Genomic DNA, 72,089 nt, shown 5'->3' with positions numbered 1-72,089 from the left:
TGAAGAAAATTGTTGATGCCCGTGACCCAACAGAGCTGGGGATGAGGTGTTTGTGGAGTGGGAGGGGCTCAGGGCTGGGGCAAAGGGTTGGGGGTGAGGGCTGTGGGGTGGGGGCCAGGAATGATGGGTTCAGGCTGTGGGAGGGGTCTCTGGGCTGGGACAGGGGGTTGAGGTACAGAGGGGGTCAGGGCTCTGGGCTGGGGGTGCAGGCTATGGGGTGGGGCTGGGAATGACAGGTTTGGGGTGCAGGAGGGGGCTCTGGGATTGAGGGGGCTCAGGGTTGGGGTGGAGGATTGGGGCATGGGGTTGGGATATGATCTTAGAATCATAGAATCATAGAATATAAGGGTTGGAAGGGACCCCAGAAGGTCATCTAGTCCAACCCCCTACTCGAAGCAGGACCAATTCCCAGTTAAATCATCCCAGCCAGGGCTTTGTCAAGCCTGACCTTAAAAACCTCTAAGGAAGGAGATTCTACCACCTCCCTAGGTAACGCATTCCAGTGTTTCACCACCCTCTTAGTGAAAAAGTTTTTCCTAATATCCAATCTAAACCTCCCCCATTGCAGCTTGAGACCATTACTCCTCGTTCTGTCATCTGATACCATTGAGAACAGTCTAGAGCCATCCTCTTTGGAACCCCCTTTCAGGTAGTTGAAAGCAGCTATCAAATCCCCCCTCATTCTTCTCTTCTGCAGGCTAAACAATCCCAGCTCCCTCAGCCTCTCCTCATAAGTCATGTGTTCCAGACCCCTAATCATTTTTGTTGCCCTTCGCTGGACTCTCTCCAATTTATCCACATCCTTCTTGTAGTGTGGGGCCCAAAACTGGACACAGTACTCCAGATGAGGCCTCACCAATGTCGAATAGAGGGGAACGATCACGTCCCTCCATCTGCTCGCTATGCCCCTACTTATACATCCCAAAATGCCATTGGCCTTCTTGGCAACAAGGGCACACTGCTGACTCATATCCAGCTTCTCGTCCACTGTCACCCCTAGGTCCTTTTCCGCAGAACTGCTGCCTAGCCATTCGGTCCCTAGTCTGTAGCTGTGCATTGGGTTCTTCCATCCTAAGTGCAGGACCCTGCACTTATCCTTATTGAACCTCATCAGATTTCTTTTGGCCCAATCCTCCAATTTGTCTAGGTCCTTCTGTATCCTATCCCTCCCCTCCAGCGTATCTACCACTCCTCCCAGTTTAGTATCATCTGCAAATTTGCTGAGAGTGCAATCCACACCATCCTCCAGATCATTTATGAAGATATTGAACAAAACCGGCCCCAGGACCGACCCTTGGGGCACTCCACTTGATACCGGCTGCCAACTAGACATGGAGCCATTGATAACTACCCGTTGAGCCCGACAATCTAGCCAGCTTTCTACCCACCTTGTAGTGCATTCATCCAGCCCATACTTCCTTAACTTGCTGACAAGAATACTGTGGGAGACAGTGTCAAAAGCTTTGCTAAAGTCAAGAAACAATACATCCACTGCTTTCCCTTCATCCACAGAACCAGTAATCTCATCATAGAAGGCGATTAGATTAGTCAGGCATGACCTTCCCTTGGTGAATCCATGCTGGCTGTTCCTGATCACTTTCCTCTCATGCAAGTGCTTCAGGATTGATTCTTTGAGGACCTGCTCCATGATTTTTCCAGGGACTGAAGTGAGGCTGACTGGCCTGTAGTTCCCAGGATCCTCCTTCTTCCCTTTTTTAAAGATTGGCACTACATTAGCCTTTTTCCAGTCATCCGGGACTTCCCCGGTTCGCCACGAGCTTTCAAAGATAATGGCCAATGGCTCTGCAATCACAGCCGCCAGTTCCTTCAGCACTCTCGGATGCAACTCGTCCGGCCCCATGGACTTGTGCACGTCCAGCTTTTCTAAATAGTCCCTAACCACCTCTATCTCCACAGAGGGCTGTCCATCTCTTCCCCATTTTGTGATGCCCAGCGTAGCAGTCTGGGAGCTAACCTTGTTAGTGAAAACAGAGGCAAAAAAAGCATTGAGTACATTAGCTTTTTCCACATCCTCTGTCACTAGTTTGCCTCCCTCATTCAGTAAGGGGCCCACACATTCCTTGGCTTTCTTACCTCAGGCTTATCTTGGCTTATCTTACCTCAGGCAGCTCCCAATCAGTGGTGAAGCAGGGGTGCAGAGGCAGGCTTCCTGCCTGTCCTGGCACTGTGGAGCATGCTGCACCCCAGAAGCAGCCAGCAGCAGGTCCAGCTCCTAGGTGGAGGTGCACAAGCGGCTCCGTGCAGCTCTCACCAGCAAGCACCACCCCCAGCTCCCATTGGCCATTTACCGACCAATGGGAGTGTGGACCGAGTGCTCGTGGCGGGGCAGCGTGCAGAGCCCCATGGCCCCCCCGCCTAGGAGCCAGAGCTGCTGCTGGCCACTTCTGGGGCACAGTGTGGTGTCCGAACAGGTAGGGACTAGCCTGCCTTAGCCAGGCAGCACCACCGACAGGACTTTTAATGGCCCCAGTGGTGGTACTGACCAGTGCCTTACATTCCGCGACAGTTTGAAAACTGTGCCCCACAGTTTGAAAACCACTGATCTAGTCTGACAGCCTGTATATCACAGGCCATCAATACTTCCCAGCACCTGCACTCTAAACACCCCAACCAACACTGAGGGAGGAGAAAGAGAGACAGAAGTTGCCTAATACTCTGAGCAACTTTAAAGCAAACAAGCCCTTATGGAATTAAGGAATGTGTACGATAGACAGGATCTGGGGTTTGATTTGATGTTGTTATGATGAGTCTGTTTATTTGAAGCAATGACTGGGCTCTGCACTTTACTAAGGCCAGCAAGGAAAGTGCAGCTGCATTTTGTCCCTGTCTACTGGGATATAAAATAATTCAAGCATTGGAGGTCCCTTCCATGCCTCACTCCACACTTGCACTGCTTCATATGCACATAGCATCCTGTGCATCATACAGTCTTCAGCTCCTCTTGTTGCCCCTCATTGCAGGAGGTTGTCTCTTCGCTATTAACAGAAGAGCTCATTAAAAAAGATCATGGGGCTCATCAAGCTTTCTGCACAGCACCTTAGGGATGTTGTATGTGCAATAAATTGTTTCATTTCTTAGTGATGTTTCATCCATACCTTAATTTACAGAAAACAGTGCGAGAAACTGGTTTTGCATATGTTCACCTTTGCCTTCACCAATCCTGTAGTACAAAGAAATGCTTCAATTTACACTGTTCAGCTGGTCACTAAAATTATTATATCATATGCAGTCATAATTAATTCCAGTATGCTTGTTCCTAAGGAAGACATCCGACCGTTTTCATGGCATACACCGGCTATTTTTGTGAAAATATGTCAATTCTGCCAAGAAAATGTAACTATTACCACAGAAAGTAAAGTCAATTGAAAGGAGAATAAACTATGACAGGCAATATATAAATGGAAATTAGAAGGGTTAAGAGGAGATATGAAGAGCAAATAGCCAAAGATACAGAAACAACAAAACAATAATTCCTTAAGTACATAAGAAGGAAGCCTTCAAGAGAATCAATGGACCTGTGGGCTCATGGCGTGGAAGGGGGCAATTAAGGAGAATAAGGACATTGCAAAGGAGCTAAACGAGATCTTTTGCATCAGTCTCCTGCACAGAGGATGTTGAGGAGATAGTTAACTTCAACCTAAAGATGAGGGACTGTCAGAGACTAAAGTGTCAAAGAAGAAGTGCTGGAAAAAAATGAAAAAGCAACATGTCACCCAGACTGGATGATATAACCATTCAAGAATTTTGAAGGAATGGAACGCTTTGGGTTTGGTGAAGCAACGTTGAGGCTGATGCGTGTGGCCACTCCCCTTCATTTTACATAGCTGTGCAAGATGGTTAAGCAGCCCTGCACCTAAAACAAAGGCATATATGAGTAGGCCCAGGAATCTGAACCATGTGAGCACATTGTTTTGGGTAAAGGTGCATATGTGCAAAAAAGAGCCACAGGAGACAGCTCTGTGTGTGTGCAAAAAAGAGAAGCAGGAGAAGCACAGACACAGAGATACACAGCTTGGACACACATGGTTTGTAACCCTGGGTGAAGCCTCATGAGAGGGTTTTTGGGTCTGGTGCTTGCCCCACTAGCCCATAAGAGTTCGTCCCAGTGAACAATACATGTTAAAAAATAGAGTACAAATATTTGTTACACAAAAATAATTCTCATTAAAAATAGTAACCTTGTGCACTGTACATTTCTGGTTGTATTGCTATAAGTATAAAGTAGCTCTTGTTGTTTGGTTCCTCCTGTGTTTGGAGAAACAAGGCTTTGTACATTCCTTGTAAATAAACAGATTGTAACAAAGAAAATACCTGACTGTATCATCAATCTCCCCTCATAACTGAAACAGCCCACAATACACTGAATTTGGCTAACTGATGAGGTTAAAGGGGATAACAGTAAGAATGAAGAAAAGAAGTACTTGTGGCACCTTAGAGACTAACCAATTTATTTGAACATAAGCTTTCGTGAGCTACAGCTCGCTTCATCGGATGCATGCAGTGGAAAATACAGTAGGGAGATTTATATACAAGGGGAACATGAAACAATGGGTGTTACCATACACACTGTAACGAGAGTGATCAGGTAAGGTGAGCTATTACCAGCAGGAGAGCGGGGAGGGGGGGCGGGAAACCTATTTCCCCATGTTTATTTCTCCCCCTACTGTTCCTCACATGTTCTTGTCAATTGCTGGAAATGGCCCACCTTGATTATCACTACAAGAGGTCCCTCCCCGCCCCCCACTCTCCTGCTAGTAATAGCTCACCTTACCTGATCACTCTTGTTACAGTGTGTATGGTAACACCCATTGTTTCATGTTCTCTGTGTATATAAATCTCCCCACTGTATTTTCCACTGCATGCATCTGATGAAGTGAGCTGTAGCTCACGAAAGCTTATGCTCAAATAAATTTGTTAGTCTCTAAGGTGCCACAAGTCCTCCTTTTCTTTTTGAGAATACAGACTAACATGGCTGCTACTCTGAAATCTGTCAGTAAGAATGAAGTGATTGAGCCACCACCTCATTAAAATCCTGTTTATAATGGAGAGGGAACAAATATTGAACCTATCTTTTAAACAGGCAGGAGTGGCAATTTTGGGAAACGCAGACCAGTAAGCCTAACGTCAGTGTCAGTTAAACTGGCTGAAATAATAGAAAAACAAAACCCCGACAGGAATATGATATGACAAGGACAAACACCTTTCTGTAAAGGAAAACTATTCCTGTCTAATCTTCCAGAATTCATTGAGCATGTCAGCAAAATAATAGTAAAAGAGAACTAGCTGAGATAATTTATCTGGATTTTCAAAACACCTTTCACAACGTTCCTCACAAGAGGCTAATAAGAACACTAAGTAACTATGGAGTGTGGTATAAAATATTGTCTTGGATTAAAAACCGGCTAAGAGACAGAAAGCAAAAACTAGGAATCAGTGGCCAACTTTCATCACAGCAAAGTGTTACCATGAGGTGTCTGAAGGGTCTGTATGTGGACTAGTGTTTAATATATGAATTGATATGCAAAAGGGAGTGGACAGCATGGTATCAAAAATGGTGGGTGACACAAAAGATTTTAAACTAGTCAAGTTGAGACAAGACTGTGAAGCACTTCAGAGAGACCTAATAAAGCCAGGTGAATGACTCAGATTAAATTAAATGTTGACTAATGCAAGGTAATGCACATTGGAAGGAATAATTTGAATTGCTTGCACATTACAGGGGTCTAAATTAACTGTAGCTACTCATGAAAAGTCCTAGATATTGTGGACAGCTCAATTAAAACTTCTGCTTAATGTAAAGTGGTGAGCAAAAAGCAAACAAAATGATGAACTATATAAAGAAGAAAGAGAAAATAATATACAAATCAACAAAACACCCTCGAATTCAGCTCTGGTCGCCCTATCTCAAAAAAAAAAAAAGATACAGCAGAATTAGAAGTGGATCAGAGATGAACAATTAAAATGATCTGAAGCATCCATCTAGTATAGTAATTCCTATGTTGTTATATTCTATTGCCTGACCTACTTTATCCAGGAAGGTGGGCCATGTGCATTCAGTCCTCATCCTCAACTTGTTCGGGATCATCAGAGTCATGTGCACTAATAGTTTGAGCCTCTCTTAAAACCTCACATAGTAATTATTGATTGATAAGTGATCCTGATAGGGATTCCATGTCCTATTTGGGCATCAGCTGTAGAGGGTTAGCTTTTCCACCAACCTCTCTAATTTTTCACCTCCATTTGCAACTCATTCTTCCTGGGAGCCATTATATAATGGAGAAATACTTGTCTACTGTGAGTTTCCTTGTCATTCACTACAGCAGCTCTCTCTGCAATAGTGGCGGTGAACTTTCCTCACCCACGTGCTCCATCATGCTTTCTGGTGGTCTAATGTATTTGTGTAAGTGGGGAAACCCCATGTCTGTTCCCCCACCCCTCACCTTTTTGGCCATTGCAGAAGGATGGGTACTTCTGGCCACATGGGGCATTAGAAACCAACCCTTCTATAACAAACAGGGTTTCTCATCATGACCCTGGTTTCTCATGGGGTTGGTACACTATCCCATACTTACAGAAGTGGTTCAGCAGCTCCTACTGATTTTCAAGTCTCTCCCACCCCAGAGATCTTCCTCAGAAAGGGAGCTCCTCTTAGTAGGTGCAGGGACAAATTCAGACCTCTGATGAGTGGTCGAGTCAGGGTAGAGTCACCTAGGAATTCTCTCCCCTGCAACCTACTAGTATTCATATAGGGGATAGATCCAGCTCTTCTACTCTCTGCAGCAAAGCCTTGATGACAGAGATGAGAACTTTCTGAAGTGTTTGAGAAACAGCTACTGCCCCGAGTTTCTTGCCCACAGTAGTTATAATCATAGAATCATAGAACTGGAAGGGACCGCGGGAGGTCATCTAGTCCAGCCGCCTGCACTCGTGGCAGGACTATGTATTATCTAGACCATCCCTGACAGGTGTTTGTCCAACCGGCTCTTAAAAATCCCCAATGATGGAGATTCCACAACCTCCCTAGGCAATTTATTCCATTGCTTAACCACTCTGACAGTTAGGAAGTTTTTCCTAATGTCCAATCTAAACTGCCCTTGCTGCAGTTTAAACCCATTGCTTCTTGTCCTATCCTCAGAGGTTAAGAAGAACAATTTTTCTCCCTCCTACTTGTAACAACCTTTTATGTACTTGAAAACTGTTATCATGTCCCCTCTCGGTCTTCTCTTCTCCAGACTAAACAAACCCAGTTTTTTTCAATCTTCCCTCATAAGTCATGTTTTCTAGACCTTTAATCATTTTTGTTGCTCTTCTCTGGATTTTCTCCAATTTGGTCACATCTTTCCTGAAATGGGGTGACCAGAACTAGACACAAGACTCCAGTTGAGGCCTAATCAGCGCAGAGTAGAGGGGAAGAATTACTTCTTGTGTCTTGCTTACAATACTCCTGCTAATACATCCCAGAATGATCCTGCCTTTTTTGCAACAGCGTTACACTGTTGGCTCATATTTAGCTTGTGATCCACTATGACCCCCAGATCCCTTTCCGCAGTACTCCTTCCTCAGCAGTCATTTCCCATTTTGTATGTGTGCAAATGATTGTTCCTTCCTAAGTGTAGTACTTTGCATTTGTCCTTATAGAATTTCATCCTATTTACTTCAGACCATTTCTCCAGTTTGTCCAGATCATTTGGAATTTTAATCCTATCCGCCAAAGCACTTGCAACCCCTCCGAGCTTGGTATCATCCGCAAACTTTATAAGTGTACTCTCTATGCCATTATCTAAATCATTGATGATGATATTGAATAGAATCGGACCCAAAACTGATCCCTGCGGGACCCCACTCGTTATGCCCTTCCAGCATGACTGTGAACCACTGATAACTACTCTCTGGGAACGATTTTCCAACCAGTTATGCACCCACCTTATAGTAAGGTCCATCTCAGTTGTATTTCCCTAGTTTGTTTATGAGAAGGTCATGTGAGACAGTATCAGAAGCCTTAATAAAGTCAAGATATATCACATCTACCGCTTCCCTCCATCCACAAGGCTTGTTACTCTGTCAAAGAACGCTATCAGGTTGGTTTGACATGATTTGTTCTTGACAAATCCATGCTGACTGTTATTTATCACCTTATCATCTTCTAGGTGTTTGCAAATTGATTGCTTAATTATTTGCTCCATTATCTTTCTGGGTACAGAAGTTAAGCTGACTGGTCTGTAATTCCCCAGGTTGTCCTTATTTCCCTTTTTATGGATGGGCACTATATTTGCCCTTTTCCAGTCTTCTGGAATGTCTCCCATCTTCCATGACTTTTCAAAGATTCATAGATTCATAGATATTTAGGCCAGAAGGGACCATTATGATCATCTAGTCTGACCTCCTGCACAATGCAGGCCACAGAATTTCACCCACCACTCCTAAAAAAGACCTCACACCTATATCTGTGCTATTGAAGTCCTCAAATTGTAGTTTGAAGACCTCAAGGAGCAGAGAATCCTCCAGCAAGTGACCCGTGCCCCATGCTACAGAGGAAGGCGAAAAACCTCCAGGGCCTTCCAATCTGCCCTGGAGGAAAATTCCTTCCCGACCCCAAATATGGCGATCAGCTAAACCCTGAGCATATGGGCAAGATTCATCAGCCAGATACTACAGAAAATTCTTTCCCGGGTAACTTGGATCTTACCCCATCTAAAAACCCATCACAGGCCATTGGGCCTATTTACCATGAATATTTAATTACCAAAACCATGTTATCCCATCATACCATCTCCTCCATAAACTTATCGAGTTTAATCTTAAAGCAAGATAGATCTTTTGCCCCCACTACTTCCCTCGGAAGGCTATTCCAAAACTTCACTCCTCTGATGGTTAGAAACCTTCGTCTAATTTCTAATCTAAATTTCCTAGTGGCCAGTTTATATCCATTTGTTCTTGTGTCCACATTGGTACTGAGTTTAAATAATTCCTCTCCCTCTCTGGTATTTATCCCTCTGATATATTTATAGAGAGCAATCATATCTCCCCTCAACCTTCTTTTAGTTAGGCTAAACAAGCCAAGCTCCCTGAGTCTCCTTTCATAAGACAAGTTTTCCATTCCTCGGATCATCCCAGTAGCCCTTCTCTGTACCTGTTCCAGTTTGAATTCATCCTTCTTAAACATGGGAGACCAGAACTGCACACAGTATTCCAGGTGAGGTCTCACCAGTGCCTTATATAATGGTACTAAAACCTCCTTATCCCTACTGGAAATACCTCTCCTGATGCATCCCAAGATGACATTAGCTTTTTTCACAGCTATATCACATTGGCAGCTCATAGTCATCCTATGATCAACCAATACTCCAAGGTCCTTTTCCTCCTCCGTTACTTCTAGTTGATGCGTCCCTAGCTTATAACTAAAATTCTTGTTATTAATCCCTAAATGCATGACCTTACACTTCTCACTATTAAATTTCATCCTATTCCTATTACTCCAGTTTACAAGGTCATCCAGATCCTCCTGTAGGGTATCCCTGTCCTTCTCTAAATTAGCAATACCTCCCAGCTTTGTATCATCTGCAAACTTTATTAGCACACTCCCACTTTTTGTGCCCAGGTCAGTAATAAAAAGATTAAATAAGATTGGTCCCAAAACTGATCCTTGAGGAACTCCACTGGTAACCTCCCTCCAACTTGACAGTTCACCTTTCAGTAGGACCCGTTGTAGTCTCCCCTTTAACCAATTCCCTATCCACCTTTCAATTTTCCTATTGATGCCCATCTTATCCAATTTAACTAATAATTCCCCATGTGGCACAGTATCAAACGCCTTACTAAAATCTAAGTAAATTAGATCCACTGCGTTTCCTTTATCTAAAAAATCTGTTACTCTCTCAAAGAAGGAGATCAGGTTGGTTTGGCACGATCTACCTTTTGTAAAACCATGTTGTATTTTGTCCCATTTACCATTGACTTCAATGTCCTTAACTACCTTCTCCTTCAAAATTTTTTCCAAGACCTTGCATACTACAGATGTCAAACTAACAGGCTAATAACAAGATAATTGCTAATGGCTCAGATAATCCGGCATGCTATGGCCTAGAACTGCTTTGCATTATGGTGGGTTCATGCTCCATCACCTCTGGAGTTGGAGCCTGCACAGTAGCATTTTTCAGCTGAGGAGGAGGAAGAAAATCTAGCTCTTGCATTTCCAGGGAGTGTAATATAGCCAGACCTGTGGGATTCATGGAGAGACATGGTGGTGGTTGTGCACACCGGTGTTAAAGGGCCACTTGCAATGTTACTGCTGTGCTTTTGGGGACAAAGATGAGTTTACAATAAGGAGCCCCTGTGTCGTGTCATAAAATTACATCAAATTTTTCAGTTGTCTGATGTTTCTTCCTTCACCCAGCTGGCTAATCTGTGGTAGTAAAACTGACCATCCTGAAACAGGATAGAATTTACACCAGGCTTAAAATGTTTACTTGCTACATATCTACTCGCCCATTTTCTTGCATGATGTTTTTAAATTCTATCAGAGCATTGTTAAAATATCTTGCCTCAGCCATGTAACTATTTCAGAAATTCAGATGTGCTGCGTTTTTGTAACTTTTGCAATGGGCACAAGCCTAATGTGTGTATTCCTACTAAAACAGAGGGGCTGCTCAGCTGAATAAGGGTTTTCAGGATCAGTTCTATTCACTAATGTTATGGGTCATTTACAGGGTTGCACAGTGTCTAATATAATACATCTGATAGTCATCTTTTATGTATTTTTAATGCATCTACCACCATCGTATTGAAGTATTGTAGTATCCAGGTTTCATTTGCATGCAACATTGTGTTGAAGTTAAATTAGTCTGTTTATAAATAAAATAATTATGCTTCTGTATGTCCCTCAAATCACTGTCTACTGATTCTTGTTTTCGACATCCATCCTGTGAAAATGGGACACTACTGCCAGTGTTTTTCACATTGAAATTGTCAGATTGCTTGGAGATAGGTGCAAGGATCACAGCTTTACCAGAAGGTGCATAAACACTACTCGGATCTAAGAGCCCTATTCCCCTCCCCCTCCCCAGGATACAAAGTAATTTCACTGCAGTGATTAGGAGTTACTTGTATCCTGCAGGGGAAGGGGAATGTTGGGGGTGGGGGAGAATCTAATCTAGATTTTGGGTTGCTGCTATAGTTGTGTGTGCTCCTCTTTAGAATGGTAATATGCATCTCTGTTTAATTTCACATGGAAGGAATTTAGTTTATTACAAATCCAAACTATAGCCAAGAGAGGGAAAGAATCTCATTTTCTTCCTGCATGGTCAGTGAACAAGTACCAATAAAACCAGAGTGCATTCTGCCCCTTGTGTAAATTATGCACAGAAACTCAAACTGTTTATAAAGAAGTTTCAAAGGCAGTTTAAAAAAATAAACAATGAAGGGTGACTAGATGAGAGGAAAATCCTTGACCTTTGTCACCTTTTAAATTAGTTTCTAATCTCCTAACAAGAGGTAATTAAGTTCACATTAGTTCAAATTGTTATTGGGGCATTCTAACCTTTATTTGTAATGATACCCAGATTTACAAAACATCCCATTCAGTGACACACACTTGCATTACCAATGTATAGGACTTTTAAAAAAAATTGGGTAGTTGGCAGGGTGGGTTGTATGTTTCTGTTATCAGAAGTAGAGAGGCCGTGATTCTGCTTTCATTGAAGTCAATGGCAAAACTCCCATTGGTGGTTGCTGCAGGGTCATGCCCTAAATAAATTATATAGGTAGGTAGATAAATAAATATAGCAAAAAAAAATCCCTCCACCACTGCGCCAAATGAAAGTCAGGTTTCACAGCCCTGTTGTCATAACATGCCTATAAATCATGTGTGATGCTGTGAGTGTGAAATAACATTCTTGTAAACTGTGGAGAAAATGAACAATTTTGATGGCCTTTTAAATAACACAATTGCCACCTGAAAACAAATTAACGGTCAACTGTGCATTGATCTGTTCAGTAAATAGCAATAATGCTTAGTACTCATACAGCAGTTTTTATCTTCAAAACACTAATGAATCCTCACACAAAACCCATGGGAAATGTTTAGGAGCAAATCCTCTTCCGTATGTCAAGCCAAGTACATGAGGTTGGTGCAGGTTGCTGTGTGGTGATAGTGGGCGGTGGGGAGGATTAAGGGAACCCTATAGTAGCCCCCATATGTACTCCCCTCCTGGTCAGGAACGGGTGTTGGAGCCATGAAGTTAGCCTGGGGCAGGACCTGTGGCTCCTTAACTCCATCACCTCTTATATAGAAATGCAGAAGGAGCCCTCTTTGGAGCAGAGTTCCTCAGCGCAAGAGGGCTGAAAGGACAAGGGTTATCCATTGCTGTGGATGTATTTATAGAATAGCTAAAGGAAACCTTTCATTTCCCCAATAATAATAATAATAATAATAAAAATATTCACTCCTAATAATTCCCACATTAGCTTGAGCTAAGGAACAAGTGCCCAGCTTAATTTAAGTGTTTTGGTATTTTATTTGCTTGTGTCACCAAATTTTTTTTTAAAAGTCCCAATGCTTGTTCTAACTAAACCCAAAGTTCTCATTAACCTCCCATCAAAGTCACTGACAAAACTCTGAGGGAGCTCTTTGCTCCCTTCAGCAATAAAAGGAGAGATTTTATTCTTTATGGCAGACTAACAATCGTTCAAATTTTTGCCAAATATTTTTATATTTAAGACTGAGATTGTGTGCTTGAATATGCACCTGCGTTGTAAATGAGATGTGAGTTTTAAGGCCAATATAAACCTGCAAAACATGTTTGGGATTCCTAACACCTCACCTCCTGCCGTACAATGCTACTCTGATTATCTGTTACAGCCCATTATTAAAGAATGGTAAAACTGGAATCCACAACATGGATGTTTGATGACATTGCAGCACCCAGAAGAATGCATTTCTCCACTGGTGTGAGCTGTACTAGACCCCGAGATGGGTTTGTAGCTGTGTTCCGTTTTGCTGAGTTATTTTGCATACAGTATTGATCGCACACAATTTAACAGGGAAAACACGGGATGAGAATAAAGTACTGTTACTACAGTAACCCTGCACAGATGTGCAGCACATCTGAGATTCACTAATCCCAAAGGTCTGGGCCCTACCAATGAAAATCTGGAAAGGAGTGCAAGCTACCTACGTATGAGAGTGAATCTGTGCAAAGAAGTAATGCACTAGGCACAGAGAAGTTACATTTATAGAACTAGAGGATTATATAACCTTTGTTTTGAAAGCATTACTCCTGGCTGTTGGCTGTGTTGCCACACTAAGTCCTTGTGCACTCTCATGCTCTCTCTCACGAGCACATACACGGCAAGAAATGGCTGTAATGCTTTTCCTCTTTGCATTCCCAAGCTTCTCACCCCCACAGTATCCTTAACTCATGACGGTTAGAGGAGAGCTGGTTTTCATGCTCCTGATTCTCTGCCCAGTTATCCTTGTGTATCATCACTGAAGTCAATGGAATTATGTGATTTACACCAGTGTGCGAGGTGAGTCAGGCCACGTATCTCCATTTCCTGTGCCCTTTTGTACCATCAGTCAGTTCATTCAGAAAATAAAGCTGTGTTTGGGAGGTTACCCTGACTTCCTATTCCCGGCAATGTTTATAAAGAGGGAAGGGGCAGAGTAACACCCACTAAAACCTTAGGAATTAGATCACAATCTAAATGCACGATAGCCTGCACAGGTGAGTAATGTCTAATATACAAACATGGAGAGGATGCTGGATAGGGGCTAGAACCGGGAAAACATATGAAGCAAAGCATGAGGGCGCTGCACAACGCAGCATAACGGAGACCGAGTGTATACGGAGCACGCGGCATTTCAGCGTGTGCTCGCCCGAGCAGTAATTCCTTTTGTTCTTACGTTTGCCTTTTTGCTAGCTCCCATTTTTGGTTTGTGGCTGGCCTTTACTTTCTATTTTCTGTTTTCATGCATATACGCTACGCTCTTGGTATGATCGAGTACAGTGGTTCTCAACCTGTTTTTCCTTTGTGGACCCCTAAAAATTTTCAAATGGAGGAGCAGACTCCTTTGGAAACCTCAGACAGTCTGCAGACCCCCAGGGGCCCATGGATCACAGGTTGGAAAGCACTGATCTATGGTAACTACAACCTTTCATGGACCCCTTAGACATAGTCTCCGGACCCCAGGAGTCCACAGACCACAGGCTGAGAACCACTGATCTATCACACAGCTTAGAGTATGCTCATGGTGGAACTGTTTGCTCCTGATTACTGAATAAAAAGTTTTTTGGGGAAATGAACAATCCCTCTTGAGATACAACAATATCAAATTGTCCCCACTAAGAACTCGATGATGCAAGATGCCAGGCATCTTTAATTCCCATTGAAGGCAGTGCGAGCTGAGGGCCCTCCGCACTTCACTGAGCCAGTCAGCTATTCCCAGGAGCAGGCCTTTGGTGTCAGAGAACAGTAATTGACTAATACATTTAACTCATGGGAAAGGAGATGCTTGTGATATGCAGCACAATATAATGGTAGTTTTCTTGCTGTAAGCATATAAGGCAATAATTTTAGCCACCCAAACATGCTTTGCTAATGCACTGTTCCTAATTTGATTTTTTCTGCAGCACATATAACTACAGTACAGTGGTGATAGTATAATTAGTATTCACACTAACTCAAATTATAGAGTTGATTGCAGAATGTGGTTTCTTCTAGTAACACCAAGAGTAACACTTCAGTATTATAAGAAAAGATGACACGGACATTTAATACAAGTGAGAAAGGGACTGTTGTCACTGGAATTAGTTCTGGATATTTTTCTCTTTCTTTTAAGAAAATTCCTTCAAATTGTCTAAGAAAGAATTGAGAAAAATGCACAGAATCCATAAGTATTTAGTGCAACTAAAATTCTAAAAGAATAATCTTCCTTTCCTAATCAGAATTTTAGTTATATTAGTCAGAATTTCAATCCATAATTCTTTACAGACATCCATGAATTAGGACTCCTGCAATGGAGTGAAGTATTATAACCCACATTTTTACAGATGAGGCATAGAGTAACGGACTTACCAAGGTCACAGCTGAAATCTATGGCAGAGCAAGGAACAGAACCTAGAGTTCCTGATTTACAGTCTGGTGCTTTAACCAGGCCATCCTCTCCTCCTCCCACTCTGCCCCTCCCAATGATCAGGTCCATTGGTTTAACAAAACAGGACATTGGCTTCCAAGCAGCCACAGAAGACAATATATGGTCAGACATACTTTCAGATAGATATGCAACCACCTCATCTTCGCTTTGGACAGCGATTCAGTGGCTCATAGTCAACAGCTTCTATGTGCTACAATCCTATTTACTATTTCATGGTGCTCAGAGCTCCAATTGGCCAATTTGATCCACAAATCTAGTAAACCAATTACATATCGATGCTGAGGATTTAAACCCGTTTTTTTCTGTCACTACTGTAACACAACGTCTTACTCCAGATAAAAAGATAGAGAAATGGTCCTTGAATCTCCCAGTGGCCTGTTAGATTCAGGGCTCTGCTGCTAAACACCTGAAAAAATAGACCTTAACATCTCCCAGACCAGAAGATAGTATCATAGAACCATAGGGTTAGAAGGGACTGCAAGGGTCAACTGGTATAACCCCCCTGCCAAGATGCAGGATTTGTTGAGTCTAAACCATACAAGACAGGTGGCTATCCAGCCTCTTTTTGAAAACCTCCAGTGAAGGAGTTTCCACAACCTCCCCAGGAAGTTTGTTCCACTGTCCTACTATTCTTACAGTTAGGAAGCTTTCCTGCGATTAATCTAAATCTGCTATGCCATAGAATCAGAGTTGGAAGGGACCACAAAGGTCCTCTAGTCTAACCCCCTGCCAAGATGGATGGTTTAGACACAACAAATCCTACAAGACAGATGGCTATCCAGACTCCTTCTGAAAACCTCCAGTGAAGAAGTGTTCACAACCTCCCAAGGCAGTCTGTTCCATTGTCCTACTGTTCTTACAGGTAAGAACTTTTTTCTAAGATTTAATCTAAATCTGCTATGGTGTAGTTTGAACCCATTGCCTCTTGTCCTGTCCTCTGTGGCAAAAGAGAACAACCTTTCTCCATCTTTTTTATGGCAGCCTGTGATAGGGCAGCTGCCCCTCACTGGCAGAAAAGGAGTTAAAAGCAGCCCTAGGGAGGCTGTGCCAGAGGCAGCAAATTACAAAGGAGCTGAGAGTAGCAGCTAATCATGGCCCGGCAGGCTCATCTAAGAAGGGCTGCAGGGCAGAGCAGAGTTCAGTAGCTGACTGGAGCTTGAGGGGAGAAGACCAGACTCCTAGTACGAGGAAGGAGCCCCAGCACCTGGAATAATTCAGTGCTGCAAGCAGGGATCAGGGGAGCTAGACAGAGCTCCTGGCGGGCTGCTAGGGCCTGCTGGCTGAGGCCCTGAGGTAAGGTCAGAAAAGGTGCTGGAGCCACATGGGAAGCGGCCCCAGGACAAAGGACTATAATTGCCACTGAGGGAGTGGTTGGATGGAGATTGCAGGTCCCCCATAAGGGGAGAACATAGAGCCCAGCACAGCCAGAGCGCAGTATCACGGAAGAAAACGCTGCAGTCCTGGGAGTGATGCAGGTCCTGGAACGAAAGTGACGTTGGCGAGGCACCACCAATGGAAGGTACTCTAGCAAACAGAGTTAATTCCCATGACAGCCAGCAGGAGGTGTCGGAGTGGTGAGTCCCACCCCATCACACAACTTTTCAAGTATTTGAAGACCACTGTCAGGTCCCCCCCTCACACTTTGCTCTTTTCCAAACGAAACATATCCAGTTCCCTCAGCTCATATGGCTTGTATTCCATCCCTTTGATCATCTTTGTCACTTGCCTCTGGATCCTTTCCAGTTTCTCTGCATCCTTTCTATATTTGCTGACCAAAATTGGACACAGTACTCCAGCTGAGGCCTAACCAGTGCCGAGCAGAGCGGTACTATCACCTCCCATGATTTGCGTGCTGTGCCTTTGTTAATGCAACCTAAAATTGCATTTGCTTTTTTAGCAACAGCATTGCATTGCTGACTCATGTTGAAGTTGTGATCCACCACCACTTCCAGATCATTCTCAGCAGTGCTACTGCGAAGCCAGTTTTCCCCCATTCTGTATTTGTGCATTTGGTTTTCTTCCCTAAGTGTAGCACCTTATAATTGTCTTTGTTGATTTTTGTTTTGTTGTCTATAACCCAGTTCTCCAATTTATCAAGATCCCTCTGAATTTTAGCTCTCTCCTCCAAAGTGTTGGCAAATCTCCCCTAGCTTTGTGTCAACCGCAAACTTGATCAGTATGCTCTCTATTCCTACATCTAGGTCATTAATAAAGATATGAAACAACACCGGATCCAGAACAGATCCCTGTGGAAGTTTGAGTCCTCTCTCCAATCCAACATCATTCCATTAATAGTTACTCTTTCCTTGTGGTTGTTTAATCAATTATGCATCCACTTAATGGTAGTTCCGCGGAGCCCACATTTCTCCAGCTTATCAGAATGCGACTGTGTCACAAATCTTGCTGAAGTGCAGGTATATTATGTCCACCGCGTTCCCCCTACCCACCAAATCAGTTATCCAGTCAAAGAAGGAAATCAAGCAGGTTTGTCATGATTTGTTCTTGGTAAATCCATGCTGGCTGCTAGTGATCACCCCTTTATCCTCCAGATATTCACAAACTGAATGTTTTGTACATTGCTCTAGTACCTTCCCAGGCATCAAAGTCAGGCTGGCTAGTCTATAGTTCCCAGGCTCCTCCTTTATCCTCTTTTTAAAGATGGGCACTATGTTAGCCCTTCTTCAGTCTTCCAGGATCTCTCCTATCATCCATGAGTTTGTAAATATTATTGCCAGTGGCTCCGACATTTATTCAGCTAATTCCTTCAGTATCCGTTAATAACATTAGGCCCCGGTGATTTGAATTTATTCAAATTGGTCAGATCTCTTTACTTATCCCGATCTGCATCCCTTCCTCTTTGCCCTGATATTCTGTGATTGCCTATGGTAACTTCACTAGTCCTCTGGTCACATTTTTTCTGAGAAGACTGAAGCAAAGTAGGCATTGAGCAGCTCTGCCTTCCTATCGTCTTCTGTTACCAGCTCACCTTCTCTTTTGAGCAGTGTACCCATAGCGTCCTGATCTTCTTTGTCTGACATATTTGAAGAACCCCTTCCTGTTGTCTCTAACATTTCTTGACAATTGTAACTCATTCATTGCCTTGGTTTTCCTGATTTTGTCCCTAAACGCTCATGATATTCCTATGTATATTTCTTTGGTGACATGCCCCTCCTTCCAGTTCCTGTATGTATCCCTTTTGGGTTTTAGATAGTTAAAAAGTGGAGTGTGCAGCCACATTGGCCTCCTATGGCTCTTCTTATCTTTCCTCTGTGTCAGAATAGCTTCATTTTGACCCTCTATTATTACATCTTTTAAGAACTACCAGCTCCCTTCAACTCCTGTCCTTCCTAATTGGTCTTTCCATGAGACCTTGTCTACTATTTCTCTGAGTTGGTTGAAACCTGCCTTGAATCATATGTGTGAGAGTAGAGTTTATCTGTGTAAGCTCCCCTTTGCAGATCCTATTGATCCCTGAGTAGCTAGATGAAAAAGATAGTTTTTGTGGACCAGCCAATACTGCTGCTAAAAGGATTACAATTCTGAACATCCCTGCACTGTTTCCAGGCCCTAGCCTCTGCTGAGTCACATAACAACTCCAGAAGTGGTGCTTTCAGTAAACAGAATCCTGCTCAAATGGAAAGGTGAGCGCCAGCCTGGGTTCTTTGTACCAGATCGTCCTGCAAGGCTCTCCTGTGGTAAAGCCAGGATTGTGGGAGCCTGGGGGAAGCCTGCCAGGATTCAAATGCAGCCCCTAGGAGGAGAGCTGTGAAGAACCTTCAACTAAGAGCCACAAGGACTTGAACTGAGAAGCCCTGATAGTAGGGCAAAGAATTACCTGAGCCCAAAGAAGGGCTAAAGAAGCTGTGAGTTTAAAGGAACATAACTACTTGTGCCTGGAAGGGTAAAAGGGACAGTTTATATTTATTTTGTGTTATGGGTTAATAAACCAGTCCTCACAAGTGGGAATTATATTTGAAATACGTGGGTGCATGAGATTTCAGAGGGAGATATAGAAGCACTGCTCCAGAGGTAAACTGAGGCAGCAGCTGACCCTTGCACAATCGGCCTTTTCATCAAGCCAACTTCCATGAGTTTGTGTGAATCATAGAATCATAGAATCATAGAATATAAGGGTTGGAAGGGACCCCAGAAGGTCATCTAGTCCAACCCCCTGCTCAAAGCAGGACCAATTCCCAGTTAAATCATCATGTGGGACATGATGCCATTAAACCAGTACAAAACCAGAATTTCTACAGTTAATTCAAATGCAAATGTCTATATTTTATTACATGGAATTGAGACAAAAGATACACACTTGACAGTTGCCACAGTAATGGTGTAAACATTAACATAGATATAGATATTATTTAAACCAAGAGAGAGAAGTCTGAAGTGCTGTAAAACATAGCTATTGAAGCACTGCAAAAAACAGTCGTCATTGAGCTAGTGATCTTAAATTTGAAAATGCAAATAAGTGATAGTGCTGTTTAAGACCTAAATCCTGCCCTGTGCAGCATCAGTGTCCCTGGGGAGTCCTCCAGCCACAGGAGGAGGGAGTGCAATCCAGTGAAGGAGCCTGTTCAACTGCAGGCAACCAGCACAAGATTCTCTAGCATCTCCATTCCCCTGACTGCAGCAGCATGGCAGGATCTAGCAGGATCCTTGGATTATTACTACAGCAGTTAGAGGCCAAATGATTTTATTGGCCTAGGATAAAATGTATAATTGTCTTAAATAATAATTCCCCAGTATTGGGCCAGCTTCTGCCAGGCACCAAGCACCCTCCTTTCACACTGTGTTGTCCTCACAGTTGGAGTGCATCCCCTTGGATGATCTGGTCTACTGTGAGAAATTAGAAAAAGATTTAGAGGTCGGTGGTTAGTTTAGGCCCTGAAATTTACCCGTGCAGAATCCCTGGGATGTACACAGTGTATCATTCATGGGGTATGATATGGTGTTTACTTTCCTTTAGATATTTTGGTTGCTAAGGAAGGAACCCACCTGGTATGGTCTATGAATAACTCCATATCAGAATTCATGAAGCCTCTCAGCTTCCACTTCAATTAGGGCTAGATACTGCAAGGTGCTGTGCACTCTACTCCCTCTGAAAAGCGTGGAAGCTGATAGTACTCACACCTCACAGCAGGGACTCAGCCCTTTGTAGAATTAGTCCTTTAGTCAAGATAGCCCATCAATATTTTTGTAAACTGCTGAAAATGATGCTGACAAGAATAAAAGAAAATAGAAATTTAGAATTTGGCCAAGGAAACCCACTCTAAATTATTTCCAACTACACTGAAGCATTGCTCCTGTTATATATAGTTAATTCCTGTTTTATAAACTTACTCAGTTAATACATTTTTTCAGAAAGTAGAAAAATTAATTTGACACATTTTATTGTATGTCAAAAGTGTTCTCTTTAATGCAGGGTTTTCAAACGTCTCTCCCCACATTGAGTAGTTCAACACTCCACTGTAGAAACAAAATTCTTATTATTCTTTCAAAGAAAATGTTACATACTAGAGGGAGAAAAATGGTCAGTAGTTCAAAGGGAATGACAAATGACTATGCCAGGTAAGCTAGTGAATACTCAGGGCTACATCCTATCCTGTGCTGCACTGGTACCCAAGAGGGATAAGAGGAATTTAAGAGTCTTATTACAACATGTAAGAGGGAAAAATCTCTCCATAGTGCTCCAGCAAGCACTAAAAAGCCAACAGCTAATATCTGCAACATACCTGTGTGGGCATGACCTATGGATGAGGGACTCTCTTTAGGCTCTGGTCCTGTTTGGACCCAATTCTGCAGTGTGCCAATTGTCTCCTGACAAATGCTGAGCAACCTCAAGTCCTGTTCAAATCACTGGGAGTAAAGTGCCCTCAATTCACTGAAGATGCTCAGTATTTTGCAGGCATTATTCTGAGGGCCCATTCTGTGAGCTGTTGAGTACTTCCTGCCAGATGCTGCGTACTTTCAATCAGAGTTGAAAGTGCTCTGAATCTGACACGACCTTACAGGATCTGGCCCCTATGTACATACAGAAAGTTCCGTTTGGGTGCTCACACTGTTCCTGATCAGAGGGGAAGAGAAGTGTGCTGCCCCTTCCCATCATGAGAAATCTTGCCTTGAGCAGCAGGACTCCTGCAGAGGATGCACTGGCCAGGATTCCTGGTCTACCATACTGCACCAGCCAAGGTAGGATTTGATCCTCATATCGCTGTCAGACCCTGACGCTTGTCTATTTTACACCTACTTCGGCCCCTAGAGACCAAAATCGTACCTCATAAGTCAGTCTCTTGCTTTCCATCAGGGAGGGGTTGGAAATGTTTCAGAGGAAAACAGATTGCATAATAAAAAAGGGTTAGGATTCTCTCAGACCTGGGCAGCTCTAACGTATATATAAAGGTACAAACAGGGAAATGGTTATGATACTGGGAAAGCCAAAGCCTGGGCCCAGGTCAGATAACCACTAACTTTCCTTGAGGAAATAAAGAATAAGGACTGATTCTACAAAGAGTTTTTCCATCACAAATCCTTGCCCTCACATGGAGTTCTAGTGAAACATGGGGTAATAACTACTTGTAGGATCAGGCAGAAAAATCAGAATAGGAGGAGCAAAACTTGAGAAACTAATTATATACAGAACAAAATTGCTGGAGACGCTGAGCTCCCTCAACTTCCATTGAGGACAGTGGGAATTGAAGAGGGCTCCCGAGTACATCCAGGCAGTGCTCAGCTGCCTGCAGCATGAGTGACTCTTGAGAAACATGAACTCCTGACATTTGAGAAGCCCTGTTCTCAATGTAAGCTTACACAAACACTACAGCACAAGAAAGGGTCAAGGTTATTTCTTCAAACTGACAAAGGATTAACAATGGTGATTAATAGTTCAGAGAATAGGAGAAAGATAAATATTTCAGAATTCAGCAAGACTTTCTGGCTATACTGTACTGTATTTTCATGCCCATCATAAAAGCACATATGAGAAAGAGTATTTTAACAGAAAAACTGAAGCATTTATAAAACTGGTTGATAATTTTCCACCCTTTCCAGAAGTGCATCAGAATATCCAGGAGAATAATACCTGAAAAAGAAACATTTTGTCTGTGTATTAGACAAGAGAATATATATTATGCTAAATATTTAAATTATACTAATATCTAGTGTATTTATTACAAAAACTGCTAGACTCAAACTTGGGTTCTAGCTCAAGAAGATCTGTCATTATCCACCTGTAATCCTGTAAGAGACTGTTTCTGTACAACCTTGCATCTTGTGTCGTCATTTACCCTTGAGCAAAATGACTGTAAAATGCCAGTATTCAGACTTATAGGACCAGATTTTCAGAATTGCTCAGTATTCAATTGGAGTCAGATTTTCAAAAAGAGCTCAGCTCCCATTTCGGCACTTAAATGAAGTGGCCAGTTTTCAAGAGGGCTCAGCACCCAACAGAACTCTTCTCAATGGGAGCTGCTGGGTGTTGAGATCTTGAGAAACACTGGCCCTTAATGCAAAGCAGGAGTTTCCACAGAATCGCTGTCACAGCATAATGGTTTACGGCTGCCAGAGAAATGCAAGTGCATGTGTCGAGAACTAATGCAAAGGCAAAAAGCTGATTAATGTACAATGTTAGTAACAGTGATCTTGTAACAATGTTTTATGGCAGTGATCTTATGTCTGTAATACCAAATGACTGATGGAGATTATATTATTCAAGAGATTTTTATTAGAGTAGAAATTCACTGTGACTTTACTGACCTACTGCATTCTGACTAGCTTTGAGAACAGACCAGTGTGCCTCAAGTAATCAGAGGCCAGCATTTTATTTTATTTTATTTTATTTTGTTTTTTAAGCAGGCTGCCCTTTTCTGAATAAGCTTGCTGCTGACCAGTTGAAGGCTTTTTGTTTTTGCTTTTTTAACAGAACTGTACCATTTACCTAAAGGTTCATTGGTGAAAATTTATAAAATCCTTCCAACCCTGCAGGCCTCAAGCATATTACACTATAGTTCATGGTTTGACATAGATGCTAGAATTTTGTCTGCACTGAGATTTCTAATAAATACGCTTAGTTTAGACTTCATAGAAGCCAAATTTTAAAATTTGTGCACATTTTTATGTACACCCGGATCTGATGTAAATCCATACATGCCCCAGTGTGTGTGTAAGTCAGTGTTTATGCCCATACCCAGCTATGTATGCAAAATCTCACCTATGTGCATCAGATATTTGCATGTCTAAGTCAGATGTGCACTTTTATGCTCACTTCTTTGTAAATTAAGCCCTATTTTTATTACCTAGAAAAACTGCAAACTACAAAGGATCATTGATTTGGTAAATCATTCATGGATTTTTTAAAAACCTATATCCGTGGGGTGAAATATTCTAAAGACATCTAAAGGAATTATTAATTCTATTAACCTATAGGGTCCAGGGGAGAATTTTATCCTTTATTTACCCACAAATAAAGTCCTAACAAAGGCTTTTGAAAGTCCATTGCATACTGATTTCTTTATGCTGGACTAGTTTGTTTCTATTCCAACTTGGCAAGATAAGACCAAGAAAAACTACGTTAAATTTTTCCAATGCTTTGCTTAGAAACAACCATGGTCAAAGTCTCTCTCCCTTGAGAAACTTCTGGAGAATTTCCTTTGTCGGTGGGATTCATTGAAGACTTTGCATTGAGGAATTTACAACAGTCAAGTTGCTCCCTTTTTTACAAGCCACCAAAGCTTACAAAAACCACGTCCTGCATTCTTGATGTTACACGAATATCAGACTTAAGAGAGCTGGATGAAGTTTCAAAATCAACACACAGACCAGGAAAGGAATAGCTGTATATACCTCAATATTTCCAAATCATATTATGGTCATCTTATTCGAGAACAACAAATAAGGTTTTGAATACAGACATTATCAATTTATGCCCAAAAAGGAAGCTATATTTATTCTTAATTCTAAAAGTTATTAAGAGTGGAGGCATGCACCCTAGTTGTATAAGCAAAAATCTCTTCAGTGCTATACCAGAAAGAGCCTTCAATCTACATAGTACAGAAGTCTTGCACTGCTAGCTGTCTGTCTAGGTTCTTATACCATACCCATCAGCATAATATCTGAGACTTGTATTACTGTGTATGTTCCTAAGAAAACACAGTAATACTGTATGTCTAAAGATCCATACAGAGCCATTGTGGCACATGTATGCTGCACATCTAAGAACAGTGAAAGCCTTGACTACAAGGAGATAGAAGTAAGGTTTGTTATAACTGAAATGTGTTCAATCAGAAATCCCAAATGCTAGTGCGGGGGTGGGGAGTGTTAATAATGCATGGAATTTCTGTTTGCTCCATTCTCCTCACTGATTTTCTACAGAATTTAAAACTTTATATAGTTGTTTTGTAAATCCATTATTAGCTTTTGTGAAAATAACTTTCCAAATGCAAACTAATGTAGCTGTCTTCCTGAATCTGCAGACAGACAGCCTGAAAAAGCAGCTTTACAGGACAAATCCAGCCCTGACCTCTGGAGCACCATAAGGGCCCAAAGAGGTGGCGGGGGTGGAGGGGAGGAAGCTTAAAGGGCACATTTTCTTCATTACACCAATGGCATGTTTCTTTGCTTCCCCTAACAAAAAAAGTAGTTTGTAGCTAAAGGAAACATGAAGTATAGCCAAAAAATGTAAACAAATGTATTTTTTTATTCTGTATTGTTACTCTTCATAGCTTGAAAATGTCTTCATGATTCTTTACCCCTTTGGCAGTCACTGAGTTTTCCCTTACAGAAGTAAACAGGACTCCATTTCTGTACAACTTCTAATTTGCAGCAGCTATTAGCCAGTGTTTAACTTGTGCCAGAGCTTTCCAGGGCTGAGCCCTGGCACCTCAAGGCTTGGCAGTTCATGGCCCCAGCACCTTTCATTACAAATTAAGCACTGCTATTAGCTAACAAATGCTGTTTACGATAGTTAAAATTGATGACGCTGATGCAAAGAACCAGTACAGGGAGTGCAACAGTACAACATCCCCATAAGTATGTTGCTGAAGTGAAGAACTGGTAAATGGATATCTAGAATTCAGGAGGAGATTTCCCTCCTTGTTATAAGTTAAGGTTGGCGACATTTTGAGTGCCAGCTATTTAACAGTATTTCTGTATTCATTAAGAGCAAAACTCACCTTGGTGCAGACAGCTGGTGCATGGTCCTTTATACAGAACTTAAGCCTCATGAGGAGGTTCAGGGAAGGAGCAGCTGTGGTTGCAGCAACAGAGCAGGAGGCTCTCTGCACCCTGGTGCACTGAAGGAAGTTTCAGTGAAGCCTCGGAACAGGCTTAAAGTTAGCTCAAAGAACAGTGTTTGGGAAGTCAGAGGAGACACCAAAAGATACATTAGCTGGATTCCATGGCCTGAATACTCCATGTATGGGGCAGAGACTGCTACTGCAGCTTACCGATTAGCATGGCATCCAGAAGGGTGGTGTTGCAGCCCCAGAGCCTGACTGGTAGATGTGGGAGTTAATTCTATTCCCCAACTCCCACTTAGTTCCCTGCAAAAAGTCAATCTTGGGTTTATTTAGGAAGAGGTAAATTTGAACCTGAGAGGCAATTTAAAAAAGATAATAATAAAGCATTCACAACGACAGGAAAGTATCTGTCTAATTTTTTGTTCATCCAACAACTCTTTGGGGCTGATAACCAAAGATGATCATTAATTTTAAAAGGGCATTCACACAGACCTTAAATTATATTTTAAATCTCTCGTTTTGTGTCATTGCTTTGAAGACAATCTAACAATGTAACAACTATGAATTGCTACGACTTCAGTTTCCTCACCTTACTATTTCCTCTGGGTAACAGTTGTTAATAGTGTTGATGTACTCTTGAAGAAGTGACCCTGGCTCTGCTTTTATCTCTTGAACTTTTTTAAGTCCACCACTTGTTACAAAGAGACGTCGTGCTTTGCTATCATGCGGCAGCACCTACAAAAAATGAAGTACATAATGAGTGTTAAACTTTCCTTTAAAAGAGCCTTCTACATTGCTAAGCTTTAATATTAAAAAAAAAAAATCAGAGAACATACACAGAGAATGAGATAAAACAGAATTGCAACCAATATTCAAAGATGTAGCACCTCCTGTAATAAAGGTTTTATTTTAACTTGTTGGTTAACTAGGAACAATTAAATCTTGAGCCACCTCCACAGAGCTGCAACATAATTTGACTTGTTCATTTAATATACACCACTGTAAATCATAAAAAAATGCTTATGACAGCTTTATGCAATTAATATTTTAATTGTTTCTACAAAACAACATGCCTGTGAAGATGAAACAAACAGAAAACTAACATGGAATGATAATTGCACCTGTCCCATTACCACTGAGTTTTTTAAATCTTTTATATTGATTCACTCAGTTTATTTGTACAGCAGATTTTCATATCATTCTTATGATCTAATATGGAATGTTACTATCAACTCAAATTCCTGGATATTAAAAATCATGGATCAAATCCCGCAATCCGTCTGTGTAGCCATGGATGGCCCCTACAGATAGCAAAAATGCAATGTTTCTTCTGCAAAAAAGGGATGAAAAGCAGAAGTGGTAAGTAAAGGGATTTTGCAGCCCCCTGAATGATGCTGATATGCAGCTCTCTCCAGAGGAGGAGGAGGGTTGTGGGCAGGCAGGTTGTGGGCAGGTAGTAGTTGGCCAGTGGGTCTACTAGGCCAGAATGGTATGTGGAGTGAAACAATGAGCTGTTACAACTACATCTACATCACAAAAATAGCCATGATTGATTAAACATGGTTGTACCCAACCCTGTAGATTAAACCCTACATGGGCAAAAGCACTTTATAACTTGATCTGGCCCCATTTAATCTGGCTGGGCAAACCAAGTTTTAAATTTGGTTGTGTTTCAGTTGTTGTTAACTAGCATGTTGGAAAAAAAGAGCAACTATGCTAAAAGAGTGGGGAAAAGGAATGAGACACGTTCCCCATCATGTAGATGAGCTAACAGTTTGATCAGACAAACTTCATTTCTCTAGTTCCTTTTGTACCATATAAAACACCCCCAGAAGGATTAAACAACAGACTGTCCTGGCCCTCAGGTAGAGAGGGCAAAGGGAGAAAGCAAGGAGCTTGTCCCCATTACCACTTCATGCAAGGGCCAGGAACAATTACAATCCCTTCACTGTGGAATTGCTGCATCCAAGGGCACAAATTACCTAAAAGGGGATAGCAAGGGGGTAAGCCACACCCCTTCCTCCCTCCATACTGGCTCCCAAAGCTGGCTGGGGGGAGCAGGATGCACCCTCCCCTTAAGCAAGAGAGATCTTAGGGAGGGACTGTGTTTCTCAGAGAGGCACAGTCCTTCCCTCAACCCACACTGAGACAGTGTGGTGATGCACAGACCTGTACTCAGGGCATTGTTCAAATGGCCATAGCCTCCCCACAGTGAAGTACACTTTAGACAATAAGGCTTTTACTTGGCTATAAGTTAGCTGATGGAAGCAATCTCCGTAATGTCCAAGGACAGAGAATTTCCGAGTTATGGTGCAAAAGAAATACTTTTACTGCAAAGAACTTCATATAAATGTATACATTACACATAAACCACCCAAGCATAGTTGGGTGAGGAGAAGCATAAAGAACCAACATGTCATCCAATATAAACTGTGTCCAAGCCATTTACAGCATTAGAAACAGCAAGAATCCATACAATGGGCAGCTAGCTATTAAGAACTCCCTTCATGACTTGCTGTGGTCAGCAGAGGTGGTTGGGAATTTTCAGAAAATGCTGATTTGTTGAAACCATTCATGCGGAAGAGTCAGTTTCAACCATTATTTTCAAAATGGAAAAAACATTTTGTTTTAACATTTTTTTAAATGAAAAAATCCATTTTTCCAGGTTGAAACTGCTTTTCCTTTTGAAATGTAAGTTAGTTATAGTAAGAAAGAAAAAAAAAGAGAGAGAGGGTTACTCACTTTGTGCAGTAACTGAAGTTTTTTGAGATGTGTCCCCCTTTGGGTGCTCCACTTCAGGTGCTGGTATGTCCCAGTGCCGTTGATTGGAGATTTTTGGTAGCAGTGTTCGGTCAGGACATGCGTGCACAGTAGCTGTCTCACTGCACTGTTGGAGTCTCATCTAGCGTGCACGCAGCCCGACCTCTTCAGTTCCTTCTCTACCGTAGAGTCCTTGTATCAACCTCCAAAGTAGAGGGGAGGAGAGTGGGTAGTGAAGCACCCACAGGGACTCACATGTTGAAGAACCTCAGTTACTGCACCAGGTGAGTAACTCTCTCTTCTTTGAGTGCAGTCCCTGTGGATGCTCCACTTCAGATGATTGTAGAACAGTGTCCACTATGGCTGGGGGGACTTTGGAGTTACATGCATAGTGGAGGAGAGGACTGGTAGACCCAGCATGGCATCAGCTTGTGAATCTTGTGTAATTGCTCACTAGTTAATGAACACATGTTCTGAGGCCCATGTAGCTGCTTTGCAGATCTCTGAGATATGTGATGGATTGGACCTCCTTTTTGGGGTGCCACCGGATGTGCGGAGGTCCCACTGAGCCCGCCTGTCCCACCAGCCTGGGCTGCCCCTACTCTGTGCTGCTGTGACAGATTCTCAAGCCCCTTTCCAGCGCACACACACAAATAGGGACACACCCAACTCAGAATGACACCCAGAGACTGCGATCAGCTGTGTGGGAGGACTCAGCTAGGGGTTTGCCCAGCACTCTGGTGTGCAAACCCAAAATTAGATTGTCTTGCGCTATATAGAGATCTATATAGCATAAGCTCATGAAAATTGCCCCCTCCCTGAACTGGAGGAAGATAGACACAGCTCTTTGCCCCCCCAGTTATGAATTGCACAAACTGGGTTTCAGAAAACAAAACAAGTTTATTAACTATAAAGGATTAGAATTTTAAGTGATTCTAATGGATAGCAAACAGAACAAAGCAGATCACTGAGCAAAATAAACAAATACACATCCTAAGCTTAATTCACTAAAGAAACTGGTTACAAATAGCAATTTCTCACCCTAACTTATCTAAGGTATCTACCTAATATTTTTCTTTTTTCTCTTTCTACAGGGGAAGACGCTGACGCACTGCCCCAAGTTCCATCTTCAGCCAAGGATGGTTGAGAAGGAACTGAAGGGGTTGGGTCGTGCGCACACTAGCTGAGACTCCAACAGTGCAGTGAGACAGCTACTGCACATGCGCATCCCATCCAAACACTGCAACAGAAGATCTCTGATCAACAGCACCAGGATGCACCAACACCTGAAGTGGTGCACCCATAGGGACAGCACTCAAAGAAGAATATAAAAATTTCAAATGGTCAAAATCAAAATGTAATGTTTCAAATAAGCTGAACCAAGAATTTTTTCAGATTTTCAGTTCACAAACATTTTTGAGATTGACTTTTCATCCTGATGTTGAACTTTTCAATACCTCAAAATTTTTTGCAGGATAGGAAAATGGTTTCCTGGCCAGCTCCAGTGGTCAACACACATAAGCAACGTGGCACTGGTATTTTGAACAAATGTGCAATCCTTATTGGTTTAGACAGATGTATAAACAAGCCTGTGAAATGTAGTACTAGATAATATCAGAACATTTTATTTGGGCATTTCCAGCAAAGAACACCACAGCAGGACAATCTGGCACTCTCTACTAAAGGTTTATGCAATATTGTATTTGAAAGAAGAAAGGCCTATAGTGGAGTGGGACTCCCTAACAGCTGGTCACCATAGCAGAAACAACTAAAATCCCTAAAATACCTAAAATCCATGACAATTATTCAGAGTTTAAATAAAATATTTTAATTACATTAATTTTTACCTTTCTTTATATTTTGCTCAAATCTGTTACTGAAATAACCGACACAATTGCACATTTTAAAGAGTTTGGAAGAAGATTTAGGATTTTTCCACCTAGTCCAGGACTGGAGTCAAAAGATAAAACACAGAACTGGAGAAGCTTTTACTTTTAAAACAATTTTTCAAATAATTGATTCAATTCACCCGTGCAGAGAGCTTGCACTAGACCTAAAACATGGCTTCAGTGGAACTTAAGCAATGCACTGACCTAGTGGGGTTCTCTGCATAAGGGATAATTTTCTACTTTGGCAGAGGAGGAAGACAGTGTCTTGCTTATGAGTAAGGCTAAGATTTTTTGACGGTTATTTTTTATAAAGTCACAGACAGGTCACCAGCAGCAAACAAAAATTCACGAGCCCGTGACTTTTACTAAAAATAACCATACAAGCCACAGCAGAGGTGCACAGCCCCAGCTGCAGCCCTCACTACGGGGCAGAGGCGCACAGCCCCGGCAGTGGCCACCGGTGGAAGCCATGGGGCTATGTGGGGAGCATAGCCCTGGCTCCAGCCACAGCCTCAGCTGAAGAAGTCACAGACGTCCGGTAAAATCACAGAATCCGTAACTGCCGTGACCTCCGTGACTAAATCGTAGCCTTACTTATGGTGACTGCTTTCTTCCCCATCCAGGATTATCACTGACAGTTCCAGAGACAGCAGTATCTACCCCTCTTCAGCTAGAACAGGTCAGTCCCAGGTAGGATCTTAGGTTAATAAAAGGAAAATGGATATATTTGAGGCCCCTACCACCCACCTCCTGAAAGAACAGCTCAGACTGATTTTAGGAATACTTCAGGAATACTGGATGACATGCTGTCTAAGCTGGAGACATAGGGTGGTCAAGATAATAGCTTTTATTGGACTAGTTTCTGTTGGTGAAAGAGACAGAGCTCTGTGTAGCTCAAAAGCTTGTCTCTTTCTCCAATATAAGGTGGTCCAGTAAAAGATATTACCTCACCCACCCCCCTTGTCTCTCTAATATCCTGGGACCAACAAAGCTACAACAACACTGCAAACATGCTGTCTCGGTAACAGATGGCTAATCTATCATTCACCAAGCAAAGCCTTTTCTTACCTTACTGAACTGCCCAACTACGTGTTTCAGAATATTGGGAGGCGCATCATGCAGCAAGGGTTCAAGTGCTGGCAGATATGTGCATTTCTGCAAGATGTTCTTTAGGGCCTTTTTAGTCTATTGAAATGCAAAACAAAATGTCTATAGTAAGACACCAATGAAACAACAATGTGAATTTATGTTCCACCCTCCTGGGGTTTGAAGTCTGATCAATTTGCTTTTTTGGTCAGAATTATTTCAAAAGGGCATTTTTCTGAATCAAAACTATACAATCCATCAATTAATTTAATGAAGAACCAATTGTCGGCTCATCTTATCAAACCGCAAAACAAACCGTCAGTGCATCATATTCCTATTAAGTTATCTACTCAAAGTAATGGCAATTGTCCTCTGAAGGGAAAAGGGAGTAGGCCCCCTAAACAAATATAAATGAAAGTACTGTAATATGACAAAAAAGTTAAATTAAAAGCATGTTTTTAAAAGATTGTATTTGAGTAGTAGTTTATTAGGAGACCTGCCAGTCTGGAGCCACACCTTGCGCTACCACCTCTGCAGAGGGAAGTGAGTGTACATCAGTGCTTGGGTCTTAAACCAGAGAAAGTACAGAAAGTAATGACCTAACTGAGTAGGACTGCAGGTTCAGAGAATGTTGGCCTTTTTTTTAATTTTTATTTTGTGACCATTGGCCTTAAAACTCTGAAAATGGCTATATGAAGGTGGGGTCTTCTTACTCAACAGATTTGGGGCTGATCATTCTCTAGTTGCCTTCACAATGGCATGACATGATATGATATGATATAATATATATACATATATATATATATATATATATATATATATTATACCATTACATCATTTCCTGTAATGTCACACAAAAATCTATTTCAACAAAGGGTAATATGCAGACAGTAACTGGCCCCCTTGTAAATGTGTAATGATGGCCCTAAATATGGACTATACTTTACCCAAGAGTGGTTTTTCTAAGCCAGCAAAAACACATTTCATGCTGACAGCACTTATAAAGTTGTAAAAAAGGCTTATGTGTACAAAAAGTAAAAATACACCATTAGACATCACTCACTGACTGGTAGCATGATAATATTGAATAACAATTAACACTCTGTAATTTTGAAGGACTTAAATCTGATGATTAACAATGCATAATATTTCAGACACTGCACCTACTTTTACTTGAAGATCTTCTGAGCTTTCTGTTTCCATATACAGGGAAAGCAGCACTGGTAACACATTCGTTACAGCAACAGCACGTGCATGCTCTGGAGTGTGTCTTCCAATCTGTCCCAAGGCCCAAGCAGCCGCTGCCTTCATATGATCTTCTCGTTCCTCTGACAAGCAGATAGACAGCTGTGGCACCCCCTGTAGTATTCATTAAAAACACAAAACATTATGAATCTAGGGCAGGACTAGACACTGAAACAGATTATTAGAAAAAGCTTGTTTTTTCTATTTCTATTTTTCTGGCTTGAATAAATTGTAGATGAACATGGGATAGAGCTATCATTTTTCAAGTGAACTATGTGGCCAGAAAGAATTTTTTAAAAAATCTATACAAGTCTAACCGGAGAGAGAATATTAAATCTGCCAGTTTCTCTAAGTTTGAGGGCAGTTTGAGTGAACATGTCAGCTACTCCAAAGGATTCAAAGAGCTGATGCCACAATTCAGGCTGCAGCTGAAAGCAAAGCTGCCATTTTTGTCAGACACTGATGTTCCAAGGTCTTTAGTACTTTTTTATTTACTTTATACTTTTTTTATGAACAGGAGTCTTTCATAATGTCATTTTTTCCTTTTTCATTGGACACAATTGATCTAAGAACGACCAATACCTTATTACTTAGGGAGATGTTGACCCATAATCACATGAGCTGGGACCTTCGTCAGTTAGATTGCTCCCTTAGTCATGCCCAGTTTATAATTAGAATTATGTATTTTGATAATGCATAACACCTATTCAACTATCCACTGGCCTTAACACACATCAAAACATTATGTTAGATACAATTATATTTAAGAAATATTAAACCCTCTTCTCAACTATTCCACATATGGTAATTCACCTACCCTCCAACATTATTATCAAACACATTCATTTAAAACTGAAAAATCTACAAACATCAAACTTATTAAATCCAAAGTATCATATGCACAGCTGAATCAAGCTATATAATGCATTTCAGGGACCAAGATTGTGTGTAAGCATGATGATTTTTGTTGTAAATTTATTATACTAGTAGCAGTGCAGTCATAGTGGTTTAGTAAATGATATGCCATTATAAATTTTTGTTTCAAAAAGGATTATTATGTGGGCACAAATATTCATTTTAACAGGAAACATGCTATATAAAGTCACACCTTTTCTTTTCTTTGCGTGTGCAAATGCAACTCAGCATAATTTTACATTTCAACAGATACTTTTTCTGGTAAACCAATCCGTACCAACATTACACAAAAGCAGCAACTCATTAAGGACCTTACTTTTCCAGACTGTCCGATCATTTTGAACACTTTGAGTAATATTACAGAAGATGCACTCATATCACTGGGTATGTAATCTTGTATCAAAACTATACATGTTTTAAAAAATTGTAATATGGTTAAGTTGTTTATTTAATAAAGGCACACAAATTATAATTCTTATACTGAATAATTTAACCTAAAAATTACATACAACTGCCTAGTCTCATTATTGAAAAGAATGGATATGTTTTATCAGCAGTTTATGTGCACTGTTACTGCCAAGTGTGAAATTTAATACTGATGTAGTTTTACTCTTTCCTTAATAGTTACCTGTAAGTACATAACTGAAAACCAGGGCCCTGATCTTAAAGTTAACATGTACTTAACTTTAAGTGCTTGAGTAACTTCACCGATTTCAGTGAAGCTACTCAAGTGCTGAAAGTTAAGCATGTGATTAAGTGTTTGCAGGATCAAAATCTAAGGGACATACAAAACAGAAAAATATGCTGGTACTTTTTCTATGATGTGCATTACTAAACAAATCAATAAACCACTCCACCCAATCATTTGTGGGACTATATTCTACCTCTTCTTCTCAGAAACTCACTGTGAGGGTTATAAGAAAACAAGGAAGCAGGAGCTAACCTTGGAGATGATCACTGCCATTGCCAGGTTCTCAGAATGAGCTGCTACGTAGCCAAGCATCATGATGCCAGGCAGCCTGACGTTTCCTTTGCAGTTGCCAATACAATCAATCACAGCAGCAACTCCTCCTGCATTGACTATAAGTTGTGAAAGCTGAAAGAAAATAAACTAGAGAAATTAGATACTGTAGCGTATCTATAACCATAAAGCAGTATAGAATCATAGAATATAAGGGTTGGAAGGGACCCCAGAAGGTCATCTAGTCCAACCCCCTGCTCAAAGCAGGACCAATTCCCAGTTAAATCATCCCAGCCAGGGCTTTGTCAAGCCTGACCTTAAAAACCTCTAAGGAAGGAGATTCTACCACCTCCCTAGGTAACGCATTCCAGTGTTTCACTACCCTCTTAGTGAAAAAGTTTTTCCTAATATCCAATCTAAACCTCCCCCACTGTAACTTGAAACCATTACTCCTCGTTCTGTCATCTGATACCATTGAGAACAGTCTAGAGCCATCCTCTTTGGAACCCCCTTTCAGGTAGTTGAAAACAGCTATCAAATCCCCCCTCATTCTTCTCTTCTGCAGGCTAAACAATCCCAGCTCCCTCAGCCTCTCCTCATAACTCATATGTTCCAGACCCCTAATCATTTTTGTTGCCCTTCGCTGGACTCTCTCCAATTTATCCACATCCTTCTTGAAGTGTGGGGCCCAAAACTGGACACAGTACTCCAGATGAGGCCTCACCAATGTCGAATAGAGGGGAACGATCACGTCCCTCGATCTGCTCGCTATGCCCCTACTTATACATCCCAAAATGCCATTGGCCTTCTTGGCAACAAGGGCACACTGCTGACTCATATCCAGCTTCTCGTCCACTGTCACCCCTAGGTCCTTTTCCGCAGAACTGCTGCCTAGACATTCGGTCCCTAGTCTGTAGCTGTGCATTGGGTTCTTCCGTCCTAAGTGCAGGACCCTGCACTTATCCTTATTGAACCTCATCAGATTTCTTTTGGCCCAATCCTCCAATTTGTCAAGGTCCTTCTGTATCCTATCCCTCCCCTCCAGCGTATCTACCACTCCTCCCAGTTTAGTATCATCCGCAAATTTGCTGAGAGTGCAATCCACACCATCCTCCAGATCATTTATGAAGATATTGAACAAAACCGGCCCCAGGACCGACCCTTGGGGCACACCACTTGATACCGGCTGCCAACTAGACATGGAGCCATTGATCACTACCCGTTGAGCCCGACAATCTAGCCAGCTTTCTACCCACCTTGTAGTGCATTCATCCAGCCCATACTTCCTTAACTTGCTGACAAGAATACTGTGGGAGACCGTGTCAAAAGCTTTGCTAAAGTCAAGAAACAATACATCCACTGCTTTCCCTTCATCCACAGAACCAGTAATCTCATCATAGAAGGCGATTAGATTAGTCAGGCATGACCTTCCCTTGGTGAATCCATGCTGGCTGTTCCTGATCACTTTCCTCTCATGTAAGTGCTTCAGGATTGATTCTTTGAGGACCTGCTCCATGATTTTTCCAGGGACTGAAGTGAGGCTGACTGGCCTGTAGTTCCCAGGATCCTCCTTCTTCCCTTTTTTAAAGATTGGCACTACATTAGCCTTTTTCCAGTCATCCGGGACTTCCCCGGTTCGCCACGAGTTTTCAAAGATAATGGCCAATGGCTCTGCAATCACAGCCGCCAGTTCCTTCAGCACTCTCGGATGCAACTCGTCCGGCCCCATGGACTTGTGCACGTCCAGCTTTTCTAAAAAGTCCCTAACCACCTCTATCTCCACAGAGGGCTGGCCATCTCTTCCCCATTTTGTGATGCCCAGCGTAGCAGTCTGGGAGCTGACCTTGTTAGTGAAAACAGAGGCAAAAAAAGCATTGAGTACATTAGCTTTTTCCACATCCTCTGTCACTAGTTTGCCTCCCTCATTCAGTAAGGGGCCCACACATTCCTTGGCTTTCTTCTTGTTGCCAACATACCTGAAGAAACCCTTCTTGTTACTCTTGACATCTCTGGCTAGCTGCAGCTCCAGGTGCGATTTGGCCCTCCTGATAACATTCCTACATGCCCTAGCAATATTTTTATACTCTTCCCTGGTCATATGTCCAACCTTCCACTTCTTGTAAGCTTCTTTTTTATGTTTAAGATCCGCTAAGATTTCACCATTAAGCCAAGCTGGTCGCCTGCCATATTTACTATTCTTTCGACTCATCGGGATGGTTTGTCCCTGTAACCTCAACAGGGATTCCTTGAAATACAGCCAGCTCTCCTGGACTCCTTTCCCCTTCAAGTTAGTCCCCCAGGGGATCCTGGCCATCCGTTCCCTGAGGGAGTCGAAGTCTGCTTTCCTGAAGTCCAGGGTCCGTATCGTGCTGCTTACCTTTCTTCCCTGTGTCAGGATCCTGAACTCAACCAACTCATGGTCACTGCCCCCCAGATTCCCATCCACTTTTGCTTCCCCCACTAATTCTACCCGGTTTGTGAGCAGCAGGTCAAGAAAAGCGCCCCCCCTAGTTGGCTCCTCGAGCACTTGCGCCAGGAAATTGTCCCCTACGCTTTCCAAAAACTTCCTGGATTGTCTATGCACCGCTGTATTGCTCTCCCAGCAGATATCAGGAAAATTAAAGTCACCCATGAGAATCAGGGCATGCGATCCAGTAGCTTCCGTGAGCTGCCGGAAGAAAGCCTCATCTACCTCATCCCCCTGGTCTGGTGGTATAAATACTTAATACTCAGGAGAGTATTAAGTATTTCACTCCTGTTTTTTAAAAAGTGTATTTCTATTGTTCACAATCAAGTCACACTGGAGTAAAACTGGAATAACGGAGTGATGAATCAGATCCATTCTTTGGACTTATGAGTGCTAATAGTGTAGCAAAACATCGACAGTGTGATGAATGTCTCTGTTTTCTATTAACTTTACTGCAAGATAAGCTGGACATTGAACGTTATGGACTTGCCTAATCCAAAAATCTATTTAGTAAGTATTTATTGATGAATTATGCAGACGAAAGTTTAACATGCTAATGACTTGTAGAAATTTACATATTGAGCCAGATGCTCATTTACACTAAGGCCCAATTACACCACTCAGTGTGTGAAGGGTCCTTAAAGCAGGTTCATGTGTAATTTGCTCTAAGAAGCCTTGGTGCAAAGAATAATCAGGACTGGGGTCTTTAATGCCCACAGGGTAGATTAAACTGTGGTTTATATTTTTCCAAATGATGTCACCTCTAACATCACTTAGACAGCATCATTTGAGTGGTTTAGGACATCACAAACATTTAGAGATTATATTAATTTCATATTATTATGGGGGATTTTTCCACCTATATTGACGAGTATTTTCAGTTTTATCTAAAATTCCCAAAGCATTTTAGGAACAGGACCATTTTGTTAATGCAACAGCTTGGTTAGAAGATGACCGCTTTAAAAGTTAAGTACTTTAAAAATATAAATACTCTACATGGCTGTTGACTGCAGTCACTTAGGGTCAAATCTTGTATCTGTGCACAGCCACAGAAAACAGAAGGGAAATCCAAGAGAGAGGGGAAGGAATCCTCCCTTTAAGCTGTAGAACAGCCACAAAGCTATTCCATGACTACTACTGCAGCCTCCAGACCTACCAGCCCCACACCCCCCTCCACTGTCCCCTCAAATATGCATAGGGAAGTCCAGTAGAGATGTGCTCCACAGCACTGAGGGGGTTTGGACCACTGCATGAGCTCACCAAATCCTACTGCTGCACTAGTTCCCTTGTGTTTGCAGAAGGAGGCCAAGGGGACAATTTCCAGAATGTTCATATAACTGATATATCTGACTAGTTTAGAAAAGTCCTGGGGCCAGAGTCAGCTCTAGTGTTGCACAAATTCCTTCAGTTGATTTACAGCAGGGATGATTTTGGTCCAATAGCTATCAGTCTAAAGTCAAGCTTGTGGATTAGAACTTTCCAGTGTCAATGAGAGTCATTAGGATTCTATCTAGAGCCTGGTTAGGGCACAATTATTCACAGACCATTGTTGCCGACTTTTGTGATTTTATCTTGAGTCTTATGATATTTAGCGTTCAGTTTCAAGCCTCCAGTTTCTGTAGTTCAGAAGCTCAGCTTTCTAGGCTTTTTAAAAGCAAGTTTTTCTTGCTTTTTAAAAGCAAGTTTTTATGGCTGTGGAAAAAACCTGAAATGTGACTCAAGTATCACCTAAAGGTTCAACAACCAGAAGGAAAAGAAAAAAATCCCAGCATTTTAAAATACCTCGTGATGTTTAAGCCAATCTCATGATTGGAAGGATAAGAGGGTATCTTGACTCATAATTTTTTAATGTTTGTGGTTGAAGTATTATTAGTGCACTCCCCATTCTCTGCACTGAGACATACTGGTAAGGAAAAGCTAATTATGTACATTGTTCATAGTTTCCTAATCCAATTCATATTCAATTCACATCTCAGAACACCAACAAAAACATTTCCATATTTTTCTAGTGGAAATGACATAGAGCCTTTTGCCCTCCCTTTTTAAAAGCAAATGACGGAATAATACGGCATTGTATTTAAAATGTAAAATCTAATGATGCGACCTTGTATTTGCATTTTCAAGGTGTTACCTCAGGCGTGTGCTTTGCTATCTCTCTAATTAAAGTTGCAGCATTTTTCTTGACATATTCATCTGAGTCCTTCAGGCATGTGAGTACAACTGGGAAAATTTCTGCTTCAACCGCCATTTCTGCAAGATCCACAGAATGCTTTGCTATTTGGCTGAGAGCTGAAAGCACCTGACGCTAGTAAACAGAAAATGTTTTATAAGTTATTATTATTATACAAACACCCCACAACACACAGAGTATCATCATACACACAATCTGCTCCATGAAAAAACAAAGCAACACTGAGCAAACAACCAAAGCTATATTGAGTCAATTCACATACCAGTCTAATAGCTGAGAGTATTCACTAGTATCTGATAAAAGTTTCTCCTTAGGTTTACCTCTTAAAATATGCTATATAACAGAAACACAAATACAAGTCATAATTTAACACTATATCATAAAAGAAAATATAGAAACCTATAGTAATTGCTTTTGCTTGCAAAGCATAAGATTGAGACCACAGCTCTTATATTTAAAATATTCCATTTAAGTGTTTAGCTGTATTCTTTTTAATCATGATATTTTATTATTTATTTATAGCTGTAACAATAAGACAGTAAAACTGTACACAGGAATGGAACTATATTTTCTATAAACTAAACTATAAATATGACAACTTAAGAGCTATTGAAACACATATTCAATGTATTCCAAAAACAAATACATTATTGTATTTAAATATTAAACTAAAATGTTTTTATAACACAACCAGAAATGTGTAACTCTGCTTTCCAGTAACTGGGTTGTACACGTAATATCTATTAAATCCATTTAACAGGTCTTAAAGTTTAGGGGCTTGGATTTTACATTTAACACCAAATTTGTTTCTTAGATGTCACTACATAAACCTCTCTGTGCACTGCTGCCCTAGAACACAAACACTATTCATTTGAAAGACTAGTTTCACTGTTCCTTATTGAGGAGCTATTGAACACACAAAAATAATCAGAACTCTTTATCAACTGTGTAGTTATGCTTTTTTTGTTAGACATTTCAATAAGAACTTTCTAAATAAATATGGATACCAATGTCCTCAGTTTAGTAACAAATAATGCCTGGTGTAATTTAGAAAAAAAAATTTTAAGTACCTTCAGTTTAGCATCAGGGTTCAGGATCATCTGAGCTAAGTGAGCAATAGCCCCCGCATCCACTACTGTCTGGGCTAACTCTGGAGAATGCTTTGAAATATCACTGAGGGCTGAGGCAGCAATCCTTTTCAAAGCAATTTCTGGCTCCTGGATACAGAGTACTAAAAGAGGAACAGCTCCTGCATCCACCACAGCTTGTGACAGTTCTGTAGGTCCAAGAAAAGTAATTAAGTGAGTATGGGTGACTGACCCTTGTGCAAGCCATTTTTCACCCTGACAGATAGAGCAAAGGAAAAAGGGGAGGGTGTACTTCACTGTCTCGACATCTGCATTTCAAATCAGCCCTCCTGGTTTCATAAACCATGTGGACCAATCCACAACTGAAAAGAATACAGGTCAATAGATGGACCCCCATTTACATGCACACATTTGAGGTAGATTAAGCTGAAATGGTTTGTTATTCTGTGTTTAAAAAAAAAAAAAAAAGAGTAAGCAGATGTCAGCTGTTTAAGCCCTGGCTATTCTGCACTGATCAATAGGCAAGCATTTTATGCATGGCTAACAACAGAGAAAGCTAAAGTACCAAAATTTTACCAACCACCCTAATTAGACAACATTTTGTCCATTTAAATGATAAGCAGATATTAATATGGATCATGTGCCAAATACAGTATTACTATTTTTTAAAAAACATGTTTTACACTGTTCATTGAAAAAAAAAATTCACCTTGTTTTGTAACAGAACCCCACTAGGAATTGCCACCGTCCATTTAAAAGAAGAACATTTTGATGGCACTAAAATACAAATTCTACCACATATATTTAGCTAAATGAGGTGTATTGTCATTGTGAGATTATGCATTTGAGTTTAGCACAACATCCTTAGCTAACTTCATCTTAATTTAAAAGAAACATGTAATTAGCTGACTTATTCAAGAACTGTAGTATTAGAAATTCATTAGCTCTTTCCCTGTATCTGGCATTAATCACAGTAATGAAATAAGAAATTATTAGATAATGAGGTGCAAAAACTACATGATAGCCATTTTAAGATGTTGAGGAATGAATACAAAACACATTAGTTTCAAATAACCTTTTAGTGTCTTAAATAAGGTTTTGCTACATTCTATCCTTGTTATGCACATCCATTCTTATCTTTAACATTTAACTTGGTTTACAGTACCATGGCAACATATGGCTATTGTATTTCAAGGACCTAGCTTAGCTTTTCATTTACAGTCCATCAATCAAGGACTTAATCCATATTAAGAAACATATACATATATATATACACACACACACATTTTTTACACACACACAATCTTTCATTAAGTATGTATAGTTATGCAGTCATTATGCTGCTTGTATTTTGTTAGTACCCAAATCATCTTTATGACTCTATGTGTTTTTTGAATTAGTAGACCACAGATGCTCACCCTGACATGCATTGAACACACATGTTTTTACACTGTACTTAGGACTTTACATGGTTAAAGTAATTGTTTTTATGAAGCAATATTTATATTATAAATACAGGAATTTTTAAAAGATTATTACAATTAATCTTCCAGGGTTCACTTTCAAAGAACTATTTTATTGAAAATTAGGGATTTGCGTATGTACCTAAGTCATATGCATCTAATACACACTCACACAGCAGATATCTCTCTCTAAAAGGTAAAGCGATACATATATATACAAAGCCCAGGATTTCAACAAAACTCTGTGTTGGAGTGTGCATTTACAATTCACGACTTCAAAACAAAATTTAGTAAAGAAGGTTATTTGAGCACAAAGATATTGAATGCAAGTGACAAACTGTTGCATTTTATGTATTTTTAATGAAAAATGTGTAAAGTAATACTTGACTCCCACCAAAAATATGTTTTGGTATTGTATACTAATTGATATAGACACATGATTTACTCCTAATCAAAAGGTCAGTTAAAGAAAGAGATGCATCATCATCTGATGAAGTGAGCTGTAGCTCACGAAAGCTCATGCTCAAATAAATTGGTTAGTCTCTAAGGTGCCACAAGTCCTCCTTTTCTTTTTGCGAATACAGACTAACACGGCTGTTCCTCTGAAACCTTAAAGAAAGAGAATATCCAGAAAAATAAAAACAGACAGTCCAGCTGAGCAGCCTACTAATGTAACAGCCTCTTTAGAGGCAACTTCAAAGGCACCATCGCAATTGCCTGAAGACTGCCAAGGAGATGATGCCAAGGAAATCACATCAAGGAGATAGGTGACGCTGCTGGAAAAAGAAAAGGAGTACTTGTGGCACCTTAGAGACTAACCAATTTATTTGAGCATGAGCTTTCGTGAGCTACAGCTCACTTCATCAGATGATGATGCATCTGATGAAGTGAGCTGTAGCTCACGAAAGCTCATGCTCAAATAAATTGGTTAGTCTCTAAGGTGCCACAAGTACTCCTTTTCTTTTTGCGAATACAGACTAACACGGCTGTTACTCTGAAAGCTGCTGGAAAAATATATTTCGTGGCTTACTGTCAGGATATTGTCATCACCTTTTATAAAGAAAGAGGACGAAGAGGAGAAGTGGTATAATGTCTTAAGGTCACCACTAAGCCCTAACACTTTTTTTTAAATTAATGACCCACAAAATTTAAAAAGGAACACAAACTAAGTGTGATTTAGTTTAAATCTTTTCTGAAGGTCTAGAAGACTGATGACATTTAAATACTTATTTAAACATGACCAATATGAACCATGAGTATCTGCTTTTCTGATATTGTTTGTAAGATGTATCTGTTTGCATGGCTGAAGACATAATTAATGTAGGCTCCCAACTGCACCCCTAAGATCCACAAAGGTAGGGGGAAGGTGGGCTGACAGAGGAGTGAGCAGGTTGAGACAGGGCTGCAGGGAAACACATATCATTCCCATCCCCCCACACCACTAATGCCTAGCATAGCCCAAGACAGAAATGTAACATGGCCTGGGGCATAACACTGATGGGAAAATCTCCATTTAAAGGGTTCCTTCTCAGCATGGCTTTGTTGGAGCTACGCTGCCAAAGAGTAGGGTCAGCCAATGACAAATTCAGTGGCCCTGGCTTATCTCTGATTCCCCAAGATTCAAGAGCTTTGTGTGTGGTCCCTGTGGCCTGTTCTTTAGGGGGGACTGGGACAAATTCTTCCCCCAACAGAAAAATTGCAGAGAAATCTCTGTGATGTTTACCTTGTGGAGATTTTAATTCCTTTAGCCCTCTCCTATAAGCTTTCCTGTAGCATGGGGGAGGGGATCAGGCCCCATATTTGCTCATGTCAGTGTTTAAGGAGAGACGCAAGATTCCAACCATTCATTTCCCCCTGCCCCCAATCTTGCTACCTATCCTCACTGTCATACCCTACCCCATCATTTCCCTTGCTCTCCGTGCCCAAAATCCCAAATGCACTTCCCAAATGCTGTCATTAGGTCTGTGTTCTCTCTCCACTAGTGGCCAAATGATTTTTTCCATCCATACATTTTTTGAGTTGACACAGCCCCGTTTAAGCCCTGCCAACATGCATTAAGAAAGAGCAGTGGTCAAAGAAACACTCATCATCTGTTTTCAGAAACCTTCTCATTTGCTTGTGTTTATTTGCAAAGTGCACATGTGAAACAAAATTTATTTTTCTCAAAAAGAGAGATTCAATATAGCTTCACTTTCTATAGTGTCTTTCATTCAAACTATACCCCCCCCCAAGACACTTTAGAGAGTTTTTTTCTCTCACTCTCTCTCACACACACGCAGAGGGAGAGAGAGGATGGAAAAACTGATAAGGAAAGGGAGAAAAAATATTTTTTCTGATGAAGTTTGAAAGCAAATGGAGAGACAAAAAAAGATAGGGAAGCTGATCTGGATGGAAGGAGATACAATAAAAGCATCTTCATCTCAAAAAGTATAAAGATTATGTGGAGAGACAGAGAGGAGGCCAGTGTCTAATGAACAGAGGGAGGAGAAGCAGAGAGATGAGAGGTTCCTGAGGCAGTCTGGTGCTGGTCCTTGAAAGATTTTAGGAAACAAGAAAGGTAGTTTTGAACTGGAACCTGAAATGGGGAACAAGGGGAATTGTCTGGTCACATGGATGATGTGGCAGTTCTTCTCTGTCCACAAGAGAAAGCAGGAAGCATTATGCTGGGCAACAGGAGAGGTCTGTGAAAAGGAATTGCTATTGTCAAGATAACCAAAAATGAAAGGAGGATTCCAGCAAGGTAGAGTCAAGGCACTGACATACATGGCAACACTGTAGAGAGGCCAACAGGAAGATTTGCAGACATGGGAAATGTGAAGGGATAAGGAAACCTCAGAGTCAATGACACCAAGATTACAGACAATGGAAAGTCAATGGAGAGGATGGAGTTGTACCTAAATGAAGCTGAGATCAAGTCATGAGTTTTGTTGTTCACCAGAAATGGAAAGTGAACAGGGAGCAGCAGTCATTAAGAGACTGATTCAAAGTCCAATGAAGTCAATTTGAGTTTTTACGCTGACTTCCAAAAGCTTGGGATCAGGCCCCAGAAGTGTCAAAAGAAATGAACATTTGACTATTACTAGTGTAAAAAAGTGTTAGTTAATAGTAATTGGTTGATTGCTCATCAGTGATGGTGCCCCAACGACCAATGTGGTTATGGGAGTGATGATGATGATGAATTGTAAAGATAAGAGGGCAGGAAGTGAAAAGCTAGGGGCTACAAAATGAATCTTCTGGCCCTCCATAGAGGAGAGGTCTTGGTGCATGTCATAAATATAAAGGGAAGGGTAAACCCCTTTGAAATCCCTCCTGGCCAGGGAAAAGCTCCTCTCACCTGTAAAGGGTTAAGAAGCTAAAGGTAACCTCGCTGGCACCTGACCAAAATGACCAATGAGGAGACAAGATACTTTCAAAAGCTGGGAGGAGGGAGAGAAACAAAGGGTCTGTGTCTGTCTGTATGCTGCTTTTGCCAGGGACAGAACAGGAATGGAGTCTTAGAACTTTTAGTAAGTAATCTAGCTAGGCATGTGTTAGATTATGATTTCTTTAAATGGCTGAGAAAAGAATTGTGCTGAATAGAATAACTATTTCTGTCTATGTATCTTTTTTGTAACTTAAGGTTTTGCCTAGAGGGGTTCTCTATGTTTTTGAATCTAAATTACCCTGTAAGATATCTACCATCCTGATTTTACAGGGGGGATTGCTTTATTTCTATTTACTTCTATTTTTTATTAAAAGTCTTCTTGTAAAAAACTGAATGCTTTTTCATTGTTCTCAGATCCAAGGGTTTGGGTCTGTGGTCACCTATGCAAATTGGTGAGGCTTTTTATCCAACATTTCCCAGGAAAGGGGGGGTGCAAGTGTTGGGAGGATTGTTCATTGTTCTTAAGATCCAAGGGTCTGGGTCTGTAGTCACCTAGGCAAATTGGTGAGGCTTTTTACCAAACCTTGTCCAGGAAGTGGGGTGCAGGGTTTTGGGAAGTATTTTGGGGGGAAAGACGCGTCCAAACAGCTCTTCCCCAGTAACCAGTATTAGTTTGGTGGTGGTAGCGGCCAGTCCAAGGACAACGGGGGGAATATTTTGTACCTTGGGGAAGTTTTGACCTAAGCTGGTAAAGATAAGCTTAGGAGGTTTTTTCATGCAGGTCCCCACATCTGTACCCTAGAGTTCAGAGTGGGGGAGGAACCTTGACAGTGCAAAATGGAAATCACCACCAGAGTCAGAAAGAGGGCAAGCAATCCGATAAGTAAGAGTGGAAGCATGGCTACAGGGAACCAAATGCACAGCTAAGCTGCTGGTGTAGGCAGACAAATTCAACTATAATGACAGGCTTCAGAGGGGTAGCCGTGTTAGTCTGTATCAACAAAAACAACGAGGAGTCCTTGTGGCACTTTAGAGACTAACAAATTTACTTGGGCATAAGCTTTCGTGGGCTATAACCCACTTCATCAGTGTATTTTTCACTCCATGCATCTGATGAAGTAGGTTACAGCCCATGAAAGCTTATGCCCAAGTAAATTTGTTAGTCTCTAAGGTGCCAAAAGGACTCCTCATTGTTTTTGCTAATACAGACTAACACAGCTACTCCTCTGAAACCTGCCACTAGTGAGTATATCACAGGTCCCTCCTCTGTGCCACTCTGCAAAGGATAGAAGTTATGTTCCACAGCTACAGAGCCTTGGCTCTTGATGTTTGGTGGCCCCTGTATGACCTGTAGCAGTTCTGGGATCAATCTTTCTCGTATGTTGACCAAGATGGCAGCTATCACAAATGCAAAACTCCCATTTACCTCAAGGGGAGTTGGACTGGGCCCTGAGTCCTTTGTTACCTTTAGAACATTGTATCCCATCCAGATCAGTCAGTTGAAGCTGACACAGGATTGATACAATACTCACACATCTTCATGAAGAACTGAGATGAGTATTCCAACTATTGTTCTCTCTATGAAGCCATGAGATTATACTGCTAAGCGACCAACCAGGCCTTATTTCTATTCATTTATAAACTAAAATCATAGCCACCAAGTTTTGTGCAACAACTAGGATCCAAGTCCTAGAATCAGAGAGAGGGGGATTCCAGGGCTTTAACCTCACAGCCTCATGGTATGAAAGATTCCCCTTCATGTGTAACATTTTATGTATATTTTAATTAACTAATTTGCATATAACAATAATGTTAGTATTAAACAAATTGTATGAATTTATTGCTGATTAGAGGATTTGCTTGATGGCTCTGATGAAGTCCCACACACTGCCAGCATGCATCAATCCTAAACAGGGTGCAGGAGGAGAACTTCCATTAGGGAAAACAGGTATTTCAGTCTCCACGATTCATCCAGTTGTTCGTCTTTCTCTCAGGTCTGCCAATTCATGCAAAGCATAGCTTATGATGCAGGAGCTGGAACTGAGATCTGTCAAACTTCTCTTATACAGGGGCCACCAAACATCCATTAGATGGTAATTTTTAATCCCTACTGAACTGGACTGGATTCAAACTGGTGACAAATAGGTGCAAAGCTCTATCTCATACCAATGCCCTGAGACAATGGCTTTGAGAATGTGGCTTGTTTTCATATAATCACAGAAATGTAGGGCTGGAAAGGTCCTTGAGAGGTCATCAAATCTAGTCCCCTGTGCTGAGGCAGAACCAAGTAAATCTAGACTATCCAACCTGTTCTTAAAAGCCTCCAGTGATGGGGATTCCACAACGCCCCTTGGAAGCCTATTCCAGAACGTAACTATCCTTTATAATTAGAAAGTTTTTCCTAATATCAAACCTAAATCTTCCTGAGATTAAGCTCATTACTTCTTGTCCTGCCTTCAGTGAACATGGAGAACAACTGATAACCTCCTCTTTGTAACAGCCCTTAATGTATCTGTTATCAGGTCCTCCTCCTGTTTTCTTTTCTCAAGACTAAACATACTCAGTTACTTTAATTTTTCCTCATAGGGCAGGTTTACTAAACCTGGCATAATTTTTGTTGCATTCCTCTGGACTGTTTCCAATTTATCCATATCTTTCCTAACGTGTGGAGCCCAGAATTGCAGACTGTGCTTCAGCTGAGGTCTCACCAATGCAGAGTGGAATGGGATAATTACCTCCCGTGTCTTACATACGATACTCTTGATAAAATACCCCAGAATTACATTAGACTTTTTTGCACCTGCATCACATTGTTGACTTATATTCAATTTGAGATCCACTATAACCCCTCAGATCCTTTTCATCAGTACTATCACCTAGCCAGTTATCTAAGTGGACCTGATGAGACAAGATCACACATTCACTGAAGCAGTCTGAAATTAGGGCCAATTACTCAGACAATACTTGAAAATATCTGAAAAAGAACTGCAATTCTAGGACTTACAAGTTTGGGGGTGATGTTGGGAATCAGAATCAGCAGAAGCTATTTCCTATCAATTACACTTGGATCTTTTTATATGTGTGCATCAGAAATTAAAGTGTTTTCTTTCCCACCTTTCTTCCTAGATTTCTTTCTCTAGCTTGTGGACCATGCTTGACCCTTTGTAATGAGACAGTTACACCTATGGCCCAAATCATCTCACAAGGTAGTATCAAAATGTTCAAGGTAGCAGTGTCGGACTGGAAGAGCTAGCACTGTGATTCACTAAAGGAAACTGGGATGGGAAGAGGGCTGGACAGAAACGAAAAAGCCGGATTTGTTGTCAGAAGTTGTTGTCAAAAGTCAGAAGTTGAGCTGTTCCATCAGGAAGAGGTAGGAGCTTGGTCTACATGGACAGAAGTTCTGGAAAGATGACTTTATTAAGTCAAGTGCTGACCTTTTGGGAGCTTACACAAGCAAGGTCTCCTACTCTCTGGACATATAAGCAAGATCTCCCACAATCTATAATCAAGTGCACACTCACATAAAAACAACAAAATTCATACTAAATACAATATTTCAGAATATAAAATCATTTCAACAGCTACAATTATTCCAGGGTCAACACACTAAGCTCTTTCATCCAAATAAACACCAGCTATTTCCCCCCCAAATACAAGTGGTCAGGGGAGTTTGACCTCACAACCCTTAACTCCACAGCACAACCCTCTACCACTTGAACTAAAGGAACAGCTGGTAGAAGTAAGCTATTACCCTGGATCAGCCCTTAAATAGGAACATGATATACACATTAAAAGTAATGTTACACAACTATATGTGAGAGAGTAGTAGACTGTTGGGTACCAGATTCCTGGGATCTGTTCCTGGCTCTGGGAGAAGAGTGTGGTCTAGAGGTTAAGAGCAATGATTACAGATAGTATAGTCAAGCCAATAGATTTGGCACATTTGTTCTGAAAGGCAGTGCAGCCAAGCAGATGAGATTTGGTTCTGTGATGTTAGGTGACATCAGTTCTATTCCGAGTTTTCCCAGTAGTGATGTTGTACAACCTCTCAGTTATGCTATTTGTTAAGTAAGGGAATAAATGCTGGAGGGATTAGGAGTCCTTGTTCAGTAATAAGGGCTATGAAGTGCACAGAAATATTAAAACCACGCAGTAAAAGGGGTGAAGTCAGAATCTGTGGTTTGCTGGTCCTCATCCCAATGCATCTCCTCCTAAGCCAAAGGGCATTTCATGGGGGAATGCCTCTCTCATGTTGCCAGGCATTAGGATCTGCCAAATATACAGGTGTTACACAAGATCTGAAACTTGGTGGATTGGTAAAATAGAGTAGAATTCAGTTCCAAATGTAAGATTTAATGTTGGGGAGAAATCATTTTCTGAGTTATAAATTAGAATAAATCAACTTATCACAATGTGTAATCTCTTTTAAACAAACAATAGTACGGTGAAAGATAGCACACACAAAACCTATTACCTGCATTATGTCTGGCAATATACCCAAGTGCCCAGGCTGCAGCTTCCTTTACTCCAGGGTCAAAATCTTCCAAGCAAATCACAAGTGTATCCAGTGCTCCACAATCAACTATTGCTTGGGCTAGCTGAGGAGAATGTTTACCAACCGCTCTTAACACAAATGCAGCTGCTTTCTTGTAGAAACGCTACACAAATTGGAAACAAAACAAAACAAAACAAAACATACATTTTTACTGACATCATTTACTTCAAAAATCAAAAAGATCAGAACAAATATTAAAATAAGTATTTTACTATTACTATTTATTAATTCCTATTGCAGTAGCACATAAGTACCCAAATTAGGGATGAAGGCTCCATTGTACAAGACACTGAACAGACAATTAACACATACAGACCCTGCCCTAGTCAGTTCACAATCTAAGATGCTGACAATATGCAATAGATAAACAAACAGACAAAATGGGAGGGTTGAGGAGGTGTGACAAAAAGGTAACAGGAAAGATACATATATCTGCATAAATGAATGCTCACAACTCACAAAAGCTATGCAAATACAATAAATCTGATCTGTTGGACCAGACTGTGTATGTTATGCACCTATCTGCCCCCAGCACAGGGCAAGCTCCAGGACAGATTCTATCTAAGGTATTTATATGGCCTCCAATACTGTAGAATGTATTTATCCTCACAAGCCCAATAATATTACTTCCATTTTACAGATGGGGAACACACAGACTAATGGACAGATTTTCAAGAGTATTTAGGCACCTAATGATGCAGATAGATGCCTAATAAGATTTTCAAAAATTCCTAAGTGAGTTGGATGCCTAAGTTTCAATGAAGTCTATGAGAATTAGGCACTAGCCTGCTTTATGTGCTGTTATAAATTCCACTGGCTGCCTATGTACATCATTAAGTACCTACATACCATTAAAATGCTGGCCCTAAATGATCTGCTCAACGTCTCTCAAGTCCCAAGCTAGTACCCTAAACACCGGATCACCCTTCCTCTCTAACTCTCTTAGGACAGCATAGCATGCTCCCCTTTGTGCACCTGGCCACCTCTCTTCCCTACCCCCTTTGGTTTCCTTGTGCCCCTGTGGGCACTAGAATCAATCATAGAATCATAGAATATCGGGGTTGGAAGGGACCCAGGAGGTCATCTAGTCCAACCCCCTGCTCAAAGCAGGACCAATCCCCAATTAAATCATCCCAGCCAGGGCTTTGTCAAGCCTGACCTTAAAAACTTCTAAGGAAGGAGATTCTACCACCTCCCTAGGTAACGCTCCCTAGGGAGCAGTCCTTGTCCTTTCTCTGAGCAGTTACCAAGATTGTGCCTTGGCTTTGTGTGGGGAGTACACAGTTGATTGTGAAGCATCTGAGGGCCAACACCTCCTACATGCCTATTGTGATGGGGTTTACAGACCCCTCACTAAGACTAAAGGAGCAAGACCAAGCCAAGAAGGCCCTGCCCCTCAGCAGCTGCAGAATATGCTCCAAATGGAGGACCTGCTTAAAATGGGACTCTGGGAATCAAGCTGGGGGGAGAGTGAAGGAAAGGCTGTCTATAAGAAGGAAGCCAGTTAGGAGAAGAACCTGGACCGTGGGTAAGACCTCCATGGACAGCCAGGGTCCTGACTGCTTTTTCTTTCCCCTTCTACCTGACAAGGGGGAAATCATTGGACACCGCAATTTGGAAGCCCCAGCTGACTACCTGAATCACTGACTGCTTGAACAACCTTCTGTGAGGAGGGAAGCAGGGCTGTGACCATGCTCCAAACTGAAGAGAGCACTGTGAAGATAGGAAGTGGCCCACGGAAGGCTGATCTGGGGTATCAGTTAGTGGGGATGGAAGCATAGCACCCCCATCCTCCCTTTGGTCCCTGGTCCAGGATCCAGTTGAGAAGGAGGGCCCAGCTCTCCCTACCCTTCCGTCTTCCCCTAGCCCAACTGAGGGCAACCCAGAAAAGGACAGACTGTAACTTGGCTAACATGCCCCCAGACTGCCTGACAAGGACCCCTCCCTCAGGACTTTGGAAATTAATGAGCTGTGGCCAACCTACTAGGCCTGCTGGCCCCTAAGTGAACCGTGCTACACCTATAAAAATGGGCCAGACAAAATCTAGTCTTCATGTAGTTAGTGTGCAAATTGACAGATGTTAGCCTAAGGGCCTGATCCCAATGAAATTAAAATGGCAGAACTCCCCAGGACTTCAGTGGCAGAAGAACCTGGTTCTGAAATTGAAAAATAGGTTGCTTTTAATGAAAAAGATATTTTGAATAAGAATAATAACCCTAAAAAATGTGTTTCTCTGCCCAAAGCATAATTTAATAGGAATAATATATCCATGATAGGGCAGATCCCAGCTGGTGTAAACTGGTATAGCTAAATGGAGCTATGCCAGTTTACACCAGCTGAGGATCTGCCCCATTATACACCCTCCTGTGTGTGCATGTGCATTATTCCTGTTATACTGTGGGGAAAAGACACTTTTTAGGGTTTATTCTTATTCACAATATGTTGTTCTTGAAATAAAACACATTCACAAAAAGCATTTAGAATGTGCTATAAAACCTTTTTTATTTTCACTCAGTTTATATGACAAAACACTGATCTGATGTTTGATCCTGTAATTCCTGCACATGTACAAGTCAATGGAAGTTCCACGTATGGAGTGCTCACAGGATCTGATCCTTTTTTATACTGATGCATAAAATGAATGGAAAAGGAATGCATAGGGAATTGCCCATAGGAACTAACAAATTACTTGCATGTCTTGCTAAACTCTGTATGAACTGGATAATTAGTTTCCTTCACTTGCCCTCAGTCACTAAAGCACGGTAGGCCTTCTGTGACCTCACACTAATCTTGCTGATGCCCCAAGTGATTTTGAATCACAGCTGCCTCCTGGATGCATTGACAGTATAGACACTAAAATGGAAAAGATAAGTCAAAGCATCTATGTTAACTTTGTATAGTTTCTGCTATCAAATAAATGGTGTAACATCAAACAAACAACAAAGACCATAATTTTCTCTCTTTAAAATACAGTTAAATAACCAAATTATTTATAACTTTGTCTAAGTCCTACTTTGCTTCCATACTATATACACATATTTTAGAATGAATGGGTGATTTCCTTCAATAATAATATGTAATTTTATTATGACTGTAGAAGTATTAATCAGATATGCAACAATGAAAATATTATTTGATTAGTGATAACTTCTGAATTCTCAAAAGATGAAAAGCTATGTAATTTCATTTCAGTGATAAGCATTGATATTTTTAATTCTTCTAAATCTAAAACAACAAAACTACAATCTAAATGCAGTTAAATAAATTGGAATTGTAGCCATATTTTAACTCTCAAATTTCTGTATTTTCCAATCACTAGGAACTATGCATGAAAACATTGCTGTTAATCTAAGTTAGGATCCTAAAATTGGAATCCATCCAAATACTGTAGGAAAAGTGGGGAAGAGCATGTCAGATATATTTGTGCTATATCATATGACATTTTATTTGACAAACAAGCAGATTAAATCCTTTTAATGTATTGTACTGTGTCTGTGCCAATAATTAGATTTTATATTCCTTATGCTATAAAAGTTTCCAAATGTTCATGTTTGGAGATGTTAACTACAGGATAACTGCAGTTCAATTTATGTGCATTTTATAAGCGTTCAGAATTAAAGACAAATTCTAACCAATTATCAGTACAGCATTTCTGATTATTTAAAAAAAATTAGCCTTCTACAAATCCTTTCATTAACACTTCAGAAAAATAAAGCTTCCATGAATATATTACAGATAATGCAAAATAAGAATTTTTAAATGTCTCATTGAGTTACAATTATGACTACAGTATATTTTGACCTACCAGGAGACCAATGTACATGCTATACGTAACTTCAGTACATGTATTACTGCACTAAGAGTCAAGACAGTTCATTATGTTTTTTTCACTGAATTTTTTTTCACAATAAAAATTCCTTACATTCTGTTCAGCCAGTGAATATACAAGCTGTGGAAGAATGTCTCCCTTAACAACCGCCTCTGCCAGGTCATCGTTATAATTGGCAAGTCTCCCAAGAGCCAAAGCAGCAGTCTGTTGAATAGTTGGGACCACGTCCAACAGAAGAGGCCTCAGCAAAGACATTACACCTGAGTTGCATTCGGAAGAAGAAGAAAGAAACAACACAATAAGCAAAGATTTATCTAAACAGACTTTTTTTCATAAAAACAAATTAAATAGACTCTTACAAGTAGCAGAAACTTGTGGTAAATTCACAAATGTTCCACTGAAAATTAATCAAATATTTGCCTGTTCCTGCTAATGTCTAACATTCCCATCTGTTTTCCTGCAAGTAAAGATGTATTTGCAACACATGGGTGGGCGATGTATTATATCTAGGTACTGATTTGCCTCTCCTCTCCTCCCGGCACTTGAATTAATGTCTGTAAAGTTCTCAGATACTTATCTATCACCAGAACTTCCTACGTAGTAGGGAAGTACTGTTATCCCCATTATACATGTGAGGAAGCAAGTCTCATTTCCAGTTCAGCACAATAATCACAAAACTATCTTTCCACTCCTCTCCTGATAGTCCATCTGGCATACAACAATATACCTAAGCAGGTGAGTATTTGGGGGCAAATCTTGAGAAATCAAGCAAAATCTTTTTATTTGGGCTTTGCTCTACATGAAGTCATCCTGGCCCCAACAGGCCAGGACATCTGGACAGAGGCTACAGCTCCTATAGCAGATTATGGGAAGAGTAACAGGTCTGCTTTGCCAGACACAGATTTTTTTCACCCACAACGTTTAAAGATCTACCAGCTATGCCCTTGTCCCCCTTATGGCTCAGACATATGCTCAATCCTCCATTCCTGACACAATGCACAATGCCCACTGAAGATCCGGTTGAGCACAGAGCGATCAGACACTCTCTGCATCTCCATACTACATAGAATTCAGTAGACAAGAGCAGTGTTACTTTTACACTGACTATGATGGATTTTCTGCTTTTGATGTATGTTAAACTTGTGCCACTCAACTTCCCTTGTCATAGCAGAAAGCACAGATCCCTCTTTTTCAGGTCAATTTATAAAATGATCTAAGTTGCCAACAGAGCAGAAGGAAATAATCATTCTACATTTTTTGTTTCCAAGCCTTATCCAAACCTGTATTTCTATGAACATCTGTGGGTGGGCTTGAGAGTCAACAAACCTTTTTAACATTTTGAGTGGATCAAACTTTGAATGCAACAGAGACTGAAGCAGTCTAGATCTGAGGGGTCCAAGTGCCAGATCCACACTAGGTGACATTTGTGGCCTTCATGACATATCCAGATTCTGCAAAATTTAAGCTTTCATTTCTCAGAAATATACTTCTAGCCCTTATGATTGTGAAAGCACAGAGATTAACGCCCTCAAGACGGTATGGTGCAGATTGTCTTTGAGACAGCCTGAGCCTGAAACAACTGCACTGATGGGGGAACTCTCTTGCTGGCTATTAATTTAATTTGAGTATTAAAGCTGAATTACAGGGTCTGTCTACACTTTGAGGTGGGGGTGTGATTCCCAGCTCAAGGAGACCTACTCACGCAACTCTCATTGAGATAGCACGCTAAAAAGAGTGTATAGCACGGCAGTGGCAGGATGGGCTAGCCATCCCAAGTACAGGCGCAGGGTCTTGGATGGGCATGTTCTGGGGCAGCCAGCTTGTTCCAGTGCTCACTCTGCCACAGCTACACTCTATTTTTAGATCACTAGCTCAGTGAGACTAGCACATGTATGTCTCCTCGAGATGGGAATCCTACCCCCATCTCGAAGTGTAAATATACCCCTAGTGACACCACTTTGAATATTAGCCTTACAAATATTTCACTGATGATCATGTTAGATGATGCAATAGGGAAGGGATTTAGTGTGAAGACCATTGAATGGAGGGGGGAGGAAATATGCAATGGGAAGAAAGGAGAAGGATGGGAAAGGTTGAGAAACAGAGTAGTAATAGTGGTGGTCATAGAGGAGAACATATTTTCCCAGAGTGATATATCAATGAGACAAAAGGTATTGAATAAAAGTTTTGTTGTTGTTTGAACTCAAAGCAGCCATATTGTATTCTTGATCTTCATGTAAACCTTGTATTGACAACAGTGGGAGATTCACTGAGGACATTATATAGTTCTAAAGCTATACTATACCCACAGGCCATGGTTAAAAGCAAAAGCTGGACCCTTCTGCACAATGAGTTTGATTCTCCTGGTCTAGATCCTATCAGTGATCTGAGACCCCTCTTAAAAATCCACTCCTCAAAAAAAGTCCCCCCACATCCTATGATTTCTCATTTATTGTGTGCCAGAGCATTTCTCTGACTAGCACTCATTAAATAGTTTTATACTCTCCATATATATGTTTCAATTTGGTTACTTAGAGGTTGTAAATTCTCCTCTGAAGTGCAAGTTTTAACCTCAATCTTGGCTGTAAGAAGAGCAAAGGCATCTACCTCCTTTTCCACAGCTTTTGGTGATGACAGCTCTGTCTGCAAAGGGCAGATCAGCCTGCCACAAAGGAAGACTTTCCTTTTGGAGGGTGGACTCAACCTTGTTCCCACTGAAGTCGATGGGAGTTTTTCCAGTGACTTCAATGGGAGCAGTAACAGGTCCTTGGACACCAATTCTGCAACCGTTATTCACTCAAGCAATCCTTACTCATGCAAGCAGCCCCACTGAAATCAAATGACCCATTATACATGCTCCTTCCCTTAACATGCCAGTACTTAGCAGCAACTCCAACAGTCTCTTGATTTCCCCCCTCATCCTCATCTACAGCAAAGTCCACACCCTCTATCTCCCAAAAATGTTCCAACCAGCACCCCATGGGAATCTGTAGAATTTGAATCAAAATAATTGTAACATTAACTTTAAAAAGCAAAGCATAAAATTAGAACAGCAGTGCAACATTTAGACATCAGAAACTCCCAACTACCTCTTCATTTTACAAATATATGGACACACATATTAGGCTATACAGCCCAACAGTAAGGATACTTTAAGTTTGGTTTGCTTTTTAAACATCAGTAAGAACTTTTACATTAATTTAAAAAACAAAAAGGCTTGTGGCTATTCTCCCTGTAAGACCATGGTAATAGCTCTCTCACTATTAGTGTCAAGGCCCTGCTAGCCCTCTAATACAAGGTCTATATATTCCAGCTGGCTACTGCTTCCCAGACAATCTAGGACCCTGATTTTGTGAACACTTATGCACATGAGTAACTTTACACAGGTGTAGTCTCATGCAATTCAATGGAACCACTCACAAGCATAAGCATGTGAAGGAATCAGGGATTCTGTACATGAGGGAACAAGTTGTCACCACCACTCCTGCCCCTCCCCATCCAGGTTTGTACACCAGATACATACCTCCACACAAGCCAATTTCCATTCCCTCCCTTCCCACATTGAAACCAATAGCTGCCAAAAGGGGAAGGGAAAAAATAGTTTAAAAAAAAAGTTTAGCTACAATATCAGAGCAACTGGGATCGGACATTGCCCCAGCACAGCAGAGAGAAGTAGAAAGAGACCATGTACTAGAATTATAGTATCAGTTCTGCTGCAGTTTTAGCTAGGTCCTGTCCAACAAACAACAAAACACATATTTGTGCCTACCTGCTAGGGGAACCTATCATAGAATGTATATGGACACAGACACCCTCTTTAAGATTAAAAATGTTTTTTGTATAACATAAAATACTACACAGTTTAACAAGTCTGTGCCTTTAAGAGAAGAAAGGTTACTATTCCTATTCCAACACAACTCACATTGCCCATGTCTGTTAATCCCAGTACATCCTCCATTGCTTTTCTGCACATTCTCCCTTTTTATTACAACATTACTAGTGCCCACTTAGGAACGATCCCACAGCATGCTCAGGAGGCTTTGGTGACTACACAATCTACTTACCTCTTCAAAGCAAGTGCATCAGGTCATTTTTGGCACAAACATTGCTAACAGGAATGTCAATCAACAATGCTCATCACATTCTGGTGAAAATGCAAAACTTTCTTTTTCACCCTTACTTTCCTGCTAAGCAACACATAGCACACAACAGATACTAGTCTTCTTTCTTCTGGAAGGTACTCAGATACCATGATGATGGGCTCAACATAAGAACCTGAATAGAACAGACGCAAAACCAAATCCTTCACAGAGAAGATTCAATCTACTTTGAATTGCTGCCGTTTGGTTCACTGGGATGGGGAAGGTTCTTCCCTAGATGATTACTAAGGGAACAAGTATAAAAGACCCATATCACCTTTTCCTGACTGAGCTCCAAAATAGAACTCAGCCATAGAAAGGAAGTAGCCTGAAGAACATTATCTCCTTGCCCCACAAATACAGATGACCAGAGATGGAAAGGAAGACATCTTACAGAGGACTGCCACCACTAGACCCAAGTATGTGGAACTGAACAAGAAAAAAATTACTGGATGGGGGGGAGGGGCAGAATGTTTTGGCACACAGCCAAATAAGAATAGGGAGCTCTTCATTTCACCACTACCGCCCATTTCGGGGATAGCTGAATTAATTCCTATGTAGAAACAGAAGGAGCAGACAGAGAACTGGAAGTAGCAGTGCCCTACTATAGAGCTTTGATAGGGGGTTGCTTTTTGGACTTGCTGTAGATACGTCTCTTGTTACAGAGGCAGGAAAACTTTATTCACGAATTCTCTAACTTTTGTTTGCATGCAGCAATGTAGAAAGTAAAGAATAACAACAAAGTATGCTACATATACCAACAGTCTAGATTTGTCTTTGAAGAGATCCTATTAGCTATTCAGAGATGAAGTAACTAAGAACAGTAGGCAAATATTCTCCCTTACATAACCTCACAGTGACTGACCTTGGACAGGGAATGACTCCCCTTTCTATCCACAGTTTCTAATTCATCATTTTTGTTTCAAAGAAACCTTATAGCCTTTATAAACTGAATCACCTTTAACTCACACATTTCAAGTGGTGGTGTTGTGCAAAAGCCTGATTTGCCTCATTTCAGCAGGCAAGTTTTGGCTGTTGCCTAACTTTACCAGGGAAAAGCCTTCAGGGTAGCTACAGGTTCCAGGTTTTTCTTTCCAAGACTCTGTAGCCAAACAAAGAGTAGTCTGCCACAGACAGCAGCCTTTGTTTGGTTCTTTCTACTGCTTGGGAGAGAACACCTGAAACACAAAAAGAAAAGAAAGGAGGATGGTCTTGTTGTTAAGATAGTGGACTGGAACTCAGGAGATCTTGACTCTATCTCAGGTCTGCTATGAGCTTCCTATGTGGCTTTGAGTAAACCATTCAAGCTTCCTGTGTACATCTTCCTTTCTCTGCACTCTATGTCCTCACTATCCTTTTATGGCCATGCACTCAGCCCTCTCTAGAAAAACCACCCTACCAATAGAGAGCTGGAAATGTTTAATATTTGTACTACAGTAGTGCCTAGAAGTCTCAACTGACATCAAGCCCCACAACCAATCACACTTGACCCTGTAGAAACAGATAAGACACAGCCCCTGTCTTGAAGAGCTTATAGTCTGAATAGACATGACAGAGGCACAAAGCGGTAAAGTGGCTTGCACAGGTCACCCAGCAGGTCGGCAGCAGGTCTCCCAATTCCTTATCCAGTTCTCTATCCACTGGACTACATTGCCTCTCAAATTCCATTTTTCAAATTCTCAAATTCCACCCTCAGTTTTCTACCCAACTCCTAGCCACCCAGAGCCTTTATTCGGAAGGGCATGATCTAGCCATGAGAAAGGATGGCAAGAATTGTTCCTTAGTCTGTTGGCTTTGAGGCCATTTCAGTCAGTGAAATAACACTGATTCTTAATTCCAACTGGATGTCTAACTTCATAATTAAGAGCAACAACCCTCATCAGTGCAAGCTCCACTGCAAGAAAATGTATTATAACTTAAATTCTCACTCAAGCTGAAGGTGAGAGTACAGAACCGGATTCCAGAAATTAAGAAACCACTAAACTCATAGAACTTGATTCCGCTGTACTTATTCTTATTGAATATCAAATTGCCCAGCAAGTAATCCCATTCATTCCAGTGGGACTACTTGCGGAATATTCTACTTCTAAGGAAGGATGAGTGAGGATGGCAGAATTAGGCTCACAGTGAATAAGATTTTCACTAGTAGAAATGGGCCTGTGCCAAAAGTTCAGACTTGATTCCAAACTATCCCAAAGTTCAAGGCAGGTAGAAGTTTGGATCACATGGGGTGGAGGGGCTGATTCAAGTCCATCTTTAATTATTGTTGAAAACATGCAATTTCTAATATTTGAAATCATTGTTTTTCTTTTAATAATTCATTCTGATACCAAAATTCATGGGTTGTGCCTGCCAAAGGAACAGATTTATTTTTAAAAGAAATGTGTAAAAGTATTAACATCAAAACAGATTTCTTCCATAAATCCCAGCCCACTAGAATGAAATTTGATAAGTGAATTGTTTTTCAGTGTCTCAGTTACACATTTACCAGTTGACGCAGGTTTTCTGGGGGAGGATTTTTTTGCCTTTCCAGACATGTGCATTAATTATGAATTAAAAGGCCCAATTCTGCAACATTTACTCATCTTGAGTAATCAGTAGCACTTACTCATGTGAGTAGACCCATTCACAAAAACATCAATGGCCAGCAAGAAAGCACACATACAGGAAGGAGCTCTATTGGAGGAAATCTTTGTGAAGGTTCTCTCGCAATGATCTCTCACGGTCCCAGAGGGGAACTGCTCCCCCATGGAAGAGGCCATAGGGTAGCCTCCAAACTTGGCACACTCTGCACCAAATGTGGGTATCAGAGGAAAGCCAGAGTCACCTGCATGAAGCATTATCTGTAATGGCCCCTAACTCCCAGGTCAACTGTGGCTACAGGATTGGGGGTGGGGGCTCTGCAGACAGAATAATACAGCCGGCGCTATATTATCTTTACTGAGAATTCGCCACAAAGTCCAGAAGGTATGCGTGTATTCGGGGTGGGAAGATATGTATCTTCCCTTCAGCCCTCCCAGGGTATGCGTAGGCTGCAGCTGACAGCAAACCTCCCAGTGAGGGTAGACAGAGGGGCACAAGCTAGTGTGCTAAAAATAGCAGTGTGGACGATGCCGCTTGGGCTTTCAAGCCCACCTGACACCATAGGTCTAAGCTTGGGTGACTAGCCTGAGTCTCCACCAGAGCCACAACGTCCACACTGCTACTTTTAACACACTAGGTTGACGCCTGCTATCACGAGTCTGTCTACCCAGGCTGGGAGGCTCACTCCAAGTTGCAGCATAGACACATCCCCAGTCTTCACTAGTATGGAGCCCAGACCATATTGAAAGGCCTCCACAGGGTCTGAAAGGGGAAAATGGTGCTGCTAAGGGCATTAAACAGTGTTTAATTTATGCCAGGGCTGAGCCCTGGCACCTCCTAGTTTGGTGTGTCAGTTACAAAAGTAAATGAATTGCTTGAGCCCCCACACCTCTTTCATTACAAATTAAGCACCGGCACTGACCCTGTTTTTGTGCAAAAGGTGGTGGAGATCTGTGTGCGCAGATTTAGGAGTTCAATCTGAGCCATTATATTTTAAATTCAATTACACTGTTAGTATTATTATCTATCTACTACCACAATACAGTTGCCACTGATATTGCATTTCTTGTTACTCACTATTGGTTCACATGCCTCCTCAAATGGCATCTATTATGATACTAGATAAGTGGTGCTTGAAGTATAATCAAAATTTTTAAAAATAACATCTCCAGCTTGGGTGCTTTTGATCAAGGACACTGTTTTATAAAGAGCAAGAGCCCTCTCAAACTGTATTTCATTTTTGAACTGACATTAGGAAATTTCATGTATTTATTGCTAAGGATTTCTACACTGACTGATGTAAAGTAAGTTATTTAAAGGCCCAATGCTGCTCAAATTTAATTCAATGGCAAAATTGCCATTTACTTCACTGGGAGCAGGATCAGGCCTGACAGTCCTTTAAATTCAGTATGGGGCCCTCTCCTGTAAGGTGACAAGCATCCTCAACTCCTGTTAAAATCAATGGAAGTTTAGACAGCCAGCATCTTTCAGGATCCAGTGCTACATCTTCTTAAAACAGTTCTCTGTTTTAAACAATGAGCTTTATTTACAAAGATAAGCAAAGAGACAACTTTTAAGTGTATACAGAATGGTTTCATTCTTATGTAATAAAGGAACTGCCCTCTCCCCTTGTTTCATTAGAAACAGCTTCATATAGCAGGATCACCAAAAAAGACATGACAGTTGTCTGCTAGACAACAATGCCTCAAAATATGGTTCTTAGTTCTTTTTTTTTTAAGCAATTAACCACATTCAGTTTTAGAAATTGTGCATTTGACACTTTGACACTTGCTGAAGTATTTCAATACCAACAGCCGTTGTTACAATCATATGATTATGAATTGGTTTTCAAGGAGCAATTCAGGTTTTGTTTTTAATGTCTGTGAATGTCAGCAGTTTAAAAAAATTATACAAAAACTATCATTGCAAATATTTTTCTTATCTAAAATTTGAGAGAAAATTTAAAACTTATGAAACAGGAGTAACAGGACTAAACTGAAACAGGTCTGGCACCCAAACATTGTGCATTGCTGTTCCAATACACCAGTAGGCTGGGGCCTGATCCTGCATTCAATGTCCAGCCAAAACTCAGTAGGAATTTTGGCTGCACAACAAATACAGTATCAGGCCCCTCACAGATTCCATGGCCAGAAGGGACCATTGTGATCATCTAGTCTGACCTGTATAACACAGGCCATAGGACTTCCCCAAAATAATTCCTAGAACACATATTTTAGAAAAAAAAAGAACTGGAATACTGAACTGGAGTACTTCAGATATCCCAGTCCTGGGCCTATTTTGAACAGAAACTGTCAACAGGCTGAATCATGCCAATTTGCTTGATGGTTTTATGATGCGCACAAGTGGAAACTAGGATAAAACTATGAAACTCATCCCCCAGTCCTGCTTCCATTTATGTCAGTGGGTGCAGTATTGAGTCATTGTTTTCACTTGTAAGCTAGTCCAGCGTTTCTCAAACACGGCCACCGTGGCCACATGCAGTCACCAGGGGCTATTCTTGCAGCCACAGCCTCCTGGGTGGTGACTGGGGGGGGTGGAAGGGGAGCATAGCAGTGGCCCCTACCCCGGGGTCACCAGCAGGGCTTGGACCCTGCCTCCTTCTGAAGCCACAAACACTGGAGGAGCAGGCAACCAGTGTGAGTTCCCCAGCTTCCTGGGGGTGGTGGGCCTTGGGCTTTGGCTTCAGCCCTTCAGTGGTGGGCAGAAGGCTCTGTCCCTACGGCAGCAGGCTCTGTTCCCCAGCCACAGGGCTTTGGGCTCTGGCCCCGGGCTCACCCTCCTCACTTCACCACTGGCCCCCACTGCCTCCAGCCCCCACCCATGCAGCAGGACCCAAGGCTTCAGCCCCGGACTCACCCCCCACCACCACCATCACCCTGACCCCCGCTCCCTCCTCCCATCCAGTCCCGCATCACCCCTGGCCCCCCTGTCTCCGTACCCACCTCCCCATCCAGGGTTTAATTTGTCCCCCAACTTGCCGAGGATGAGTAAGTCTGCTGTGCAAAGTGATATTAACAAACATACAAATATCACTTTCACAATAGTAGACTTACTAGCTATCAAGTCTAAAAAAAAAAATCAACCAAAAAAAGCAAAACATGCAAAGCACCTTATTTGTGTTTCTATTCTATTTAGGTCCAGTAAAGAATAGGGACAACTGTACATTATTTTTATTATTGAGTGTGCAAAAAAAGCCTACATAAATAAATTACAATGATTTGGACATTTATACGTGCATATTTATTTGTTTTTCCTAAAATTAATTAAGTATTTTAAGAAAAATTGTCATAGCAGCCACCAGCAAGAGCTGATGGCTGCTCTCTGAGGCCACCAAAAAATTTGTTGTGAGAACCCCTGAGCTAGTCTACTATTTGACCTCAGGACATTGAAGTGAAATGCTAGTTAGTGCATTAAACCCATTTCCTATTTTTTAAAATTAGTTATTGTTCATCTAAACCATATCATTGTTTTCATTTTACTTAAGTTCAAAAAAGCTGTTTTGATATTTTCTTTTTCTAATTGTTAGCTAGTTGTAGAGACATTGCACTTCTTCCTTCCAGTTTGTAAAGTGATCAGAATTTCAACTAGCCAAATAGCTTTACACTAAGTTAATCAATCACAAGTGTTTTAAAATAACAAAGTAGAGTATAACTGTGCTTGGAGGTTAGGGGTGTTTTGTTTGGTTGGTGGGTTTGATCTGGTTGATTAGTTGGGATTTTTTGTTCACTCTCTGAAAACAATAACTTTCTTTAGTCATTTTTTTAAATAGCAAATATAAGGCCTGATCCTGACTTGAATAGTTTGCAGAACTGTTTCCAAAAGAAATACAATTTGTTAAAATATTCGGCCCGATCCCAAATCCCTTAATCGTGAGTAATTCATACTCAAGCAAACTGTCCTGTTTCAGAAATGAGGACAAATTGCATCAGTAAGGACACCAAGATCATGTTGTGTGGAAGACAAAATCAAGAGGTATACACAGTCATATAATACTATAAAAGGCTTACTTAATGGGTGTTCCATTCATGGATCATTTGCACAGTCAAGCCCAACCTTTCTTTAACAAGAACTTAGCTATAGTGATATGGTTTGGTTCAAAATTTATTAATCGAGTTGTACATGTTTTCTTTGTTTCTATCGCATTTCAGGAAAACTACTGGTTTAACAGACTTGGAAAACAAGTATTTAATACAAAATGCTTACAGTATTCTAATTAGTTTATCAATACCATAAAATAAGTTGTCAGGTTGTACTGTTCATCAGTTCACATGCCTTACTATTCTTATTTTGGTTTATTAAATTCCAGAATAGCAATAAGTCTGAATTTCTGGGTGGTTGAAGAACACATCAGAGGCTGAAAGCATTCAACAATTTATAAACAACTAGCACAATATATACCTGCTTACCGTTTGAGTAGGATTTTGCTTTACAATATCACAGCTAGCCTCATTTAAAAGTCCATTTATTAATGATTCCTCATGCTTCCAAATACAATTTTATTTATAAAATAAAAAAGTTCATTTATACTGCCAAATTTTCCTTTAAATACAAATAAATTGGAATTTGTAGGGGATCATATCATAGGTATCCATAGTCTTAAAAAAATTAGAAATAAAATTGCAGTCAAGCAAGACAATATGTGTGTGCAATCCAAGAGTATAGTTAAACTTCCAAATTTCACCCAAGAAGATACAACAGACAGGGTGCCCAAATATGATTGCAATGAGAACTATACAGTACCTACATATTGATTAGTTGGAAACCTAAGCAACAGGTAAAACAAAAACAAAACAAAAAGTCTTGAGCTGTCTCTAGAAGAATTCCACAGATATATGCTGAATATTTAAAAATTACAGATATTTTATTTTCTCAGTCAACACACTGTGCCTAAAAAACTTTTAGCTTTTGTGAACTTAACAGGAACCATTTATATTTTAAAGTATTTCTGTAAAGCTGTAAAGTTTTTCTCTTCACCTCTGTCAATGAGATCAATATTTCTACTCCAACATTGTCAGACACCGTTATAATGGCAAAGTAAAATGCTAATCTCCTACCATTCCTTTTCGATCTACCATCAATAGTTTAAACACACAAATTAGATAGTAAAAAGAAAAGGAGTACTGGTGGCACCTTAGAGACTAACCAATTTATTTGAGCATGAGCATGATAGTAGCACTCTGTAAACCCTAGCATTTGTTCCTTAAATGTAACACCTGCGCTCTTTTTCTCCTTCATAAAACTGCAGTAGGGGAGGGAGGGAAGTAAAAACGGTTAACTAGCGACTCGTTCCTGGGTGGGGGAGTATGATCCTCCTCCCTTTCTCTCTTTTCCTGGCATAGCGATCGGGAATCATGCAGCTACACCTCTTGGGGTTCCTCTGCTGTGGGCATGTCAGTTCGATAAGCAAATGCAGACTGGCCTTAAGGCGCAAGCACCTGGAGTGCAGACTGGTACGAGCCACCCCCGGCACGCGCTGCGGGCTGGTGCCCGCCCAGGGGGCTGAGGCCCCGATCGGCGGAAGGAAGGAAGGAAGGAAGCGCGTTACCTGCATTCTGGAGAGTCTCGATGTTCTGTGACCTGGTAGCCAGTTCAGCGACCGTTTGAACAAACTGAGTCCGGGCTTTTTGATACTGCTCGAAAACTGCAAGTGGCAGAGGGGGGGACAGAGTTAGCATGAACAACGAGGAGACCTTGTGGCGCCTTAGAGATCCCGAGCCGGGCCAGTCCCTCCCGCCCCGCACACGGCCAGAGCCAGGGGCTCGCTGCGCCGGCCCCGCAAATAAATACCTTGTAAGACCTGCCTCTGGCTCATGGCTCCGGGTGGCGGTGAAGCTCCCGAGCCAATGAACGGGGCTGAAGGGGCCCCTGGCGCTCTCGACTTGGGCTGCGGGCGCGGGGCGCGAACCCCCTGACGCTGCCGGCGGGGCCGAGGAGCAGGGCCGCGCCGCAGTGTGTACCTTCTCCTAGGTAACCAAACGGAAGCCGGGCGCCGGCGGGGGGAGGAGGGAGCGGGAGCCGCCTCCGCCGGATTGTGACATCAGGCGGCTGACCCCCCCCCCGCGAGACGTCGCGCACGCGGGCGGGGCCAGCCCCGGCCAGGGGCGCAGAGCGTGCGGGTGTTTGGCTGCTCAAACCTGCCACGCAGATCCGTGGGGGGCGGTTAGCGGGGAAAGTGCAATGAACCTGCTGGCTGCGGGGTCTGTTAGGAGCTATAGACGGTAGAGACACTGCGCTGGGCATAAAGTTAAACAAGTGTGTAAATGCAGGATCCGGCTGTCCTAGCGGACATATTACATAGCCAACATAAAATGTATGGCATGTCTTTATACTATATATAGTGACATAGACACCATATCATGGATTTTATCACATCCTTATAGCTTTTATTTATTTATTTGCCTTTTTTTTTTCCGTAGAAGAAAAGCTGTCTCCCCATTACCTGTTTGCCTTTGTGTGTTTTGTGGAACACAAACACATTAATTAACATAAAATGGCCATAATGAGTCAGCTCAATGGTCCATCTAGCCCAGTATACTGTGTTTTGACAGTGGCCGGACCCAAATGCTTCAGAGCAAATGAACGGAACAGGGAAATTAACCCAGTGATCCATCCCCAGTCCTCTGGTTCCAGCTTCTAGCAGTCAGAGGTTTAGGGACACCCAGAGCATGGGGTTGTGTCCCTGACCATCTTGGCTAATAGCCACTGATGGGTCTATCCTTCATGAGCCTATTTAACTTTATTTTGAATCTTTATACTTTTAGCCTTCACAACATCCCCAGGCAAGAGTTCCACGGGTTGACTGTGTCTTGTGTGGAAAAAGTACTTTATTGTTTGTTTTAAACCTGCTGCCTATTAATTTCATTGGGTGCCCCCTGATACTTGTGTTATATGAAGGGATAAAGAACACTTCCCTATTCACTTTCTCCTCACCAGTCATGATTTTATAGACCTCTATCATCTCTCGCTCAGTTGTCTCTTTTCTAAGATGAACTGTCCCAGTCTTTTTAATCTCTCCTCACATGGAGCTGTTCCATACCCCTAATTATTTTTGTTGCCCTTCCTTGTACCTTTTCCAATTCTTATATATCTTTTTTGAGATTGGGAAACCAGAATTGCCTGCAATATTCAAAGTGTGGTAATACCATGGATTTCTATAGTGACATTATGATATTTTCTGTCTTATTATTTATCCCTTTCCTAATGGAACCAAATTCTGTTAGTTTTTTTGACTGCTCCTGCACTTTGAGAAGATGTTTTCAGAGAACTATCCATGATGACTCCAAGATCTCTTTCTTGAGTGTTAACAGCTAATTTAGACCCCTCCATTTTGTATGCATAGTTGGGATTATGCTTTCCAATGTGCATTACTTTGCATTCATCAACACTGAATTTCACCTGCCATTTTCTTGCCCAGGCACTCAGTTTTTGTGAGATCTCTTTATACCTCTTTGCAGTCAGCTTTGGGCTTAACTAACCTATCTTGAGTAATTTAGTATGGCCTGCAAACTTTTCCACTTCACTGTTTACTCCCTTTCCCAGATCACTTATGAATATGTTGAACAGCACAGGTCCCAGTATAGATCCTTGGGGGACCTCACTATTTACCTCCCTTTACTATGAAAACTGACCATTTTTTAATTCCTTCCCTTTGTTTCCTATCATTTAATCAGTTATTGATCAGTGAGAGGACCTTCTTCTTATCCCATGACTGCCTACTTTGCTTAAGAACCTTTGGTGAGGGATCTTGTCAGAGTCTTTCTGAAAGTCCAAGTGCACTATATCCACTGGATCAGACTTGTCCACATGTTTGTTGACACCCTCAAAGGATTCTAAGATTGGTGAGGCATGATTTCCCTTTACAAAAGCCATGTGACTCTTCCCCAATAAATCATGTTCATCTAGGTGTCTGATAATTCTGTTCTTTACAATAGTTTCAACCAGTTTACCTGGTACAGGCTTATTGGCCTTTAATTACCAGGACACCTTTTAAAAAGTTGGTGTCACATTTATAGTTATCCACCAGTCATCTGGTACAGAGGCTGATTTAAGATAAATTACATACCACAGTTAGTATTTCTGCAATTTCATATTTGAGTTCCTTCAGAACTCCTGGGTGACTACTATCTGATCCTAGTGACTTATTACTGTTTATCAGTTTGTTCCAAAACCTCAGCTAACAACACCTCAATCTGGGACAATTCCTCAGATTTGTCACCTAAAATTTGCTGTGTATATATATAATGTGTGATATATAAAATCACTTGTATTTCACCTATATATTTAAGTGGCAAGATTTAGGTTTTATATATATATTCAGAGAGAGAGAGAGAGAGAGAGAGAGTCATTCTTAGTCAATGTAGTATATGTATGATAATACAGACATTTCTGTCTTCTATACATACACAGGGGGTCTGATTTTAAGAGGTGCTTAAGACCCTCAGCTTCATTTGAAATTCACTGTGCTCACGACCTATAAGGAAAACCTCTCCAGCACTGTTTCTCCTTGTGCTAGGCTCCAGAGAAGAAAGATTTCATAAAGTTATGAGATTTTAAATGCTTCAGTGAAAGCCACAGCAAAATCCTTCCTCCCCCGAGGGAAAGCCTTTAAATGCTGCTTTAAAATGAATCTTAAATGAAGGGATCTCTCACCCCCTCAACAGATTTAGCAGGTCTACTTTTGTGTTTTAATTTAAAACCCTGTTTGCTTTCATTACTTCTGGGTTTTCTCTCCACTTTATTAATTGGAGGGGATGAAAAAGTAATGTGTTTAGTGAAAATCAATATCTCACAAGAACTCAAATGGCATTTTAACAAAGCCCAGCTGGGTCTCCTGCAACTGTTTAAGGTCTTCACAAAAAAGATTTCAGCTTCGGAAATAATTTTCCTTTGCCCCTCCTTTCTCTGTAACTGGATTAAAGAATTAATCCAGTTTGAAAACATTTATTTTTTAAAAAGGAAATCGGCAGCCTCTGCGTTTGCACGCTGCTCTCTACCAAGCAGCCGGGAGTTAAAGCCATAGCCCCAAGCCGGAGAAGAGAAGTCCCCTTGGACAAGCAGGGAGGAATGGAACCGAGCTGTTCGAGGCGCCAGGCGGGCGCAGCTACGCACCCCCACGCACCGCCTCCCCCAGAGTTCAAGGCTCCCTGGAGCCCTGGGAAATCGGGGGAGTTTGGGGAGGACCGAAAGGCGGGGGCGGCTCTGCCGTAGGCAGCGTATAGACCTGGCTCTTGTTGCTCACTAGAGCTGCACCCCAAGAGACCGCTCCCGCGGGCGTTCCCTGGAGACTCTCCCCAGCCTAAGGTCTGTCGCTCTGGGCTCTCTCGGGGACTTCCGCGGCACTGCGCGCATCAGCAAGCACAGCACTACGTGGGGGTAGTGAATGTTTTCAGGCTCGGCCCCTCCTCGTTTCACTTCGCCGCCCGAGCAAAGTCTGTATTACGAGGAGCATCCGATTCGGAGGTGATTCCGTATGGAGACAAAGAAACTGCCCGGCGGCGCCTACTAAATCCTTAGCTCCGCTGCAAGCTTGGCCCCTGGCGACACGCACAGGGGGGTGACTTCGGCACGCCGGCGCTGCTGTCTTCTGCCGAGGACTCTGCTGCCGGCAGCGATCCAGCGCGTACGCGGCGGCTGCGGCTAGTTTTGGTGACCTCGCTAATCCCACATTTGGGATTGGCAGGCGACCTGCTGCCAACCACTTGGCTGGCAAAGCAGCCGCTGCTCCATTGAGTGTCTTGTATAGAAAATAAATCTCCATCGTGGCGACTCTTGGCTGACTGCTCAGCAAGGAACAACTTGGGGTGGCTTTCAACTGCTGCTGCTAAGCCGCTGGGGAAACGCCTTTTCTGTTTCTTGGGAAAGCTGGGGGCGGGGGGGGGTGTTTATCGTTATAGACCCGCTTGTTGTGTGTGTCACCCACAGGCAGCCGCTGGCGGAGCGGGGAAGCAGGGGGGTTTTTGTGTGTGTGTGCACCCCGAGGGCTACTTGTACTTCGAACAGACCCGTTTAGTCATAACTCTCGCCCTTTACCGGCGCCGGGAGTCCCCCGCCCTGTGCTCTCGGTCACGTCACTGGAAACATACTGTACTTGCTCCATTTGCGCAGGCTAAGAAGCTCCGGCCAGCCGTCAGGGGCGGGGGAAGGAGCCGGAGCCTCTCCCCGCCACCGAGCACTTTCCGTCCACCTGAGGGTGCGCAGCGGCACGCGAGTTTGGGTCTGCGCGCAGCCGGCAGGCCGCGCCTCCTCCCAGGCTCCGGCGGGGCGCGACCAGATCGGCTCCCCCAGCCTCCCCGCAGGCAGGAACGGAGCGTGAGCAGCCGCCTCGGAGCACAGCCGACAGGCGCTCACCGCGCGGCTTGCTCCGGAGCCGTTTTTCCCTCCCCTTGTCGCCAGATCGATGAGATAGAGCACTTCGCCGTCAGGCCACTGCGCGGGCACTTTGTTCTGTTTCCTTTACAAGAATTGTACTGAGATTAAAATCCCCCAAATCCCCGCAGCAGCGCGCAGCTGGTTGATGAGACTGGGGCAAGTGTCGACGCTGAGCCGGCAACGGGACTGCGCCACGCATCGCGCATGTGCAGCCCAGAAATAAATTTTGTTTTTTTGATTCGCTTCCTATGACGATGCAATGTGTGTACACACCATGTAGCTGTCTGGGCACACGCACAAGTACACACGTACACAGACTTGAGGGCTGATGTCTTAATTAATAAAGAATAATTGATTGTAATTTCGAATAAAAGCTATTGCCTTTTTCAGGAGCAAATTAAGTAATGGGGGTTCCCACGAGGCTTCTGCCATTCAAAAATTAGGTTATGAGAAAATTCCATTTCTTCCCCTCTAAAAGAACGGGAGTTATTTACTGCATATGTCTGGAGAAAGTTCATTCCAAGCATGAGGCTATCAGTGTGGGAGCTGAATGCGGTGCATTCTGTACGCGATAGAGTTGTCTCTGATAGCTTTTGGTAATTTCTAATGCGGTATCCAGGACTAAAACCAGTAAGAAAGGTTGTATTTGTTGGTGACAATGCAGTAATGTACAGATGCCAGTGGGATGTAAGCAAGGAGCATACCTGATGAAGGCAGAAACTTGTTGTCTTTGTGTTTTACAACATTCATATTTTGTCAAAAAAGACTCCCGATATTAAATTATTAGATAACCTGGTCACTGCATTGGACTCTTAGGGTATTAAAACTCCAGTACTAGAAGGATAAGGTGTTTGCGAATTAGTAGTAGTTTCACACCAAGTATCATAATTACTTTACAAATTTGGAGTCTGACTTTATAATTGATCTCTCAGAACTAAGATTATATTTATAAATAAATATAACCCCGGAGGTCATCATTATAGCATCTAAAGTAAACAGTATGATTGAAATGTAAAATTAAGATTGGCAGTCTTTTAATATACCTAGGTTGCACATAGTGCTCCAGATTCCTTTGATGGTGATTCGAAATAAGCTGAATATTTGTGAACAAAACTTCTTACTTATATAGTATTCAATCCGAATATTGGCCAAGTTACTCTAAGTCCGATGTATTTCAAATTCTAATGGATAGTATAAAGTCATATAGCTCAAAATGTAAAACAAAATGTCATCATGATTTTGGAAACTGTTGTTTGTTTGTTTGTTTTGTTGTTATTCTTTAAGGCTTTAAATGTGACAAGTCCGATGAAAAATATCACTCATGACACGAACGTATTATCTGATAAGTAATAAGAAAGGTCTGTAAATACCTTGCAGTTGAAAGAAGTTATTCTTTCAGCCTTATTTAAAAGTTTAGCAAAGTTTACCCAGGTTTTAAGAAAGTTATATTATGTTAATAAATAATCCGTGAAATCTGTTCAGTTGAAAATAAAATGGACTGAAACTAACAGCATTATCCACCACAATCAACTAAGTGTTTCGATGAATATTTAGTGCAAAAACTTCTACTTTAAAAAAAAAACTGGCGGTCTGTTTCCTCTAAAAAATAAATAGGACTCATCAAATCAGACTGTCAAAGAGGTCACTTGCAACAGAAAATATTTTGGGAAATTGTCACCATGTGTATTTGACAAAGGCAACAGCTGTTAAACACATTTCCGTCATTCTAATTTCGGGTTCTTACGTTAAATT

At 41.6% G+C, this 72,089-nt stretch overlaps 1 protein-coding gene across 1 annotated transcript; it reads right to left on the bottom strand.

Moving 5' to 3' along the window:
• Nucleotides 1-19,432: 19,432 nt before the first annotated feature.
• Nucleotides 19,433-65,954, bottom strand: SPAG6 (sperm associated antigen 6). The gene is made up of 11 exons (XM_048837918.2): nucleotides 65,757-65,954; nucleotides 65,515-65,610; nucleotides 53,320-53,486; nucleotides 49,317-49,500; nucleotides 39,995-40,200; nucleotides 38,865-39,038; nucleotides 34,249-34,401; nucleotides 32,313-32,504; nucleotides 31,128-31,244; nucleotides 26,000-26,145; nucleotides 19,433-22,256 (listed from the first exon to the last, which is right to left on the bottom strand). Exons 1-11 carry the CDS (start codon nucleotides 65,779-65,781, stop codon nucleotides 22,190-22,192), a joined length of 1,527 nt encoding a protein of 508 aa, XP_048693875.1. The 5' UTR covers nucleotides 65,782-65,954; the 3' UTR covers nucleotides 19,433-22,189.
• Nucleotides 65,955-72,089: the final 6,135 nt, after the last annotated feature.

Source organism: Caretta caretta, chromosome 2 (genome assembly GCF_965140235.1).
Source record: "Caretta caretta isolate rCarCar2 chromosome 2, rCarCar1.hap1, whole genome shotgun sequence".
Taxonomy (NCBI): Eukaryota; Metazoa; Chordata; order Testudines; family Cheloniidae; genus Caretta; species Caretta caretta.
This window is presented reverse-complemented; position numbering and strand designations above follow the sequence as displayed.

What these genes read in the sequence shown, in the direction of transcription:
- SPAG6 (XM_048837918.2), bottom strand. Translation starts at nt 65,781, where the DNA reads ATGAGCCAGAGGCAGGTCTTACAAG. An exon ending in CAGAAGATCTTCAAGTAAAA is followed by an intron (nt 31,245 to 32,312) that starts GTAGGTGCAGTG and finishes GCATTTCAATAG; the next exon opens with ACTAAAAAGGCCCTAAAGAA. An exon ending in TACCCAGAGGAAATAGTAAG is followed by an intron (nt 22,257 to 25,999) that starts GTGAGGAAACTG and finishes TTTCTTTTTCAG; the next exon opens with GTATTATTCTCCTGGATATT.